The 68,711-nt window shown below is 59.5% G+C and overlaps 1 protein-coding gene across 1 annotated transcript; it reads left to right on the forward strand.

Annotated features, from left to right (window-relative positions):
* Positions 1–16,123: 16,123 nt before the first annotated feature.
* LOC138065161 (olfactory receptor 14C36-like) lies at positions 16,124–16,996 on the forward strand (the record flags this gene model as incomplete). Its single annotated transcript, XM_068929353.1, has 1 exon — positions 16,124–16,996. A coding segment is annotated over one exon (873 nt), but the record flags the coding sequence as incomplete, so codon positions are not given.
* Positions 16,997–68,711: the final 51,715 nt, after the last annotated feature.

Raw genomic sequence — 68,711 nt, forward strand, 5'->3', positions numbered from 1 at the left:
AATAGCCAGCTGACACCACCAATGTTTTTCACACGACACTGTCCATTTGCAGGGAAGTCCCAGGCCTCTAGCAGCCGCTCCCTAACAGCGGGATTACTTGCCAAACTTGTTCTTTCACTTCTTCCAGTTGGTGCTGCTTGCTCGGCTTCTGCAGAGCTAGCGGCCAGTTCTCCTCAAAGTCAGCTGAGTGGAGTCTTGGGGGGATATTTCAGGCAAGGCTTTGGACGCTCGCATGGAGACCACCCAGGCTGTGACTCGAGGTCATCAGCAGGCAGCTTGGTGTCAGCGACCTGCCTTCGAAGGATGCCCACCACCGCTGACAGAGTGCCTACCAGGGAAATTGGCATTAGGCTAGCAAGAGGACCTAGCTCTTGTCTACCTCCTGGTCCCCCAGCAATCTCGGTGTGCCTCCCTGGAGGGGAGGCAGAGGAAGAGGATGAAGCGCGTTTCCCATGGGCAGGCCGGCCCACAGGGGCAGGAAGCCTGGGGAAGAATGGCAGCCATGTGCTGCTTTCTGCCCAGGGAAAAGCTATGCCCAGCTCCAGCTCCAGCCCCAGCCCCAGCCCCAGCCCCAGTGCGGCAGAGGGCAGCTGCCCTCTCCCACCCCACGCTGGCGGTGCCAGCCCCACCTCAGCCCGCTCCTGAAAGCCTCCAGCGCAGCCCTGGGGCAGTCTGGCGGCAGGCGGTTTTGACAAGGGCACAGCAGCAGCGATGCAGGGAGCAGGGGAAGAGCAGGGAAATTGGGGTGAAGAGCCCAGCCCTCGGCTGCATGGCCAGGGCACTGGGCAGCCGATGCCTTTGCAGCTGGCCCGGCTTCAGGCTTGGGGTGGATACCAGCTGGAGGGTAGGAGCACTGGGACTGTCACAGGCTTCCCGTGCAGCTGTGAGTGCGGTGAAGGCAAGTGGGCAGAGCCAGGCACATGCAACTGCAAAGGCCAGGGGAGGAAAAGGCCACGTGGGGCTGGTGAAAGCCCTCCCTCTGCTGCCTATGGGGAAGAGAGTCCCCAGGCGATGCTGAGCTCCACTTTGGCCACCGGAGGACGAGGGATTGTGGGGCTGGCCAAGGGCTCTGCGCTTGGCCGTGGCACAGGCAGAGCCCATCTCTGTGTCCGGGGTCTTCCCATTCACGGAGCCGCAGAGGAATTTTGGAGGGAAGGGACCTCTGCAGGTCTCCAGTCCAACCTGCCTCCCACGCAAAGCAGGGCTGGTTGGAGCCCTGCAGTCTTGTCTGGCCATCGCTGGGCTGAGCCTGACCCCAGTTACCGGCCGCAAACCTGCTCTGCTCCTCTTGCGCGGGCACTGCAGGATGGCACCTCTCGGTCGGTGGGGCACTGCCCTGCCTGCCTTGCCGACCCCCTCGGCTCCCAGCTCCCCTTTGTGGCTACAGCCTTGTTTGGGTGCTGTTGGAGTCCCAGCTTCCCTTGCCAAGGCTTTCTCGCCTGTAGTGAGGGGGAAGCTCTGAGGTAGAGATGGGTATTCAGGTCAGGAGGACGGGGACAGCGTCAGGTCAGGACCTGAGAGGTGCAGAGCCAGGCGCAGGCAGGTCCACAGCATAACTCAGGCCCAAGGACAAGGGCAGCAGCTCCCCGACAAGGCGAGGAGGTCCCGCGATGATGCCGGTCACTCTCTGTCTCCCCTGCTCTTGTGTCTGGGAGATCCCCCTCCCTGTCTGCCTGCAGCCCCTCCATGCCCACCCTGCTGCCCAGCACAGCATCACAGCCCTGGCCCTGCAGCCCTTCCACAGCTCCTGCTGCCCCAGGGACAGAAGCACCTGCCCCAAGCTGGTGCTCAGAGGAACCTGATTCTCGTTCTCCTTTTCCATCTCTGACTGCTGCCCTGCTTTGCTCCTGGGATGTCCCTGCTGCCCAGAGAGCCTTTCCCCGGGTCAGGGAGTCCATGCTAGCTTGGTTGGCCATTCCTACACCCTCCCCTGTGCTCCCTGCAGGGCCCTGGGCGGGCAGTGCTGCTCTGCAGAGCGAGTGGCTGTGGCTCCACATGGGGACTCCTGACTCTGCGCTGGTTGTGCTCATTTTGGGCAGCAAGCAGACCCAGCGGGACAGGGATCAGAGTCATCAACAGTGCTGGCATGTTTCTGTGCTCCTGGACAGTGCTCAGAGTGAGCCCAGGGTGTTGGCAGTGCAATGAGATGTGTTTTGGAGTGCACTAGCACCAGCCTATGGACTGTCTGCGCCTCCCTGTGGCCGTTTTGTGTGGTAGGAAGGGGTTGGAGGAGGGTGGGTGTTCTAGTGGGCAAGTGTGAGGAGGGCTGCCGTAAGTTGGAGGAAGAGAGGAAGGCGAGGAGGGAAGTGCTTGTGGGGCAGCAGGAGACATGCTAAGCGAAACTAGGTTGTTCCATTGGTGCTGGTTGTGGTGGCTGTTCTTGACAGGCAGGTGTGTTAGGAGAGTGGCTACTCTAATCAGAAACAGTGAGGAGGGCTGGCATAAGTTAGAGGAGTGGAGGAAGGTGAGCTAGGCACTTGCTGTGCGTGTGCCCTAAGCATGGTAAGGTGCAAAGGGTTGAGCCATTGCTCCTCCCTGTGGCCATTTTGGTATGGTAGGAAGTGGTTGGAAGAGGGTGGGGGTTGTAGTAGCCAAGTGTGAGGAGGGCTGGCGTAAGTTGGAGGAGAGGAGGAAGGCGAGGAGGGAAGTGCTTGTGGGGCAGCAGTACACATCCTAAGGCCAAAAGGGTGGGTGCATTGTTGCTCGTTGTGGTGACTGTTCTTGGTACGCAGGTGATGGAGGAGAGTGGCTGCTCAGGGCAGAAACTGTGACTGAGGACCAGCGTAAGTGGGAGGAGGGGAGGAAGGCGAGGAGGGAAGTGCTTCTGAGGCAGGGAAATGCATGCTAAACACAACTAGGTTGTTCCATTGGTGCTGGTTGTGGTGGCTGTTCTTGACAGGCAGGTGTGTGAGGAGAGTGGCTGCTCGAGTGGGCAAGTGTGAGGAGATCTGGCATAGGTTGGAGGAGAGGAGGAAGGCGAGCTAGGCACTTGTTGTGAGTGTGGCCTAGCAATGTGAAGGTGCCGTGGGCTGAGGCATTGTGCCGCCTTGTAGCCACTTTGAATGGTGAGGAAGGTGTTGGAGGAGGGTGGCAACAATGATGGGCAAGTATGAGGAGGGCAGACGTAAGTTGGAGTAGGAGAGGAGAATGAGGAAAGGAATGCTTGTGGGAGAGCCGTGAGCATGGCAGGGCCAAAAAAGTGGGTGTATTGCTGCTCGGCATTGGGACCTGTGCATGGTAGGCAGGTGTTGGAGGAGAGTGACTGCTCTAGTGGGAAAGTGTGAGGAGGGCATTCGTAAGGTGGAGGAGGGGAGGAAAACGAGCTAGGCCCTTGTTCTGAGTGTGGCCTAAGCATCTGAAAGTGCCATGGGTTGAGGCATTGCAGCGCCTTGTGGCCGTTTTGAGTGGTGCGGAAGTGGTTGTAGGAGGATGGCAAGGCTGGTGGGCAAGTGTGAGGAGGGCAGTGGTAATTTGGAGGAGGTGAGGGAAAGGAGGACGGAGGACTTGTGGGGAGAGCCATGTGCATGGCAGGGCCAAAAGGGTGGACGCAATGGTTGTCCCCGTGTGGGCCTGTGCGTGGTAGGCAGGTGTTGGAGGAGAGTGACTGCTCTAGTGGGAAAGTGTGAGGAGGGCAGTGGTAAGTTGGAGGAGGGTAGGGAAAGGAGGAGGGGAGTGCTTTTGAGAGGGCCGTGTGCACGGCAGGGCCAAAAGGGAGGGCACCTTGCTGCTCTTTGTGTGTCCCATACCTGGTAGGCAGGTGTTGGGGGAGCGTGGCTGCTCTAGTGGGAAAGTGTGAGGAGGGCAGTCGTAAGTTGGAGGAGGGGAGGGAAAGGAGGATGGAGGACTTGTGGGGAGAGCCGTGTGCATGGCAGGGCCAAAAGGGTGGACGCAGTGGTGCTCCCCGTGTGGGCCTGTGCGTGGTAGGCAGGTGTTGGAGGAGAGTGGCTGCTCTAGTGGGAAAGTGTGAGGAGGGCAGTGGTATGTGGGAGGAGGGTAGGGAAAGGAGGAGGGGAGTGCTTGTGAGAGAGCCGTACGCATTGCAGGGCCTAAAAGGAGGACGCAGTGGTGCTTGCTGTCTGGGGCTGTGTAGGGTAGGCAGGTGTTGGAGGAGAGTGGCTGTTCTAGGTGGAAAGTGTGAGGAGAGCAGTTGTAAGTGGGAGGAGGACAGGGATAAGAGGAGGGGAATTCTTTTGGGAGAGCCGTGTGCATGGCAGGACCAAAAGGGTGGACGCAATGGTGCTCCACGTGTGGGCCTGTGCATGGTAGGCAGGAGTTGGAGGAGAGTGACTGCTCTAGTGGGAAAGTGTGAGGAGCACAGTCGTAAGCTGGATGAGGGTAGGGAAAGGAGCATGGGAGTGCTTGTGGGCAAGCTGTGTGCATGGCAGAGCCCAAAAGGGTAGACGCAATGGTACTGCCGGTGTGGGCCTGTGCGTGGTAGGCAGGTGTTGGAGGAGAGTGGCTGCTCTAGTGGGAGAGTGTGAGGAGGGCAGTGGTAAGTGGGAGGAGGTGAGGGGAAGGAGGACGGGAGTGCTTGTGGGCGAGCCATATGCATGGCAGGGCCAAAAGGGTGGAGGAAATGGTACTCGCCATGTGCGCCTGTGCATGGCAGGCTGGTGTTGGAGGAGAGTGGCTGCTCCAGTCCGAAAGTGTGAGGAGGGCAGTCCTAGGTTGGAGGAGGGTAGGGAAAGGAGGACGGGAGTGGTTGTTGGAGAGCCGTATGCATGGCAGTGCCAAAAGGGGGGAAGCAACGGTGCTCCCGGTGTGGGCAAGTGCATGGTAGGCAGGTGTTGGAGGAGGGTGGCTGCCCTAGTGGGAAAGTGTGAGGAGGTCAGTGCTAGGTTGGAAGACTGTAGGGAAAGGAGGATGGGAGTGCTTGTGGGAGAGCCGTGTGGATGGCAGGGCCAAAAGGGTGGGCGCAATGGTGCTCCCCTTGTTGGTCTGTTCTTGGTAGGCAGGGGTTGGAGGAGAGTGGCTGCTCTAGTGGGAAAGTGTGAGGAGGGCGGTCATAAGTTGGAGGAGGAGAGGAAAGCGAGCTAGTCACTTGTTGTGAGTGTGGCCTAAGCATGTGACGGTCCCATGGTTTCAGGCACTGCGCCGCCTTGTGGCTGTTTTGAGTGGTTTAAAAGGGGTTGTAGGAGGATGGCAATGCTGGTGGGCAAGTGTGAGGAGGGCAGTTGTAAGATGGAGAAGGAGAGGAAAAGGAGGAGGGGAGTGCTTGTGGGAGAGCTGTCTGCATGGCAGGGCCAAAAGGGAGGGCTCCTTCCTTCTCTTTGTGGCGGCCTGTGCATGGCAGGAAGGTGAGATTGCCAGGCTATTCTCGGAGACTGTGCAGCTCCAGGAGTCCCCTGCCCCCACTGCAGCAGAGGTGTCAGAGGGCTCAGCACCGTGTGTAAAGGTGCATCATAACACTGTTGAAGAGGGCTGGAAGCTGGTGACCTCTCGTAGAAGGAGAAAGGCTCTTAAGAGCTCCTCCTCAAGACTTACCCTCGAAGAACAAGTTTAGCGCCCTGCAAGCTGAGGAGGAGCTGGGCATGGCTCCAAGGGAGGCAACTGGCCTGGCAGACCCTGTGCCGTGCAGGAAGCCCCAGAAGAAGCGGCGAGTGATTGTTGTGGGTGACTGCCTGCTGCAGGGGACAGAGGCACCTCTCTGCCGACCTGACCTCTTGTCCAGAGAGGTTTGCTGCCTGCCAGGGGCTCGAATAAGAGAGGTCATGGAAAGACTGCCAAGGCTTGTCCATGCATCAGACTACTACCCTCTGCTGCTCTTCCATGTGGGCACTAACAACACAAAAGGCAAACTGGAAACCATCAAACGGGACTTCAGAGCTCTGGGAATGGTGGTGAAGTGTCTGGGAGCCCAGGTCGTTTTCTCCTCAATCTTGCCTGTGAGGGGAAAGGATGGGAGGAGGAGTAGACGAGTTTTCCAAGTTAACAGCTGGCTGCGCCGCTGGTGTTGGCAGCAGGGCTTTGTTTTCTATGACCATGGGACCCTGTTTGAAGATCAACAGCTGATGGGGAGCGATGGGATCCACCTTACCAAGCGGGGCACGCGCGTCTTTGCCAACAGATTGGCCAGCCTGGTAAGGAGGGCTTTAAACTAGGCAAGATGGGGGAAGGGGAGTGGTATAGTGGCAGGAGAGTCAGTAAAACACCGCTCAAGTCAGGATGCCTCCAGCGGGTGCATACAGCCAGGGGAGACAGCATGGGACATGGCTATGGAGGATCCTCTTGCACCTCTCCTGGGAAGCTTGCATGCTTGACTGGCTCTCTGGAATGCCTGTATAGCAATGCGCGCAGCATGGGGAATAAACAGGAAGAGTTAGAGGTCTGTGTGCGGTTGCAGGGCCATGATCTCATTGCAGTTACAGAGACACGGTGGGATAGTTCACATGACTGGAATGCTGTCATGGATGGCTATGTGCTTTTTAGGAAAGACAGGCCAGGAAGGCGAGGTGGTGGAGTTGCTCTTTATGTGAGGGAGCAGCTAGAATGTATGGAGCTCTGCCTCGGGGTGGATGAAGAGCAAGTTGAGAGCCTATGGGTAAGGATTAAAGGGCAGGGTAACATGGGTGACACTGTTGTGGGGGTCTACTACAGGCCACCTGACCAGGAGGAAGTCATCGATGAGGCCTTCTACCGACAGCTGGAAGTAGCCTCACGATCACAGGCCCTGGTTCTCATGGGAGACTTCACCACCCTGACATCTGTTGGCAAGACAGCACAGCTAGGCACAAACAGTCGAGGAGGTTCCTGCAGAGGATTGATGATAATTACTTGACTCAGGTGGTGGAGACGCCAACGAGGAGAGGTGCAATGCTAGACCTTGTCCTAACGAACAAAGAAGGTCTAGTTGGAGAGGTGAAGGTTGGGGGCAGCCTTGGCTGCAGTGACCATGAGATGGTGGAGTTGAGGATCCTACGAGGAGGGAGCAGGGCAATAAGTAGGATTGCAACGCTGGACTTGAGGAGAGCTAACTTTGGCCTCTTGAGGGACCTACTTAGGGGAATCTCATGGGGTAGGGCCCTAGAAGGAAGAGGGGTCCAAGAAAGCTGGTTAATATTCAAGCGTCACCTCCTCCAGGCTCAAGATTGGTGCATCCCTCTGAGGAAGAAGTCGAGCAAAGCAGATTCAGCAGGAGACCTGCATGGATGAGCAAGGAACTCCTGACAAAACTCCAGCAGAAGAAGGAAGTGTACAGAATGTGGAAAAGGGGACAGGCCACTTGGGAGGAATACAGGGACGTTGTCAGAGTGTGCAGGGATGCGACAAGGAAGGCTAAGGCCCAGCTGGAATTAAATCTGGCAAGGGACGTCAAGGACAACAAGAAGGGGTTTTTCAAATACATCAATAACAAAAGGAAGACTAGGGAAAACATGGGCCCACTGCTGAATGGGGTGGGTGCCCTGGTGACGAAGGATACAGAGAAGGCAGAGTTGCTGAATGCCTTCTTTGCTTCAGTCTTTCCTGCTAAGGCCAGTCCTGAGGAATTCCAGACACTGGAGACCAGGGAGGAAGTCTGGAGAAAGGAAGACTCTCCCTTGGTTGAGGAGGATCATGTTAGAGATCTTTTGTCCAAACTGGACATCCATAAATCCATGGGCCCTGATGGGATGCACCCACGAGTGCTGAGGGAGCTGGCGGAGCTCCTGGAGCTCAGGAACTTTCAACAGAGAAAAAATGCCCACTCCTGCCCCAGGAGGGAAGAACCCCTTGCAGTGACCCACGAAGGAGACAGACTGGCCGGCAGCAGCTCTGTGGCCGAGGCCCAGAGGGTCCTGGTTCTGAGAATCACAGAATCAAAGAATGGTTTAGGTTGGAAGGGACCAGGGCTAGGAGCTATAACACTCAGCTACAGAGGCGAGTGGAAAAGGGTTCGATGTTAACAAGAGCGAAGTAGGTCCCCAGGGGCTGATGGGAGAACTGGCCGGGCTGGGGAGGGGAGGAGGAGGGTTGTCCACACATGTCCCGTACCAGAAATCCTGCCTTTCCTACACATCCAGGTTTCATTAGGAGACCCTCTGAATCAATAGGAATCCAGCAATGTGGATAACAGGGATTCTCGGGGCTGAAAAAAGAAGAAAACTGTGAAAGCCAGCATCCGATTTTTTTTTGGTCGCTCATTGAAATCTTCCTCTTGTAAGTGCCCTCCTGAGAGCTCTCCACTTAGCCTCACAAGAACTGAGACCTCAAGAAAATGCTGGGGAGTGGCATGGCTTGTTAGGGCTTCTGACCTTTTAATCCCCCCTCGAGTGTATGTGGTGCTGAGCCCATGAACCTCAGATACTGAGAGGGAACTGAGAAAAACACTGAAGAAGTTAAAGTCAGAATTAAATCCCAAGTTTCGGGGAGTGTTAATGGGTCCCCCTGAGGACCATTACCAACAAAGCCTCCCAGGGGCTGAGGAGAGCAGAAAGTTGGAGGCACTTGTTACAGGTTGGCAAAGGAAATGTGCAGGTGGCTGTGACACCAAGTCCACCTTGCTGTGTGTTATCAGACAGCATGGGCCAGCACTGACACCCAGCCCCTGCACAGGGTGGTGCTTTCGCTCCGACTTGGCTCAGGGCTCTTTGTGGGGGCAGGGAGAGGGTGGGGGTGTGCAAGACTTCGTGCAGGATGAGACAGCACCTCCTGGGCTCTCTGAGGGTGGGGACGTAATGAGGACCTGGGGCCGTCAGAAACACAGTGTCTCCTTGGCCTCAGTGGCAGACACCAGAGAAAGCCAAGAGCACAAAGACCTCCGTCCTGTCGGAGGCTTTCAGCCTTGGCAGTGCCCTCAGTCGTCTCCACCCCAGGCTGCCCTGTGCTGTCCCCCTCCTGTGTCTGTGTCCCTGCAGCCTGTAGACACCCAGCCTGCTTCCCCACTTTGCTCTCCCCCAGCCATCTGACCACCTTTACTGATGGCTCTCTGCCCTCTCTTGCTTTTCATCCAGACACAAAGCCAGGGGCTCCCCACCAACTCCCTCTGGGTGTCCTGTTGAACCACAGCACAAGTGACATCCCAGTTTCCAAAAGTTCAGCCTGAACTTCTCATAATGTATCTCATAATTGTTTTGTCTCTTTCTCCTTCTCTTGCTATTTCCTATTACCAAGAAACTCTCCATCACCTCTGAAACCACCCTTCAAGCACTCCCAGGCTCCTACTGGAATGCCCTTAGCCTCCCCTTCACCAGGCTAAAGAAGGCCACATCCCTCAGCCCCTCCATACAGGCTTTGTGCTTCAGGACCCTACCCCCATCTTGGGAGACCTCCCCTGGACCTTCTCCAGGTCCTCCCCATTCCTCCAGCACTGGGCAGCCCACACGGGGACACACTCTTCCAGATGTGGCCACACCAGTGCTGAGTCAAGGGGGATGGGGACTGCCCTTGCCTGGGTGGCCATGGTCTTCCTGAAGCAGCCCCATATGCAGCTGGCCTCATTAGTGCAAGCATGCACTGCTGGCTCCTATGGCATCCCTTGTCACGTCCAGGCCCTTCTCCTCAGGGTCACTCCTCTGACGGTCAGCTCTCAGCCTGCCCTGATGCACAGCGTTTTACAGAATCACAGAATCACAGAATCGTTTAGGTTGGACGGGACCTCTGGAGATCATCTCGTCCAACCTCCCTGCTCAAGCAGGGTCACCTAGAGCATATTGCCCAGGATCACATCCAGACGGCTTTTGAATATCTCCAGCGAAGGAGACTCCACTACCTCTCTGGGCAACCTGTTCCAATGCTCTGTCACTCTCACAGGGAAGAAGTTTTTCCTCAGGTTCAGATGGAGCTGCCTGTGGTTCAGTTTGTGCCCATTGCCTCTTGTCCTGTCGCTGGGCACCACGGAGAAGAGGCTGGCCTCATCCTCTTGACACTCCCCCTTCAGATACTTGTACACATTGATGAGATCGCCTCTCAATCTTCTCTTCCCCAGGCTGAACAGGCCCAGCTCTTGCAGTCTTTCTTCCTAGAAGAGGTGCTCCAGCCCTCTAATCATCTTGGTAGCCCTCCGCTGGACTCTCTCCAGGAGTGCCATGTCTCTCTTGTACTGGGGAGCCCAGAACTGGACACAGTACTCCAGGTGAGGCCTCCCCAGGGCTGAGGAGAGGGGCAGGATCACCTCCCTCCACCTGCTGGCAACACTCTGCCTAATGCACCCCAGCATACCATGGGCCTTCTTGGCCACAAGGGCACACTGCTGCCTCATGTTTAACTTGTTGTCCACCAGCACTCCCAGGTCCTTCTCGGCAGAGCTACTTTCCAACAGGTCAACATTTCCTCCCCCATGCAGGACTAGCCGCGTTTCCTTGCACAACTTCATGAGGTTTATGTTGGACAAAACCCCAAGTTTCTCAAGGCCGCTCTGGACTCAGGCTCCTTTGTGTCAGCTCTTAATGTGCGTGTACAGATGGCTCGTCCTGTCTTGCTGTGCCTCTGACAGGATAACAGCATGAGGCATTGCGGGACACTGTGGATAATAAAAGGAGGTGCTAGTTTAACGGAGCTGCTGACAAAGGTAGAAATCACCACGGACACCATCTCAGAGAGGCCCAATGAATGTACAAAGGAAGTATAAGCAGGGCCAGTGGAGATTAGGAAATAGGTGTGTGCTGACTGCATGGGCGGGCATCAGGATGGTAAAAGAGAACACCTTGTCAGGTGGAAAAGAGGGCATAATGCAATAAAAGGTGAAGGAAAAGAAAAAAAAAATCAGTGCTCACTGCGGGTACCTGCAAAGCACTCCTGAATCTGAATGACACTAACCAGAGCAGGACAAGAAACATGCAGTTGATCTGCTCCTACTTCTGTCTGACACACTGCCATGGTCACAGGGAAGCTGCAGTTTTCTCCCTGTGGTCAACATGAGAAGACACAGGGTGGAAGAAAATGCAAAAGGATTCATGGTGGAAGGGGCCTCTGGAGGTCTTTAGCCCAATCTCCTTCCCACAGCAGGGTCAACTATCAGATCCTACCAGGTTGCTCAGGGCTTCATTCATTTAGGACTTGAAAACCTCTGAGGATGGAGATGGCACAACCTCTCTGGGCAACCTGCCCCAGTGTTCCACTGTCTGCAGGGGTAAAACATTTTTGCTTATCCCCAGCCTGAACCTCTTGTTTCAGCTAATGCCCATTGAGCCTCCTCCTCCTGTCGTGTACAACAATGAAGGGCCTGCCTCCATCTTCTTGACGACCTCCTGGTGGGTATGGGCAGGCCGTTCTTAGGTCTGCCCAAAGCCTCCTCTTCTCCAGGCTCAACAACTCCAGCACCCTCAGCCAGTGCAATCACCCCCGTGCCACGTCTCTCTGCATGTGTCACACTCATTGGGCATCGTGTTGTAATGTGCAGGTGTTGTAGACTGTGAAGAGGGCCTGTTCTGGACAAGCAGTCCCTCATAATTAAACCTTGACCTGAAAACTTTCCAGGCCCAAGATTGATTTTTCTCCCTTAAATCCAATTTTAGCTGCACTTGTGTCAGCTTCGTACTGTTGCCTCTCATTGTCCTGCCAGGAATCTCTGTAAAGAGCCCTGGTTCTTTACTGGTGGGAAGCTTGAGTTGGGAAGCTGCAATGAGCTTCCTCCAAAAGTCTTCCCTTCTCCAGGCTGAACAAGGCCTGAACTCTCAGCCTCTCCTCCCAGGGCAAGTGCTCCAGCCCCCAAACACCTTGAGGTTCTGACACTGAACTCACTCCATGTCATCAACAGCGTTCTTCTCCAGGGGGGGCCTGAATGGATGATGTATCTAGGTGGGTTCGGATAAGTGCTGAGTAGAGGGGCATCATCACTTCCGTCTTTCTCCTGGCTGTGCTCCTGTTCATGCAGCCCACAATGCTGTGGCCTCCGTTGCTGCCAGGGAACACCCTTGCCTCACATCAAGCTCGCTGCCCACAAAGACCGCCACGTCCTTTTCTGCAGAGCTGCTGCCCAGCCAGAACTCCCCAGCCTGTGTCACTGCAGGATGTTGGTCTATCGCAGGTGAAGATAGGGCATTTGTCCTTGTTGCATTTCACAGAGTTCCTGACAGCCCATTCTTCCCACCTGCCAAGCTCCCTCTGAAAGGCAGCCCTCAGGCACATGACTGTTCTGCCCCATTAGCTGTCATCTGCAACTGGGATAAGAGGTGTGTCCTCCAGGCCACTGATGAGCCTGTCAGACAGGTTGGGTTGCAGTGTAGACCCCTGCACCCTCCACTTGTCACTGGCTTCCAGGTAAAGCCTGACCCACTCACAAAAACCCTCTGAGCTCCATCATCCAACCACTTGGTTTTTCACCCATCTGAATGTCTAGCCAGCCTGCTGTAAGGCCTCCCTTGGATACAAGAATGTTGGGGGAGACAGTGCCAGAAGTCTGGCTAAAATCATGGTGAATGACATCTCCTACTCTTTCTTCTCCCACAAGTACAGGTCTTTTATCACAGAAGGCAATCACGTTGGTCTGGAATTATTTATGTCCAGTAAATCCGTGCTGACTATTTCCAGGCACCTTCGTGTACCCAGAAATGTGATCCAAGATGGATAGCTCCAGGACACACTCCTCACTCAAGTGAGGCTGAACGGCCTGCAGCTCCCCGGCTTGTCCTTGTGGCCTCTTTTGAAGATAGGCACAACATAATCCTTTTTCCTGCACTCAGCCCTCGGGCACTGTGGGTTGGTATTCTCGCCTGGAGTCCTGACTCTACTACGCACAACAGCCCAGGAGACTCTGCTGGTGAAGACTGAAGCCAAGACGACGTTCAGTTCCTCACACCTATCTCCATCTGCTGTTCCTAGATTCCCTGCCCCATGCAGCAGTGAGCCCACATTTTCCTTCTTTACTCTTTCACTGTTACTGAAGCAGTAGCAGCTCTCCTTCAGGCTCGTGACATCCCCTGCAGGGGTCGATGCTAGGGCAGCTTGGGCTTCCCTAACACCATCCCTTCTTCACTGGACAGTATTTCCAAATTCCTCCTTTGCAGCCTCTCCTTTCTTCCCCTATCCTTGTGTTGCCTTGTGGCCCTGGAGCTCAGGCCTGAGCTCCCTGTTTAGCCAAGCCAGGGTCCAGAGATGCCTGCCAATTTTACAGACTGTCAGTATGGAGCTTTGTTGTGCTTTGTGGGTGCTGTCCAGGTAGGAAAGCTGAGGTGCGCTGAGGCACTTGCCCAGCAACCCCTCCAAAAGGACATGGCTTTCCTATAGGTCCCATGCTGCTTCCGCAGGAGACATATGGCTGTCTGGGTTGCCCCAGGAACCTGACCTGGACTGCAGGCCTACTTTTGTCATTAAATCAAGCACCTGCACTGCACTACATCAGCTGTTTGCAGTGTAGGGATCTGCTTGTGTCTCAGCTTAAGAATGAGTGGAGCTCTAGTCGTAGTAGGCATCTAGTGTCCTTTCATATGGCCTGGGAAATTCCTCAGCTGGCCCCCACCTGGGGTTCTAGAAGGATGTAGGTCTCATAGTTGCTCCATCAGAGCCAGCAGACACTGGCACATGCCTTGCACCACCTCTGTCTCTTCAAATGTCACCAGGTGTTTGTGTGTGAGCAACTGACTCCCACCCTCCATCTCTAGTGGTTACAATGGCAGCGTAGACAAGGGGCTTACCTGCAGGCAGCCATGTTGTGCACACTTCAGCTTGGGCAAGGGGAATCCCACCTCCTGTGTGTTTCTGGAGTTCATGGGAGAGAGCTGAATCCAACCCCATCCCAGGGATTTCTAAAACCGTCATGCGATGCCCAGATTGACTCATCGGAATCAATACCTGAACCATGCGAAAATGACCTCCCTCCTTGTCCTTGACTAGGTGTTCTGCCTATTTAAGAGATGGGAATCAGGTCTTCCAGAGTGGGACAGGTCCACCTCTTGCAAATAACCACCCTCTGATGAGACAAAATGCAATGCAGGAATCAGTGTTTACAAACTTCAGTGTTCAGAAAGGGACCATAGGTGATAGGATTTCAGTAGACTGCAGTGAACATTTCCCAGGAAGAGGGTGCACAAGCGACAGAGCAATTCATGCCTTAAGCTGGACCTCTGCTCCTGAGCGGGGCCAGGCTCCGGGGACCGAGGGAGCTGCTGGCAACCAGGCAGCATGGCCGAGAGACAGCTCTGGGCAGCAGCAGCTCCTCTGCCAAGAGCAGCGGGGCTCCGGGCACTGCCTGCTGCTGCTGCTGACAGGAGATGAGGCGAGAGGGAGAGAAGTGAGAGGCAGTGTGGAGTGGGAGGAGCGAGGAGATTTCCCCCCTTGCGGGGGAAATCTGCACAGCCCTTTGCATGCTAAGTCTCTGGCTGCAGGGTAACTGCAGGGTAACTTGGATTCCCAAACCTTCACTCTTGGAGATCGCTAGGTCTGTGAGAAACTTCAGCAAACCCCTTCAACCCCACCTCAGCCTGCAGGCAGCCCCAGCAGCACCTTTATTGCTTCATAAGGGTTTTTATGACCTGCTCCTTGGGACCTGTGAGCACAGAGATACCCCTGCCCAGTGCCCTGTCCTGGCAGGTTTCTGTAGGGCAGAACTGAGTGTGCAGAGGGTGGGATGGGGTCTGTGAAAACCAGCAGGGAAAAGACATTGGGAGAGAGCAAGAGCTCCCAGCAGAGAGAGCGCCAGGCAGCAGAGACGGGCTGGGAATGAGAGAGAACTGCTAACAGAAACATCACAGGAGGATGGGTTTGGGCAAGTGTTGATCAGTCCCTGCAAGGCAGACAGCTTTCTCTGAGCCAGCCCCGCATGTCTTCTCTCCCACCCAGCAGAGCCTCTGCCCTCACAGCCGTGGAGTCCAGGGCATGAGCCACCCGCTCTGCAGCCAGACCTGCAGCAGAGGAGAGGGGCATCTCTCCTGCCATGGGCCCCGTTTTGTGCTGCCCGACAAAGGGGCTGAGTGACTGCCCTGCAATGTCACCACCCAGCTGGGGAAGGTGAAGGCTTACCCGACTGCCCATCTGTCCCTCTCTCCTTGCCTCCCGTGGCAGCAGGAGTGTAGTGTTGCTCCTTGTTTCCCCTCCTCTCCGTGCTGCCCTTGTTCTTCTCTCGGGTTCCCTGGGGTTGGTGGGTTTTCAGCTGCAGCTCAGACCCCTGCCCTGCGAGTTGTGCCACAGAGGTCTCTGCTTGGGAGTGAGGTGTCTGCAGCCCCCTTCTGACCCGTGCAGGTCCAGGAAATGCAGTGGGTGGGGAGGGGAGTGGAGCTGACTGTCCTGTAAGGAGAGCCCATCTGCAGTCCTAACAGTCCTTGGACCATTTCCCTGTGGTGTCCTGGCAGGCTTGGGGCTGCCCTCCAGAAGGGCACCGCTGCCTCATACCACCATCTCTGTGATGTGTGAGGGAGCTGTGAAGAATCTTCAGAGATGCTGGGCGTATGGAGATGGTGTTGGGAAGCTGTATGTGGGCAGCTGAAAAGAGCCGTGTGTGTGCTTGGCTAGAAAGGGGAGTGTGGAGACGTCGCTCTGGTGCCCTGAGGAAGGGAGAGAAGGTTGGAGACCCACACTTGGGACCTGGGCTCGTCTGCTCTCAGCAGGGGCTAGATTCTTTTTTGGGCAACAGATGAGAGTGACCATCCTGCAGCTCAAAGAGCTGCAAACACAGGACAGCTGAGAACAAGACTAATAGACAGACAAGCTGTCCTCCCTCTGCACCCGGGGACAGGGAATTGGTCTTTCTCAGGAGTCACAGCAGAAACGCTGAGACTTTCTGCCTTTTGAGGAAGACTGCCCAGGGGGCACAGGGGCATCTCACAGAAAATAAACATTAGGAAGAAATCCCTAAAGCTCTGTTCCTCAACCCTCATTCTTCAGAACAGGTGGTGAAGATGCTGAAATATTCCTTCCACCTGCCCAGTGGCTTTCACCTGACAGACCTTGTGACTGTCAGAGCTAGTCACCCCCACTCCCATGTCCCCACTGCCCTACAGCAGGATGGACAGACTGCCCTGGAGCCCATGGGCAGAGGCCTCTGCTCCTCACAGCACACTCCGCCAGTGCACAGGGGAGCTCAAGCAAGGCAGCTGCACACACATGCTCTCCGTGAAGAGAGAGGCAGTACGGGGGGTTGGATGAGAACTGGAACATTTCAGGGTTTCTTGAAAAGCATCTCCTAACTTCTCCATGTCTTTTCTTCTTTGGACAGTCCCACATGCCTGGAGGGAGCAACATGTCCAACAGCAGCTCCGTCACTGAATTCCTCCTGGCATTCGCAGAAACCCGGCAGCTGCAGCTCTTGCACTTCTTGCTCTTCCTGGGCATCTACCTGGCTGCCCTCCTGGCCAACGGCCTCATCATCACCGCCATAGCCTGCCACCACCGCCTCCACACCCCCATGGACTTCTTCCTCTTTAATCTCTCCCTCCTCAACCTGGCCTCCATCTCCACCACTGTCCCCACATCCATGGCCAATTCCCTCATGGACACCACGACCATCTCCTACTCGGGATGCGCTGCCCAGGTCTTCCTGGTTTCCTTCTTGTTTGGAGGAGAGATTTCTCTTCTCACTGTCATGGCCTATGACCGCTACGTTGCCATCTGCAGACCCCTGCACTACGGGACCCTCCTGGGTGGCAGCAGAGCTTGTGTCCAAATGGCAGCAGCTGCCTGGGGCAGCGGCTTTCTCAATGCTCTCCTGCACACTGCCAACACATTTTCCGTACCTCTCTGCCAAAGCAATGCTGTGGGGCAGTTCTTCTGTGAGATCCCCCACATCCTCAAGCTCTCCTGCTCACACTCCCACCTCCGGGAAGTTGGGGTGGTTGTAGTTAGTGCCTGTTTATTCTTTGAGTGTTTCATGTTCATTGTGCTGTCCTACGTGCAGATCTTCACAGTTGTGCTGAGGATCCCCTCTGAGCAGGGCCGGCACAAAGCCTTCTCCATGTGCCTCCCTCACCTGGCCGTGGTCTCCTTGTTTATCAGCAGTGCAATATTTGCCTACCTGAAGCCCTCCTCCCTCTCCTCCCCATCCCTGGATCTGGTGCTGGCTGTTTTGTACGCAGTGGTGCATCCAGCACTGAACCCCCTCATCTACAGCCTGAGGAACAAGGAGCTCCGAGATGCCCTGAGGAAAGTGATTGCATGGGCATTTTTCAGCAGTGCTAAAATTGCCTTTGCTCTCAACAACTGAATCCCAAACTGTCCCAAACCAGGACTCAGTTTTGGTTTTTTATTTTATTTTTATTATTACTATTGTTACTGTTATGATGATGATGATGAAATTTATTTGTTATCATTTTGCTACATAAATGCTTGCAGTTCACCCCGGTTTTAATGCCATGTCTCACCTGGTGGCCACGCAAAACTGTCTAACGCCAGGTCAGAGCTGGCTCCCTCACAGTATCTTGGTAATAAAGGCAGTTCTAGCCAGTGCCATGTCTGAAGGCTGGGTGCTTCTTCCAGAGCTGGTGTCAAATATAGGCCCAAGGAGAGCAGCCCACAAGGGCCTGCTGGGCAGCCTTGTCCATGGGGTCAGGAACAAAAAGCTCATCATCCTGTTATGATCTCTTAGACACCAAGGCATTTAGGATTGAGGAGTCCCCCCTCAGTGTCCAGTGACAGGGGAGATGAGGGATTGTCACTGTTGTACATAGCCGGGGCTGTCGCACATGTTCAGGCACAGTGTCAGATGTCCCTCCTTCTGGAGGGGAAGCTGGAGGTGCCAGGAGAGCACAGGGGCTCTCCTGGGACAGCGTGTGCCTGGGGTGGGCAGCGAGAGGAGCCTCACAAAATGAGAAGTCCCCCAAGGTGGAGTCCCTTAAAGGGAAAGCACGAAACGCAGGTATCCACAGGCACAGGAGGACTCTGCAGTCCCAGGAGAGGCAGTGGGGACCCAGCTGGCACGGGGCACGGGGCACGGGGAAGGGAGACGGGAGAGTGATTCATGTCATCGTTAATGAAATACCATGTGTTGGATCTCTGGAGGGATTAGAGGCCATGGATCCCCATTCGGTTGGGTCTGCTTCCCACCTGCACCAGCATGGCCAGTGCAGAGTCACCCCCGTGGCCCTGTGGCCCCACCGTCTGCTCGCTCTCCAGAGCAGCACTGCCAGCTCGAGACCCTGCGGGAGAGCAGGGGAGGGGGTGCAGGAACAGTTATTGAGGTCAGAGGAGGGATGGGGAGACATCAGAAGGAAGTGGAGCTGGGCTTGAAATGGTCTTGGAGAGAAAAATGCTGACATTTTATCCAAGACAATGGTCACACTGTGGCTACACTAAAGTGTGTTCACGTTGCAGAGCCAGAAGTCCTTGGTGTTCTGGCTTCCCGTATGGCCTGGGAAGTGGCTGAAGAAGGAATAACTCTCCCCACCTTCCCTGGTCATAGTGTCATCATCACTTCTGACAGGTGGCACCAAAAGGAAGGCTGGGACCCTGTGCCAGCACTTGTCTTGAAGGAAGCAGGACCCAGCAGCCAGATCAGTTTGCTGCTGTCCCTCAGGCCCTATCTCCAGCACACAGTCTTGAGACAATCTCCCCCAGGCCGCGTGCTAGCCTTTACCCCAAAAGTCACCTCCAGACAGGGCTCTGCACCCAGCTGGAGGACTGGGCATCCAGCTGTGAGCCCTAGGAGAATGAGCCCCCTGCTGGGTCCTCTACAGGGCTAGCAGGGAGTATGCAGAGGAGGTCCTGGGAGCGTCTACTGGGCCTGTAGACCATCCTCATGCCCATGGAGACTCTCAAGCAGGGTCCCTCAGTGCAAAGATCCAGCCCAATTTGTTGTTGTGTGAACAGAGAGGAGAAACTGCCCCAGGAAACTCCTCACAGACCCCTTTCAGCACTGCCTTTCCCCACAGTCGTGGTGAGGAGTGACCTTTGCATGTGACCAGCTCCATCTCCCTGCTGGGCTCAGCCCCTGTATGGTGGGATGGCCAGTCCTGCCTGGCCTCTCTCCAGACCCAGACCCCAGCAGACCCTGGAGCATGGCTGTTTGCTTTCCTCAAGGTGGGCTGGGCAGGGGCTGGGGATGGGGGGAAGGTTGCAAAGCAGGAGGGCCGTGGAGGCCACGGCACCGAGGGCTGTTGGGGGGCCATGCTGGGGGGACGTCTCCTCACTCCTGAAGGCAGCCTATGCTGTGCGGTGCCTGCACAACGGTGCCATGGGGCCGCATGCCGGGCAGCAGGGCGGAGGCAGAGCAGGGGTGGGACGCAGACAGGAGCCACGAGACTGCTGGAATGTGACAAATGTCCGCAGCCCCCAGCGAGACAGGGCTGTGCTGTGTGGTGGCTCCAGGGAGGCCAAGGGGCACCGTGGTGGGAGGAGCAGGGTGGAGAGCAGCAGGCACAGGGCTCCCAGCAGCCCCTCTGCAGCTGAGAGGGAAGGAAGGAGGGAAGGAGGGAGAGAAGGAGGGGGAGAGGGAGGGAGGGAAGAGAGAGAGAGAAAAGGAGAGAGGGAAGGAAGGAGGGAGGGAAGGGAGGAGGGGGAAGGAAGGAAAGAAGGGGAGGGAAGGAAGGACGGAAAGGGAAGGAAGGCGGGAGGGAAGGAAGGCGGGAGGGAAGGCAGAAGGGGGAGGGAAGGAAGGAGAGGCAGAGGGAAGGAAGGAGGGGGAAGGAAGAAAGAAGGGGAGGGAAGGAAGGATGGAAAGGGAAGGCAGGAGGAGGGAGGCAGCAGCTCAGGGAGGGCGGGAGGGGAGGCCCAGCAGAGGCCAGGGCAGCCCTGGGGGCCCAAGGGCCGCTGTTGCTAGGCAGCACCGGGGGCGGGGGGGGGCAGGAGGAGGCCACGTGACCTGCAGCTGGTGCCGTTGCCAGGCAACGCCGGGTGGGGCTGCAGCAACCCTGGGGGAGGGATCCCGGCCCTGAGGTGGGGGGGTGAGGGGGGCAGGTGTGGGGGGGCAGCGTGTGGGGCTGGGAGAGGTGGGGAGCCAGGCCCTCCGCGGCCCCCGGCCCCGCTGCCCCGGCCGTCACGGGGCTGGGGGCCGCCGGGTCCATGGCCGCCCCCTGCGCCCGGCAGCCTCTGCTGCCTCCTCTGCGCCGCCACTGCTGAAAAAGCCCCCAACGTTTCCAGAGGCCGCGGTCACTCTGGAGCGGAACGATGGCGCACGCTGCTCACGTTAACGCCACCAGGCACCTCTGAGGCTGCTCTTTTGCAGCGCCCGGTTTCTGTGACCCTGCAACATGTCCTGCCCTTCTTCCCCAGCCAGAAGAAGAGCTGATGGCACTAGCGTCTTTTCTGGCGTGTCTCTCCTGATCCGTTCCCTGCTGTTGCGTGTTGGACCTGGTGACCTGGCACCTGCCCGAGACCCGGCCAAGGGAACCACCCAGCTCCCAGCGGGGGCACAACCGGGAGCGGGTTTTGCCGGGTCTGCTTCTCGAGCAGCAATCGGGCAGTCGGAGGCCCGGGGAAGCACGACCCGGAGACCCTCCAGCTGGCTCTGGCCAAGAGTTGCCTCAGGAAGGGAAGAAGAAATACGCCCGCTGGGTTTCTCCAGTGGGTTTTGGCGCGGCGGATAGGGCTCGCTTGCCTCCATCTTTGCGACAGTGCCCTGGAAAGGCGAGCAGAGGACCTGCGGTTGGCCCAGCACCAGAGGGAGGGCAGAGCCAGAGCCTCCGCGTCCTCCCAGCCAGTGTCCTCTCCTTCAAACCCCTTCAGCTGTCTGCCAGAGCAGTCACCTGTGCGATTCCCCGAACAGTTGCCCAGTTTTGCCTGGCTGTAAGGACAACCTGTCTTTGAGGTGCCTCTGTTGTTGTACGTAGCCGGCTGCAGTTGTGAAACATTTCTGCGGAAAAGGGACGTGAAGCGGCAAGCGGCACAAGGGAGGGAGCAGGAGCAGGGCTCTCCCCTGCCAGGGTGGGCGCCCGTCTCTGGTCCCACCCTCTGTAGGCGTGCTCCGAGCACACACCGGGAGGGTATGGAGAGCTGACGGGTCCCCAGCTGGTGCGGCAGGGATGGGTGAGTCTGGCTTGAGTTCAGGGTTCAAGCAAGTCCTTCGCTGTTGAATGGGACCTTTGCGCTTGGCAGGTGGCAGTGAGCTGGCATCTGGCCGCCTAAAAAGCTACGCGCTGAGTGCTGTGCTGCTCCCTTGGCTGTAGCTGCTGCCGAATTGGTCAGGCCAATTGCCCCCTGCCCTGAGGAGCAGGAACGAGGGGCCTTCAGAGTGTCCTGCCTCCAGTCCTGCCCCCAGGGTCCCTCCCAGTCCCCTTTCCTTGGCAGAGGGTCTGATGTGAGTCTCTGCTGCCTACAGGAGGGCTTCAGGCTCGGCAGCATTTCCGGGTGACTTCATGGTTGTGTTCTTCAAGCAAGCAGCCCTCTCTGGGCAGGGCTGAGGGAGTGACTGCAAGCAAAGCCTCATGCTCCCCAGCACAAGATGGACGCAGCTTCTCAGCTTTGCCAGGAGAGGATGGAGAAGAGTTCCTCGGGCCAGGAGCAGCGCCGTGAAAGCTGCATGTTCGCGCGGCAGTTCCTCGCTGGCCTGAGGCAGAGGCAAGCGCACGTTGGGAGGAGGGCAACCAGGGCCAGGAGCTGGAAGCTGCACCCCAAGCCAGAGGGGGCGTCCCCAAAATCAGCATTCTTCCTGCTGCCAGAGCTGAGGAGGGCAACCACTTTGTCCTCGGTCAGGGAAGTAGAAGAGCTGAAGGCCTGCTCCAACTCTGGAGTCTAAGCGAAAGGCAAAAGCTGTCGCAGCAAGGGAGGACACCGTGTTTATGCTGCTGTGGCTCCGTCAGGCTCAACCAGACTAAGGAGAATTCACACAAGCCCTTTATTCGGCACATGTCAGGAGGCAGTGCCTGCAGCAGAGGGGCAATGACGACCTGCCGCACACTCGCTCGCTCACGCAGGGGGAGCTGCTGGGCATGACGCAGGCTCTGCAGCACTCTCTGGGGTCGCCATGGGCTGAGCAGCCTGGGAGGGGAACTGCTGCTCTGGCTCTGCTCAAAGAGAGCTGTCTCACGGAGCAGGGCACCACCTTCTCCACGCTCTCCGGAGCCGGTAGCACAGTGCTCCAAGGGTGAACCCTGATGGTGCCTTTTCCGCTGGAGCTCTCAGGAGCAGGATGGTCTGGCTTGCCAGAGACTGGATGCTGAGGCTGGTGTCACTCGGCATGCTTTGAAGGGCTGCAATACAAAGGAAGAGAGAAGAGATGAAAGCCCCGGGTGTGCGGAGACCCCAGGCATGGCCTCCGGACAGGGCCAAGCCCAACCAGCCCTTCCCATCGCCCGCAGGCAGCAGGGAGGCCTAAGAGATCAGCTGGCAAAAGATGCAGTTGAGAAATGCCCCAAGCGCCCCGGCAATACTCGCCCCCTCCCGGTGCCCAGCAGGGGATCAGTGCTCGCTCCCCAGGCTCTGCCCTCCTCCGTGCCGCAGCTAGCACCACGCTGCCCCCACTCACCCTGGCAGATGTCCTGCAGCTTCTCCTCGCTCGGGTCGCTCATGTGCCGTCCGACGAGCCCTAGGTGTACACAGCCCATGGCAAAGCCCGCTGTCAGCACGCAGCCCCTGGGCACGCAGGCCCTGCCTGAGGCAGGCAGGGCTCCGGCAGCCCCAGGGCAGGTTCTTGCTGCCAGCGCAGCAGCCGGGACTGGGGCCAAGCTGCCCTGGGACAGAGAGGGGCCCCACAGGGGCTGGGACTCACCGAGGAACCTGACGGCCGCCTCCCGCAAGGCCTCCTGTGGGCTCTCCAAGTAGGGCAGGCTCTGCCGCAGGTACTCCTCCGCTCTGCTCCTGTTCCTCTCCAGCTGGGCAGAGGGCGAGGGCGAGGGCTTGGGGCAGACCTTCCCCACGCAGCCAGGCCAGGCCCTCCTGCCAGGGCCGCCTCCCCTCCCTTCCCATGCCAGGACGTTCATGGCTCCCAGTCAGGAGCCGTATGGCACCGAGGTCTGGAGGAAGCAGAGGGCAGAGCGCTCCCCAGGCCGGCTGAGGTGCCCTAGTGCTCACCAGGCCCGGCTGGGCCAAGGGCTCTTTCCGCATGCTGGGGGCAGTGTGGGGACAGGGCCCTGGAGAAGAGCCCACCGGGGCAGGGTGCTGGAGGAAGGGGAGCGCATGTGCAGCTCCAGAGCCCGCAGCAATGGGTGTGGGTGTGGACAAGGGGGCAGGCCTTCTGCGGGCCAGACCTTGGGGGCTTGGGGCTGTCCTTACCAGGCACTCGCCAATCTGCCACGTCTGAGCTGTCTCGAGCAGGTGCCTGAGCTGCTTCCACTTCAGGAGCTTAGCAGCAGCGAGGAGAGCTTCCCGAGCGGCCTGCAGAGCAGCAGAGAGTGGGAGATGCCACTGCAGCGCAGGCAGGAGATCCTGCATGCCCCGCACCTGGGCAAGGCTCAGAGCCTTTCCCAGGCTGTGATGGGAAGCTGCATGTGGGGAGCGAGTTGGGCTTTGATGCCCTGGGCAGAGATGGGGGCAACCACCATCTCGGGGCAGCAGAAGAGAGCTCGCCAAGAGCCTGGCCCAGGATGCCTGCAAGGACAGCTGGGAAGCCCCGAGGGACGCTAGTGCTGGGGCCTTGCTGGGCAAACCAGGCCAACAGGAAAAGCACTCCTGGCCCCACACGAGCAACCACTGTGGCCACACACCTGCGCCACGCTTGAGATCGCCTCGTGCGTGTGGAGAAGCAGTGGGAGCAGGCTGCTGTGCACGTGCTTCCGGATCTGCCGTTTCTGGGGGCCCACCACAGTTGCCAGCACGTGCCCAAAGAGCTGGATGGAGAGCTCTCGCACACGGGTAGACTCCTGGAGGGAAGGAAGATGGGAGGACCTCAGCAAGGGCTGCTGCAAGGCTGTGGTGAGCAAGGGGGTCAGTGGGGCTGCTGTGGAGATGACTGCTGCTGACGCAGCCTCTGCACGGAGGAGCTGTGGGCCAGATCTGCCACCAGCACAGAATGGCCCCAGCCCCAAGACGCGCAACACAGTGGCTTTCTCTAACACGTGGCAGCCAGGGAGAGCCAAGCCGTGGAGGTGTCTGTGCCTGGAAGGGCTGCTCTGGCCCTGGCCACACTCCCACCAGTCACCTCCTGGCTGACTCGCAGAGGAGCTCCCTGGGTAGATGTGCCAAGGAGGAGATGGGGGCCGGCCGTCGGCAGCAGCTCCTGGGCACATCCCACCTGCTGACGGTCCCCAAAATGCGCTGCCCTGGTGTGAACCCCCTGCCTGGGCCATGCACCTCTGCCCCACAGCCACGGCAGCAGAGCCCCCGCCTTTCCCACCAGCCTTACGTCATCAAAGAGTGGCCGGAGCTCCTCAGCAAGCTGCAGGGCGATGGGGTTGGCCTTCTTGCTGTCCAGGAGATGGAGCACGTGGCTGAGGATGGTGAGGGCCTTGGCGCGGAAGGTGCTGTCAGCACCCGGCAGGTGCTCCAGGAGTGCGGGCAGCAGGCCTTGCAGACTTCTTGCCTACATGAAACAGAGAAGGCCCTTTGGGTGAAGCAAGGAGTGACTGCATTGGCACAAACGCTCTGGCTGTAGCAGCGACAGGACGGTGGGGGAGCTGGCAGCAGCTTCCCGAGCTCTCGATTCCTCCGCTGCCTTTCCCTCCGCTGCCTTACCCGCCACCTCCAGCCCCAGGCCACTGGCCTGACTTTGCCCGGCTGCCCCCTGCTCACTGTGTGGCGTCTCTCAGACAGCGTGACGAGGCCTGTGATGGCCATGTCGCGCATGGCCAAGCTCTGGTTCTGCAGATGCAATTGCAGGAAGCCCAGCACATCCTCATCAATCTCCTGCTCAAAGTCGGTGCAGTTCAGCAGCTGAAAGACAGCCGGCTGCAGAGTGAGCGACCGGCAGAGGCAGCAGGACTCCCCGCGTCCTCTGAACCATCTGCAGCCTGTCTGTCTTGGGCCTTTGTGAAGCGCTGGAAGGTAGAGAGCTGGCACCAAGGGTGCATGAGCTGCGAGTGGTTGTGAGCATCAGCCCGGCAGAAATGGCCTCTTGGCGGGAAGGAGGCCAGGCTGGGGTGACTGAGGGGAGTGCAGCTGCTGCGGGAGAGGAGCCCAGCTCCACCGACCAGCCACCCGCCCCTCTGCCCACGTGCCAGAGAGCCCAGTGTTTGCAGGCACTGCCCAGAGGCACCGCTCGCCACCAGGCCCACCTCAATGAAGACAGCCATGGCGGCGATCTCACGGTGTTTGTCTCCGCAGCTGAGTACCCTGACCACGTGGTCAAACATCCAGGCGCACTCATCGGCCGCGTTCATCCACAGCTCCCTGGTCGGGGAGGGGAGAAGGCACTGTGGGCACGGAGCTGGGCAGGCAAACCTCTTTGGGTGTGCGCCGCCACCCCGAGCCATCATCCTGCAGGCCAGGTCCTGCAGGGCAAGGTTGTGGGTGTACTCAGCCCCAGCAGCCGGTGGCGCTGGCTCAAGGAGCGGCGGTGGCCTTTCGCCACCACACCTTGTGAGGAGAAACCTGGCGTCTCACCCACTCAGGCTTATTTTGGTGAGAGAGCGGAAAAGCGCCCTTTCTACACCAAAGCTGTGGCCTTCGGGCACTCTGTCTCCAGGGCAGAAATGCTGGGGCAGACGAGGATGAAGAAGGCTCTCACCTAGTCAGCAACGTGACTCCTGTGTGGTAGGTCTCCTTGCTCATAAGCATGTCCCAGCCACCCTGCCTCTCGATGGAGTCAGCCAGATGGGCATAGTCAGCATGGCAGAGCAGAGCTTTCATGGCCTGCACCGCGCTCCTGTGTGTAGAGCAAAGGCGGGTCGCACACGGAGGCCAAGCCCGGGCTCTGCGCGCATGGGAGAGACTGGGGAAGAGGGACGGAGCACCTGACGGGGCTGCCTGGAGGACACTTGTTCTCCTGGCCACACATCTGGCTGTAGTCTTGGAGGTCCTGCAGGGTGTACTCCAGGCTGAAGAAGGTCTGGAAGAGCACTGCTAGGTAGAGCTGGGGGAAAATGAGCTGCACTGGCTCTTTGCTGGCGGGCAGCAGGAGGATCTCGTTGAGGGCCCTGATTGCCTGCCAAAAACACCAGAGATGGGTCTGGCTGGAAAGAGATCACCTAAGCCAAGGCAAGCCAAGGCTCCTGTTTGCAACGGTGGCAAACGAGTCTTCTTGAGCCACAGGGCAGGTCCCCCTGGCAGGCCTCGTGGACCCCGCAGGTGGTCCTGGGCTCCTGGCCCCAGGCTGGGCCCCATGGGCAGGACTGAGTGAGGCCTGTGCTGGACACTCACAGTCAGCGGAAGGATGTAGCTGTCCTTTGGCATGTTGCTGTCCCGCCTGAGCAGTGGCTGGTCCCAGAGCCAAGAGAGCAGCTCCTTCAGCACCTCCTCTGCAGGGGAGTGCTCGGAGACCAGCGTCCTCCACATGGCCCCGGCGACGCTGCAGACGCAGAGCGTGCTGTCGGGGGGGCTGCCTTGGCCACAGCTCCTTGGCCTGCGATAGCCCCGGAGCTGTCCTCAAGGCTGGCAGACCCCGTACCTGTCACACAGCAGGGAGGTGTTCAGCAGGCTCTCAACCACCTGATCAGGCTCCAAGAGGGCCATCTGGAGCAGGGCGTTGTTCAAGATGGCCTGGAGCGACGCCTCCCTGATGCCCATGAGGTTCTCATAGATGCTGCTCACCACCTCCGGCACCTGGAGGGGACAACACGGGTAAGAGTGGGACCGCCACAGGAGCGTAGCAGTTGCCTCAGGGGCCACTGAGAACTGCTTCCTTCCCGTCGCTCTTTGCTGGCCTCAAAGGCTGCCGGGTGCCTGAGAGCCCTGGCCTCCGCTCAGGGGGCTCAGAGCCCCGAGGGTGCAAGCCCAGGGCAGTGCGGCTACAAGCTGCTTACCCTGTCCAGCTCCGAGTCGGGGTCTCTCAGGACCGCCTCCATCATGCGGGCAACCACCTCGGTATGGGAGACCCTTGGTTCTGTCAGGCCCTTGATGGTGGTCAGGAGGAAGTGGGTCCTCTCGGAGGGGAAGAGAAAGCTCCCAAATATCTGTGGAGGGAAAGACACAGGGTGGCACCGTGCGTGCACCCCGAGGAGCAGAGAGAGTGGCTCCAGGAGTGGAGAGAGAGTTGGAGCAGGGCTGGCACAGTGCCCCCGGGCAAGCCGGGCGCAGGGGCTGTGCTGGGATGGGCTGAGGGCAGTGGGCAGTGGGCAGTGGGCAGTGGAGCTGCCGGGGTGCAGGTGGATGGCTGGGGTCAGGGTCACGGTGGGCTGGCCCTCCGGGGCTGCAGAGCTGGCGGGTGGCCAGGACAGCTGGAGCTGCTGCTCTGGCCCTGGGACAAAGCCTTTGGCTCCGCCAGGCTCAGGGAGAGCGGGACATGCCTCCGCCCGAGGCCTGGGAGGCTGCCGTGCCGGCTGCCCCCCACTGATGAGGGATGCGTTTGTTCCTGCAGGCGTGCTGCCAGCCCTGTGGCCAAGAAGGGCAGCGAGGGAGGAGCTTCTCACCGTGCTCTCGGCAGTGGCGTTGCTGGGCCAGAAGGCGTTTGGGCCTTCCCTCTGCCACTTCATGTCTGGAGGCGTCAGATCCTCCTCTGCCATCTTTCTACCTGTGCAGGAGGAGAAACCCCGAGCAGTCAGGAGGAACGATGGCGAGTTGGAGATGGCGGACTGAAGGCATTCAGCAGAGCTGTGTGGCTTGCCGAGAGGGCCAGCCCAGCCCAGCTTCTCTTACTCTCGCGCAGCAGAATGACCCTGTAGAAATGGTGGAGAGCCTCTGCTGCCCCATGGCTGATCTCCTGGTCCTTCTCGGTGCAGCACAGCGTGAGGTGGCCCATCAGCTGTCCCAGGAAGTCCAAAGGTGTCTTTTGGAAGAGGAAAGGGCCGGCACTGCTTCCTCCACAGCTGGGCGAGTCCTGGGGGGAGGCAGGAAGGACCGGGAGCAAGGCTAAGCTGCGGCAGCTGGGACCAAAGCCCTGGGCGCCACGCAAGAGCGGGCCCAGGCCAAGGGCCACACGAGCCAAAGCCCTGGAGGCATCTGCCCAGCCCTGCTCCCAACAGTGAGCAATGGGGTGCGGAGCCGTGTGTCCTAGCCTGCCCGCCCCTGCCCTCTGCCAGTTCTGTTGCCCACTGCTCCCGCTGGCCGCCTTGTCTGCAAGAGCACATCAAGCCACGTGCCCTCTCCTCCTGCCTGAGAGGAGAGTTGCCCACGGCCTGCAGCCACCCACTTACCTCCAGCAGAGAAGAGCTGCCCAGGAGCTGACTCAGCCGCACAATCCTCCCCACGGCCCTCTGGCGCTCAGCCACCCTCTGGGACGCTGTCAAGGGCAGCAGCACCTGAGGAGACCAAAGCCGCTGGTCGGCGCTGGGTCCTGACGGCCACTCCAGGAGCAACAGCTCCGCTAAGCACCCGGCAGGGTTTCTGCCTCTGCTGCCTTCCGTGCGCTCCTCCAGATGTGGCCCTGCGTCCCCTGCTTGTGCCCAACTCCTTGCCCCGCTTTGGTGCAAGGGATGGCTTTTTGGGGCGAGGGGCAGAGGGGCTGAGGGGCAGAGGGGCAGGGCCGTGCTGGTATGCTGGCGGGGGAAAGGGCTCTGACTGCCACCAGGAGAGACACCCGGCTCAGCCAAGAGCATGGTGGGGCCCCTCCCTGGCTCCCCACGGAGAGCTGGGCCCTCCCCACAGCATGCTCTCTGCACCTGGTCTCAGGCAGGGGTGGCCCCTCGACTCGAGAGGGCCCCTTCCCTTTGGGGTGAGGACCAAGCCCTGCCACCACCACCACCTCCCCACCTCCACACACGCTCTTTGCAAACAGCAGACCTCCAAGATGTTCTGCAGCTGCTGGAGACCGGAGGCCTGCGACTCGAACACCAGCACCTTCAGCAGCTCATCCAGAGCGTCCAGGGCCTGCAAGGGGGCAGAGGGTGGGCACCCCTAACGTGGCCAGGAGGCTGGCTCAAACTCCTGCTGCCCGAGGCCGGCACCTACCGGAGGGTAGAGTGAAGCATCCGGGCTGGGCATCTGCTCTTGGGCAGGAAGAGAGAAGATGCTGGTGATGCAAGTGCGGAGCAGCCTGCTGTCCTGGGTGTCCTTCAGGAAGGGCACCTCTTTGCTGAAAGGAGAGAGAGGTGCCTGTGGGGCGCTGGGGCAGGGAGCGGTGCCCCGACGCCCCGGGAAGGTGGAGGCAGCCCCGGGGGGTGGCAGTGCCTGGGGTGGCAGCCATCAGAGGTGGGGAAGCCCCACGGGGAGGCCCCTCCTGCCTCTCCCACGACGCAGACCCAGGGGCCAAGGACAGCGCTGGCAGGTGGGGCACGACGGCCGCTCCATCTCCTGCCTCTGCCTTCAGGGGAGAAGCCCGCGGACACCCCTCTGCTCTCCCGCCTGCCCCCCCGGGGCAGGTACCTGATGGCGGCAACGGCCAGCAGGGCTTCCTGCCGCACCCTGGAGTCCAGGCGGTCGGGGGGCTCTTGTTGCAGCAGCAGCTGGGGAGCAGAGGCGGCGTGGGGCACGGCAGTTGCCAGCCCCCCGCCAGCGGTGGGCAGCACCCGGCAGGCGCCCCCACCCCGCAAGCAGCGCCCAGGCCCGGCAGCCCCCCAGCGAGGAGGGCTGTGCTGGCGGGGGCCTGCCCACCCTTCCCCGCGTCCGGGTGCCCGAGTGCTGGGCTCGCCCGGGTGGCTCTGCCCCCTCCCACAGCCCCTCCGGCTGCTGCCTCACCTCCATCTTCTCCGCCAGCTCGCAGAACCCAGCCAGGTACCTGCCCATTGCCTTGGCTTGGCAGAGGGTGTGGATGGAGGCCAGAAACCTCAGCTTCTGTGCCTCGTCCTGACCGCCGGGGACAAGAGAGACCAAGAGGGCAGGTGAGAGGGCAGAGGCCCCGCCGGCTGCCCCCTGGCGCCCAGGGGGAAGCAGCAGCAGCGCAGGAGGCCCCGAGCAGCAGCTGAGCCCAGCCCAGAGCCCTCCCTGAGCCTGGGAGCAGGCAGCGAGCACGGAGGCAGCCGGCTGGGAGCTGCAGGCAGCGCCGGGCGGACAAGGGGCCTCGTCACCTGTTCGGGGCCCGTGGGAAAGGCCTGGAGATACTCCAGAGCTTCCTGCTCCTCTCCCTCCAGCTCCAGGAAACAGGCAGAAGAATCGGAGTCTGCGGGAGGAAGGGAGCGGGGAGAGCAGTGGGCGCTGGCAGGAGGCCGAGGAGCGAGCGGTGCCCTCTCTTCGGCGCCAGGCCTGCTCGCGCGGGCGCAGCGAGCCCCAGCCCGGGGCACGGATGCCCCGCCGCAGCAAAACCGCCCCCTGGCAGGGGGGCAGCGGAGGTGCCAGCCCCGCGGTGCCGCTGCCTCACCTGGCCGGAAGGTCTGCGGCACGCCCAGCTCTTGAGTCTCGGCCTGGGAGCTGCTCTCGCTGAAGGCGCCGCCCTGGTCCTCCCAGGCCAGGAAGGGAGTGCTGGGGCGCCCGTCCTCCTCAAGCACCAGCATGGGCTTGCCGGGGTCGGTGTCATCGAGGCGCAGGAGGAGGTTGCTGGTGGCTCCCGCCTGCTCCCAGGCCGCAATGAGCGCCCTGAAGGCAGCATCCTCCTCCGCCCAGGGGATGGGGTTGTGGCTGGGGGATCGATGCTCCGCCATGCTGCAGAGCCGAGGAGAGGCGTGAGAGAGGGCCAGGGGTGCCCGCAGCGCGGGCTGGCCCCAGCTCTCCTCGACGGCCTCGGGCAAACGCCTCGGCACCACGGGGCTGCCCGGGGGAGGCGCAGGGAAAGACGTGGCAGCGCTCAGGGGGCTCCTCGGCCAGCCCAGCACGCTCCTGCCCTTTCCCGTCTCTGTCCTCCCGGACACTGCGGGAGTGAGGCCGCAGCACTGTGGGGTGTCACAAAGGGAGGTCACAAAGGGCGGCATCACTGCCCCACTGCCCTGGGGAGGGGCAGGGCGCGTCCCCTCTGGGTGGCCCGGGGCCCCACTGGTTTGCCCTCCGCTTCCCTCAGGACCCCTCCATCTCCCTTCCCCAGTGCCCCAGGGCCCTCCAGGTGCCTCTGGGTGCTTTCCAGCCACTGCACGAATCACGGCTGCGAGCCAGAAAGCCTGCATTAGCAAACACTGCCAAAGCTCTAGTTTGGGTCGATGGGCAGCTCCTGCGTCGGGGCACGAGGCTGCGGGAGCTCCTGAGGTTGCTGCAGAGGAAGGAGCTGCAGCTGCACCAGCACCAGCTCCTCCTGTCAGCCCGGGATCTCTCAGCAGTTGCCCCAGCCATGCCTGAAGCACTTGGGGAGGCCTGGGGCTGCCAGCGGTTGCCCATCGCACAGGCTGGGCCTCTTCGGCAGGGAAGGGTTCAAAGGCAAAGCCTCCCTCCCTAGCCGTGCTGGCGCTCTGACTGCTAATTTGGGGGCTTAGGGATGAGGGCTGATGAGGAGCTGGAAAGGCCGGTGCAGGGCCATGGAAAGAGGTGTGAAGCAGCCCTTCGGGGTCCTTCTCGGGGAATACTTGCTGGTCAGCTGTGTGCATTAGGCTGGCTTGCTGGCCTTACCAGGTCAGGCTGCTGCCTTCTCCCCGCAGGGCCCTGGCCTGGGCCACCAAGGCTTCTCTGAGTCCTAAAGGAAGTGCAATAGGCAACAAGGTTGCACCAGTTTCCTGCTCTTTCCCTGCTTCAAGGCTTTAGGGAAGGCGGTAGTCCATCACACCTCCTTGTGTGTGCCCCACTCCTCCTTGCTAGCTCCCTACTGGATTTAGCTAACGGGCCGCATGGCTGGCACGCAAAGAGCCACCGTAGTTGCCCCAAGTGGGGAAGCTCTGATGTGTGCAACATTAAAACCCAGTGCTTCTGAAGAAAGCCTTAAGGGCCCAAATGCCAGGATGTGCCCTCTGAAGGGCAGGTGTCTGGTCGTTCTCCCCCGAGGTCCCCTGTCCCTGCTTTCAGCTCTGGTAGACTTCCTGTTTGTGCTTGAGGTTTGCCAGGAGCTCCTTGTTCCTGCTGCCGGCCTCCTTTGCTTGATGGCCTGCTTTTGGGCTGGGCCATTATGGAACTTGGAGGAGAGGATGCCTGAATATGAGCCAGCTCTCTTGGACCCCTCTTCCCTCCAGGGCCGTGCCCCATGGCAGTCTCCCAAGCAGGTGCCAGCACCGGCCCAAGTCTGCTCTCCTGAAGGCCAGGGCTGCGATTCTGCTTTTGGCCCTGCTCCTTCCTCGCCGGAGCTCTATGTAGAGCCACAACATTAGCAAAGGCTATGTTGTCAGGAGACTTCCCCAGAGGCTTTCCTGAAGGTCTGGGAAGGACTGCAGTTGTGTTGCATGGCTTTTGAGATATTCGAAGTCAGCTCTCAAATCTGCCGCCTGCCAAGAAGGTCATGTGGTGTTGTTTCCCAAGTCCTGATTTCACAGCCCGCTCCAGCACAGACTTGCAGCCCATGCCTGATCCACACCAGAGCAACAACGTTTGTGAAGGTGCTGCAGCCTCACACCTCATCTTCCAGGAGTTGTTTATGGAGCAATCTCAAATGCCTTAGAAAGCGTTCTGACTAGAGAAAGGCTTTTCTATGCCTCTTTCCCTCTGAATGCAAGCCCACAGCACCAATAGCCAGCTGACACCACCAATGTTTTTCACACGACACTGTCCATTTGCAGGGAAGTCCCAGGCCTCTAGCAGCCGCTCCCTAACAGCGGGATTACTTGCCAAACTTGTTCTTTCACTTCTTCCAGTTGGTGCTGCTTGCTCGGCTTCTGCAGAGCTAGCGGCCAGTTCTCCTCAAAGTCAGCTGAGCGGAGTCTTGGGGGGATATTTCAGGCAAGGCTTTGGACGCTCGCATGGAGACCACCCAGGCTGTGACTCGAGGTCATCAGCAGGCAGCTTGGTGTCAGCGACCTGCCTTCGAAGGATGCCCACCACCGCTGACAGAGTGCCTACCAGGGAAATTGGCATTAGGCTAGCAAGAGGACCTAGCTCTTGTCTACCTCCTGGTCCCCCAGCAATCTCGGTGTGCCTCCCTGGAGGGGAGGCAGAGGAAGAGGATGAAGCGCGTTTCCCATGGGCATGCCGGCCCACAGGGGCAGGAAGCCTGGGGAAGAATGGCAGCCATGTGCTGCTTTCTGCCCAGGGAAAAGCTATGCCCAGCTCCAGCCCCAGCCCCAGCCCCAGCCCCAGTGCGGCAGAGGGCAGCTGCCCTCTCCCACCCCACGCTGGCGGTGCCAGCCCCACCTCAGCCCGCTCCTGAAAGCCTCCAGCGCAGCCCTGGGGCAGTCTGGCGGCAGGCGGTTTTGACAAGGGCACAGCAGCAGCGATGCAGGGAGCAGGGGAAGAGCAGGGAAATTGGGGTGAAGAGCCCAGCCCTCGGCTGCATGGCCAGGGCACTGGGCAGCCGATGCCTTTGCAGCTGGCCCGGCTTCAGGCTTGGGGTGGATACCAGCTGGAGGGTAGGAGCACTGGGACTGTCACAGGCTTCCCGTGCAGCTGTGAGTGCGGTGAAGGCAAGTGGGCAGAGCCAGGCACATGCAACTGCAAAGGCCAGGGGAGGAAAAGGCCACGTGGGGCTGGTGAAAGCCCTCCCTCTGCTGCCTATGGGGAAGAGAGTCCCCAGGCGATGCTGAGCTCCACTTTGGCCACCGGAGGACGAGGGATTGTGGGGCTGGCCAAGGGCTCTGCGCTTGGCCGTGGCACAGGCAGAGCCCATCTCTGTGTCCGGGGTCTTCCCATTCACGGAGCCGCAGAGGAATTTTGGAGGGAAGGGACCTCTGCAGGTCTCCAGTCCAACCTGCCTCCCACGCAAAGCAGGGCTGGTTGGAGCCCTGCAGTCTTGTCTGGCCATCGCTGGGCTGAGCCTGACCCCAGTTACCGGCCGCAAACCTGCTCTGCTCCTCTTGCGCGGGCACTGCAGGATGGCACCTCTCGGTCGGTGGGGCACTGCCCTGCCTGCCTTGCCGACCCCCTCGGCTCCCAGCTCCCCTTTGTGGCTACAGCCTTGTTTGGGTGCTGTTGGAGTCCCAGCTTCCCTTGCCAAGGCTTTCTCGCCTGTAGTGAGGGGGAAGCTCTGAGGTAGAGATGGGTATTCAGGTCAGGAGGACGGGGACAGCGTCAGGTCAGGACCTGAGAGGTGCAGAGCCAGGCGCAGGCAGGTCCACAGCATAACTCAGGCCCAAGGACAAGGGCAGCAGCTCCCCGACAAGGCGAGGAGGTCCCGCGATGATGCCGGTCACTCTCTGTCTCCCCTGCTCTTGTGTCTGGGAGATCCCCCTCCCTGTCTGCCTGCAGCCCCTCCATGCCCACCCTGCTGCCCAGCACAGCATCACAGCCCTGGCCCTGCAGCCCTTCCACAGCTCCTGCTGCCCCAGGGACAGAAGCACCTGCCCCAAGCTGGTGCTCAGAGGAACCTGATTCTCGTTCTCCTTTTCCATCTCTGACTGCTGCCCTGCTTTGCTCCTGGGATGTCCCTGCTGCCCAGAGAGCCTTTCCCCAGGTCAGGGAGTCCATGCTAGCTTGGTTGGCCATTCCTACACCCTCCCCTGTGCTCCCTGCAGGGCCCTGGGCGGGCAGTGCTGCTCTGCAGAGCGAGTGGCTGTGGCTCCACATGGGGACTCCTGACTCTGCGCTGGTTGTGCTCATTTTGGGCAGCAAGCAGACCCAGCGGGACAGGGATCAGAGTCATCAACAGTGCTGGCATGTTTCTGTGCTCCTGGACAGTGCTCAGAGTGAGCCCAGGGTGTTGGCAATGCAATGAGATGTGTTTTGGAGTGCACTAGCACCAGCCTATGGACTGTCTGCGCCTCCCTGTGGCCGTTTTGTGTGGTAGGAAGGGGTTGGAGGAGGGTGGGTGTTCTAGTGGGCAAGTGTGAGGAGGGCTGCCGTAAGTTGGAGGAAGAGAGGAAGGCGAGGAGGGAAGTGCTTGTGGGGCAGCAGGAGACATGCTAAGCGAAACTAGGTTGTTCCATTGGTGCTGGTTGTGGTGGCTGTTCTTGACAGGCAGGTGTGTTAGGAGAGTGGCTACTCTAATCAGAAACAGTGAGGAGGGCTGGCATAAGTTAGAGGAGTGGAGGAAGGTGAGCTAGGCACTTGCTGTGCGTGTGCCCTAAGCATGGTAAGGTGCAAAGGGTTGAGCCATTGCTCCTCCCTGTGGCCATTTTGGTATGGTAGGAAGTGGTTGGAAGAGGGTGGGGGTTGTAGCAGCCAAGTGTGAGGAGGGCTGGCGTAAGTTGGAGGAGAGGAGGAAGGCGAGGAGGGAAGTGCTTGTGGGGCAGCAGTACGCATCCTAAGGCCAAAAGGGTGGGTGCATTGTTGCTCGTTGTGGTGACTGTTCTTGGTACGCAGGTGATGGAGGAGAGTGGCTGCTCAGGGCAGAAACTGTGACTGAGGACCAGCGTAAGTGGGAGGAGGGGAGGAAGGCGAGGAGGGAAGTGCTTCTGAGGCAGGGAAATGCATGCTAAGCACAACTAGGTTGTTCCATTGGTGCTGGTTGTGGTGGCTGTTCTTGACAGGCAGGTGTGTGAGGAGAGTGGCTGCTCGAGTGGGCAAGTGTGAGGAGATCTGGCATAGGTTGGAGGAGAGGAGGAAGGCGAGCTAGGCACTTGTTGTGAGTGTGGCCTAGCAATGTGAAGGTGCCGTGGGCTGAGGCATTGTGCCGCCTTGTAGCCACTTTGAATGGTGAGGAAGGTGTTGGAGGAGGGTGGCAACAATGATGGGCAAGTATGAGGAGGGCAGTCGTAAGCTGGAGTAGGAGAAGAGAATGAGGAAAGGAATGCTTGTGGGAGAGCCGTGTGCATGGCAGGGCCAAAAAAGTGGGTGTATTGCTGCTCGGCATTGGGACCTGTGCATGGTAGGCAGGTGTTGGAGGAGAGTGACTGCTCTAGTGGGAAAGTGTGAGGAGGGCATTCGTAAGGTGGAGGAGGGGAGGAAAACGAGCTAGGCCCTTGTTCTGAGTGTGGCCTAAGCATCTGAAAGTGCCATGGGTTGAGGCATTGCAGTGCCTTGTGGCCGTTTTGAGTGGTGCGGAAGTGGTTGTAGGAGGATGGCAAGGCTGGTGGGCAAGTGTGAGGAGGGCAGTGGTAATTTGGAGGAGGTGAGGGAAAGGAGGACGGAGGACTTGTGGGGAGAGCCGTGTGCATGGCAGGGCCAAAAGGGTGGACGCAATGGTTGTCCCCGTGTGGGCCTGTGCGTGGTAGGCAGGTGTTGGAGGAGAGTGACTGCTCTAGTGGGAAAGTGTGAGGAGGGCAGTGGTAAGTTGGAGGAGGGTAGGGAAAGGAGGAGGGGAGTGCTTTTGAGAGGGCCGTGTGCACGGCAGGGCCAAAAGGGAGGGCACCTTGCCGCTCTTTGTGTGTCCCATACCTGGTAGGCAGGTGTTGGGGGAGCGTGGCTGCTCTAGTGGGAAAGTGTGAGGAGGGCAGTCGTAAGTTGGAGGAGGGGAGGGAAAGGAGGATGGAGGACTTGTGGGGAGAGCCGTGTGCATGGCAGGGCCAAAAGGGTGGACGCAGTGGTGCTCCCCGTGTGGGCCTGTGCGTGGTAGGCAGGTGTTGGAGGAGAGTGGCTGCTCTAGTGGGAAAGTGTGAGGAGGGCAGTGGTATGTGGGAGGAGGGTAGGGAAAGGAGGAGGGGAGTGCTTGTGAGAGAGCCGTACGCATTGCAGGGCCTAAAAGGAGGACACAGTGGTGCTTGCTGTCTGGGGCTGTGTAGGGTAGGCAGGTGTTGGAGGAGAGTGGCTGCTCTAGTGGGAAAGTGTGAGGAGGGCAGTGGTATGTGGGAGGAGGGTAGGGAAAGGAGGAGGGGAGTGCTTGTGAGAGAGCCGTACGCATTGCAGGGCCTAAAAGGAGGACGCAGTGGTGCTTGCTGTCTGGGGCTGTGTAGGGTAGGCAGGTGTTGGAGGAGAGTGGCTGTTCTAGGTGGAAAGTGTGAGGAGAGCAGTTGTAAGTGGGAGGAGGACAGGGATAAGAGGAGGGGAATTCTTTTGGGAGAGCCGTGTGCATGGCAGGACCAAAAGGGTGGACGCAATGGTGCTCCACGTGTGGGCCTGTGCATGGTAGGCAGGAGTTGGAGGAGAGTGACTGCTCTAGTGGGAAAGTGTGAGGAGCACAGTCGTAAGCTGGATGAGGGTAGGGAAAGGAGCATGGGAGTGCTTGTGGGCAAGCTGTGTGCATGGCAGAGCCCAAAAGGGTAGACGCAATGGTACTGCCGGTGTGGGCCTGTGCGTGGTAGGCAGGTGTTGGAGGAGAGTGGCTGCTCTAGTGGGAGAGTGTGAGGAGGGCAGTGGTAAGTGGGAGGAGGTGAGGGGAAGGAGGACGGGAGTGCTTGTGGGCGAGCCATATGCATGGCAGGGCCAAAAGGGTGGAGGAAATGGTACTCGCCATGTGCGCCTGTGCATGGCAGGCTGGTGTTGGAGGAGAGTGGCTGCTCCAGTCCGAAAGTGTGAGGAGGGCAGTCCTAGGTTGGAGGAGGGTAGGGAAAGGAGGACGGGAGTGGTTGTTGGAGAGCCGTATGCATGGCAGTGCCAAAAGGGGGGAAGCAACGGTGCTCCCGGTGTGGGCAAGTGCATGGTAGGCAGGTGTTGGAGGAGGGTGGCTGCCCTAGTGGGAAAGTGTGAGGAGGTCAGTGCTAGGTTGGAAGACTGTAGGGAAAGGAGGATGGGAGTGCTTGTGGGAGAGCCGTGTGGATGGCAGGGCCAAAAGGGTGGGCGCAATGGTGCTCCCCTTGTTGGTCTGTTCTTGGTAGGCAGGGGTTGGAGGAGAGTGGCTGCTCTAGTGGGAAAGTGTGAGGAGGGCGGTCATAAGTTGGAGGAGGGGAGGAAAGCGAGCTAGTCACTTGTTGTGAGTGTGGCCTAAGCATGTGACGGTCCCATGGTTTCAGGCACTGCGCCGCCTTGTGGCTGTTTTGAGTGGTTTAAAAGGGGTTGTAGGAGGATGGCAATGCTGGTGGGCAAGTGTGAGGAGGGCAGTTGTAAGATGGAGAAGGAGAGGAAAAGGAGGAGGGGAGTGCTTGTGGGAGAGCTGTCTGCATGGCAGGGCCAAAAGGGAGGGCTCCTTCCTTCTCTTTGTGGCGGCCTGTGCATGGCAGGAAGGTGAGATTGCCAGGCTATTCTCGGAGACTGTGCAGCTCCAGGAGTCCCCTGCCCCCACTGCAGCAGAGGTGTCAGAGGGCTCAGCACCGTGTGTAAAGGTGCATCATAACACTGTTGAAGAGGGCTGGAAGCTGGTGACCTCTCGTAGAAGGAGAAAGGCTCTTAAGAGCTCCTCCTCAAGACTTACCCTCGAAGAACAAGTTTAGCGCCCTGCAAGCTGAGGAGGAGCTGGGCATGGCTCCAAGGGAGGCAACTGGCCTGGCAGACCCTGTGCCGTGCAGGAAGCCCCGGAAGAAGCGGCGAGTGATTGTTGTGGGTGACTGCCTGCTGCAGGGGACAGAGGCACCTCTCTGCCGACCTGACCTCTTGTCCAGAGAGGTTTGCTGCCTGCCAGGGGCTCGAATAAGAGAGGTCATGGAAAGACTGCCAAGGCTTGTCCATGCATCAGACTACTACCCTCTGCTGCTCTTCCATGTGGGCACTAACAACACAAAAGGCAAACTGGAAACCATCAAACGGGACTTCAGAGCTCTGGGAATGGTGGTGAAGTGTCTGGGAGCCCAGGTCGTTTTCTCCTCAATCTTGCCTGTGAGGGGAAAGGATGGGAGGAGGAGTAGACGAGTTTTCCAAGTTAACAGCTGGCTGCGCCGCTGGTGTTGGCAGCAGGGCTTTGTTTTCTATGACCATGGGACCCTGTTTGAAGATCAACAGCTGATGGGGAGCGATGGGATCCACCTTACCAAGCGGGGCACGCGCGTCTTTGCCAACAGATTGGCCAGCCTGGTAAGGAGGGCTTTAAACTAGGCAAGATGGGGGAAGGGGAGTGGTATAGTGGCAGGAGAGTCAGTAAAACACCGCTCAAGTCAGGATGCCTCCAGCGGGTGCATACAGCCAGGGGAGACAGCATGGGACATGGCTATGGAGGATCCTCTTGCACCTCTCCTGGGAAGCTTGCATGCTTGACTGGCTCTCTGGAATGCCTGTATAGCAATGCGCGCAGCATGGGGAATAAACAGGAAGAGTTAGAGGTCTGTGTGCGGTTGCAGGGCCATGATCTCATTGCAGTTACAGAGACACGGTGGGATAGTTCACATGACTGGAATGCTGTCATGGATGGCTATGTGCTTTTTAGGAAAGACAGGCCAGGAAGGCGAGGTGGTGGAGTTGCTCTTTATGTGAGGGAGCAGCTAGAATGTATGGAGCTCTGCCTCGGGGTGGATGAAGAGCAAGTTGAGAGCCTATGGGTAAGGATTAAAGGGCAGGGTAACATGGGTGACACTGTTGTGGGGGTCTACTACAGGCCACCTGACCAGGAGGAAGTCATCGATGAGGCCTTCTACCGACAGCTGGAAGTAGCCTCACGATCACAGGCCCTGGTTCTCATGGGAGACTTCACCACCCTGACATCTGTTGGCAAGACAGCACAGCTAGGCACAAACAGTCGAGGAGGTTCCTGCAGAGGATTGATGATAATTTCTTGACTCAGGTGGTGGAGACGCCAACGAGGAGAGGTGCAATGCTAGACCTTGTCCTAACGAACAAAGAAGGTCTAGTTGGAGAGGTGAAGGTTGGGGGCAGCCTTGGCTGCAGTGACCATGAGATGGTGGAGTTGAGGATCCTACGAGGAGGGAGCAGGGCAATAAGTAGGATTGCAACGCTGGACTTGAGGAGAGCTAACTTTGGCCTCTTGAGGGACCTACTTAGGGGAATCTCATGGGGTAGGGCCCTAGAAGGAAGAGGGGTCCAAGAAAGCTGGTTAATATTCAAGCGTCACCTCCTCCAGGCTCAAGATCGGTGCATCCCTCTGAGGAAGAAGTCGAGCAAAGCGGATTCAGCAGGAGACCTGCATGGATGAGCAAGGAACTCCTGACAAAACTCCAGCAGAAGAAGGAAGTGTACAGAATGTGGAAAAGGGGACAGGCCACTTGGGAGGAATACAGGGACGTTGTCAGAGTGTGCAGGGATGCGACAAGGAAGGCTAAGGCCCAGCTGGAATTAAATCTGGCAAGGGACGTCAAGGACAACAAGAAGGGGTTTTTCAAATACATCAATAACAAAAGGAAGACTAGGGAAAACATGGGCCCACTGCTGAATGGGGTGGGTGCCCTGGTGACGAAGGATACAGAGAAGGCAGAGTTGCTGAATGCCTTCTTTGCTTCAGTCTTTCCTGCTAAGGCCAGTCCTGAGGAATTCCAGACACTGGAGACCAGGGAGGAAGTCTGGAGAAAGGAAGACTCTCCCTTGGTTGAGGAGGATCAGGTTAGAGATCTTTTGTCCAAACTGGACATCCATAAATCCATGGGCCCTGATGGGATGCACCCACGAGTGCTGAGGGAGCTGGCGGAGCTCCTGGAGCTCAGGAACTTTCAACAGAGAAAAAATGCCCACTCCTGCCCCAGGAGGGAAGAACCCCTTGCAGTGACCCACGAAGGAGACAGACTGGCCGGCAGCAGCTCTGTGGCCGAGGCCCAGAGGGTCCTGGTTCTGAGAATCACAGAATCAAAGAATGGTTTAGGTTGGAAGGGACCAGGGCTAGGAGCTATAACACTCAGCTACAGAGGCGAGTGGAAAAGGGTTCGATGTTAACAAGAGCGAAGTAGGTCCCCAGGGGCTGATGGGAGAACTGGCCGGGCTGGGGAGGGGAGGAGGAGGGTTGTCCACACATGTCCCGTACCAGAAATCCTGCCTTTCCTACACATCCAGGTTTCATTAGGAGACCCTCTGAATCAATAGGAATCCAGCAATGTGGATAACAGGGATTCTCGGGGCTGAAAAAAGAAGAAAACTGTGAAAGCCAGCATCCGATTTTTTTTTGGTCGCTCATTGAAATCTTCCTCTTGTAAGTGCCCTCCTGAGAGCTCTCCACTTAGCCTCACAAGAACTGAGACCTCAAGAAAATGCTGGGGAGTGGCATGGCTTGTTAGGGCTTCTGACCTTTTAATCCCCCCTCGAGTGTATGTGGTGCTGAGCCCATGAACCTCAGATACTGAGAGGGAACTGAGAAAAACACTGAAGAAGTTAAAGTCAGAATTAAATCCCAAGTTTCGGGGAGTGTTAATGGGTCCCCCTGAGGACCATTACCAACAAAGCCTCCCAGGGGCTGAGGAGAGCAGAAAGTTGGAGGCACTTGTTACAGGTTGGCAAAGGAAATGTGCAGGTGGCTGTGACACCAAGTCCACCTTGCTGTGTGTTATCAGACAGCATGGGCCAGCACTGACACCCAGCCCCTGCACAGGGTGGTGCTTTCGCTCCGACTTGGCTCAGGGCTCTTTGTGGGGGCAGGGAGAGGGTGGGGGTGTGCAAGACTTCGTGCAGGATGAGACAGCACCTCCTGGGCTCTCTGAGGGTGGGGACGTAATGAGGACCTGGGGCCGTCAGAAACACAGTGTCTCCTTGGCCTCAGTGGCAGACACCAGAGAAAGCCAAGAGCACAAAGACCTCCGCCCTGTCGGAGGCTTTCAGCCTTGGCAGTGCCCTCAGTCGTCTCCACCCCAGGCTGCCCTGTGCTGTCCCCCTCCTGTGTCTGTGTCCCTGCAGCCTGTAGACACCCAGCCTGCTTCCCCACTTTGCTCTCCCCCAGCCATCTGACCACCTTTACTGATGGCTCTCTGCCCTCTCTTGCTTTTCATCCAGACACAAAGCCAGGGGCTCCCCACCAACTCCCTCTGGGTGTCCTGTTGAACCACAGCACAAGTGACATCCCAGTTTCCAAAAGTTCAGCCTGAACTTCTCATAATGTATCTCATAATTGTTTTGTCTCTTTCTCCTTCTCTTGCTATTTCCTATTACCAAGAAACTCTCCATCACCTCTGAAACCACCCTTCAAGCACTCCCAGGCTCCTACTGGAATGCCCTTAGCCTCCCCTTCACCAGGCTAAAGAAGGCCACATCCCTCAGCCCCTCCATACAGGCTTTGTGCTTCAGGACCCTACCCCCATCTTGGGAGACCTCCCCTGGACCTTCTCCAGGTCCTCCCCATTCCTCCAGCACTGGGCAGCCCACACGGGGACACACTCTTCCAGATGTGGCCACACCAGTGCTGAGTCAAGGGGGATGGGGACTGCCCTTGCCTGGGTGGCCATGGTCTTCCTGAAGCAGCCCCATATGCAGCTGGCCTCATTAGTGCAAGCATGCACTGCTGGCTCCTATGGCATCCCTTGTCACGTCCAGGCCCTTCTCCTCAGGGTCACTCCTCTGACGGTCAGCTCTCAGCCTGCCCTGATGCACAGCGTTTTACAGAATCACAGAATCACAGAATCGTTTAGGTTGGACGGGACCTCTGGAGATCATCTCGTCCAACCTCCCTGCTCAAGCAGGGTCACCTAGAGCATATTGCCCAGGATCACATCCAGACGGCTTTTGAATATCTCCAGCGAAGGAGACTCCACTACCTCTCTGGGCAACCTGTTCCAATGCTCTGTCACTCTCACAGGGAAGAAGTTTTTCCTCAGGTTCAGATGGAGCTGCCTGTGGTTCAGTTTGTGCCCATTGCCTCTTGTCCTGTCGCTGGGCACCACGGAGAAGAGGCTGGCCTCATCCTCTTGACACTCCCCCTTCAGATACTTGTACACGTTGATGAGATCGCCTCTCAATCTTCTCTTCCCCAGGCTGAACAGGCCCAGCTCTTGCAGTCTTTCTTCCTAGGAGAGGTGCTCCAGCCCTCTAATCCTCTTGGTAGCCCTCCGCTGGACTCTCTCCAGGAGTGCCATGTCTCTCTTGTACTGGGGAGCCCAGAACTGGACACAGTACTCCAGGTGAGGCCTCCCCAGGGCTGAGGAGAGGGGCAGGATCACCTCCCTCCACCTGCTGGCAACACTCTGCCTAATGCACCCCAGCATACCATGGGCCTTCTTGGCCACAAGGGCACACTGCTGCCTCATGTTTAACTTGTTGTCCACCAGCACTCCCAGGTCCTTCTCGGCAGAGCTACTTTCCAACAGGTCAACATTTCCTCCCCCATGCAGGACTAGCCGCGTTTCCTTGCACAACTTCATGAGGTTTATGTTGGACAAAACCCCAAGTTTCTCAAGGCCGCTCTGGACTCAGGCTCCTTTGTGTCAGCTCTTAATGTGCGTGTACAGATGGCTCGTCCTGTCTTGCTGTGCCTCTGACAGGATAACAGCATGAGGCATTGCGGGACACTGTGGATAATAAAAGGAGGTGCTAGTTTAACGGAGCTGCTGGCAAAGGTAGAAATCACCACGGACACCCTCTCAGAGAGGCCCAATGAATGTACAAAGGAAGTATAAGCAGGGCCAGTGGAGATTAGGAAATAGGTGTGTGCTGACTGCATGGGCGGGCATCAGGATGGTAAAAGAGAACACCTTGTCAGGTGGAAAAGAGGGCATAATGCAATAAAAGGTGAAGGAAAAGAAAAAAAAAAATCAGTGCTCCCTGCGGGTACCTGCAAAGCACTCCTGAATCTGAATGACACTAACCAGAGCAGGACAAGAAACATGCAGTTGATCTGCTCCTACTTCTGTCTGACACACTGCCATGGTCACAGGGAAGCTGCAGTTTTCTCCCTGTGGTCAACATGAGAAGACACAGGGTGGAAGAAAATGCAAAAGGATTCATGGTGGAAGGGGCCTCTGGAGGTCTTTAGCCCAATCTCCTTCCCACAGCAGGGTCAACTATCAGATCCTACCAGGTTGCTCAGGGCTTCATTCATTTAGGACTTGAAAACCTCTGAGGATGGAGATGGCACAACCTCTCTGGGCAACCTGCCCCAGTGTTCCACTGTCTGCAGGGGTAAAACATTTTTGCTTATCCCCAGCCTGAACCTCTTGTTTCAGCTAATGCCCATTGGGCCTCCTCCTCCTGTCGTGTACAACAATGAAGGGCCTGCCTCCATCTTCTTGACGACCTCCTGGTGGGTATGGGCAGGCCGTTCTTAGGTCTGCCCAAAGCCTCCTCTTCTCCAGGCTCAACAACTCCAGCACCCTCAGCCAGTGCAATCACCCCCATGCCACGTCTCTCTGCATGTGTCACACTCATTGGGCATCGTGTTGTAATGTGCAGGTGTTGTAGACTGTGAAGAGGGCCTGTTCTGGACAAGCAGTCCCTCATAATTAAACCTTGACCTGAAAACTTTCCAGGCCCAAGATTGATTTTTCTCCCTTAAATCCAATTTTAGCTGCACTTGTGTCAGCTTCGTACTGTTGCCTCTCATTGTCCTGCCAGGAATCTCTGTAAAGAGCCCTGGTTCTTTACTGGTGGGAAGCTTGAGTTGGGAAGCTGTGATGAGCTTCCTCCAAAAGTCTTCCCTTCTCCAGGCTGAACAAGGCCTGAACTCTCAGCCTCTCCTCCCAGGGCAAGTGCTCCAGCCCCCAAACACCTTGAGGTTCTGACACTGAACTCACTCCATGTCATCAACAGCGTTCTTCTCCAGGGGGGGCCTGAATGGATGATGTATCTAGGTGGGTTCGGATAAGTGCTGAGTAGAGGGGCATCATCACTTCCGTCTTTCTCCTGGCTGTGCTCCTGTTCATGCAGCCCACAATGCTGTGGCCTCCGTTGCTGCCAGGGAACACCCTTGCCTCACATCAAGCTCGCTGCCCACAAAGACCGCCACGTCCTTTTCTGCAGAGCTGCTGCCCAGCCAGAACTCCCCAGCCTGTGTCACTGCAGGATGTTGGTCTATCGCAGGTGAAGATAGGGCATTTGTCCTTGTTGCATTTCACAGAGTTCCTGACAGCCCATTCTTCCCACCTGCCAAGCTCCCTCTGAAAGGCAGCCCTCAGGCACATGACTGTTCTGCCCCATTAGCTGTCATCTGCAACTGGGATAAGAGGTGTGTCCTCCAGGCCACTGATGAGCCTGTCAGACAGGTTGGGTTGCAGTGTAGACCCCTGCACCCTCCACTTGTCACTGGCTTCCAGGTAAAGCCTGACCCACTCACAAAAACCCTCTGAGCTCCATCATCCAACCACTTGGTTTTTCACCCATCTGAATGTCTAGCCAGCCTGCTGTAAGGCCTCCCTTGGATACAAGAATGTTGGGGGAGACAGTGCCAGAAGTCTGGCTAAAATCATGGTGAATGACATCTCCTACTCTTTCTTCTCCCACAAGTACAGGTCTTTTATCACAGAAGGCAATCACGTTGGTCTGGAATTATTTATGTCCAGTAAATCCGTGCTGACTATTTCCAGGCACCTTCGTGTACCCAGAAATGTGATCCAAGATGGATAGCTCCAGGACACACTCCTCACTCAAGTGAGGCTGAACGGCCTGCAGCTCCCCGGCTTGTCCTTGTGGCCTCTTTTGAAGATAGGCACAACATAATCCTTTTTCCTGCACTCAGCCCTCGGGCACTGTGGGTTGGTATTCTCGCCTGGAGTCCTGACTCTACTACGCACAACAGCCCAGGAGACTCTGCTGGTGAAGACTGAAGCCAAGACGACGTTCAGTTCCTCACACCTATCTCCATCTGCTGTTCCTAGATTCCCTGCCCCATGCAGCAGTGAGCCCACATTTTCCTTCTTTACTCTTTCACTGTTACTGAAGCAGCAGCAGCTCTCCTTCAGGCTCGTGACATCCCCTGCAGGGGTCGATGCTAGGGCAGCTTGGGCTTCCCTAACACCATCCCTTCTTCACTGGACAGTATTTCCAAATTCCTCCTTTGCAGCCTCTCCTTTCTTCTCCTATCCTTGTGTTGCCTTGTGGCCCTGGAGCTCAGGCCTGAGCTCCCTGTTTAGCCAAGCCAGGGTCCAGAGATGCCTGCCAATTTTACAGACTGTCAGTATGGAGCTTTGTTGTGCTTTGTGGGTGCTGTCCAGGTAGGAAAGCTGAGGTGCGCTGAGGCACTTGCCCAGCAACCCCTCCAAAAGGACATGGCTTTCCTATAGGTCCCATGCTGCTTCCGCAGGAGACATATGGCTGTCTGGGTTGCCCCAGGAACCTGACCTGGACTGCAGGCCTACTTTTGTCATTAAATCAAGCACCTGCACTGCACTACATCAGCTGTTTGCAGTGTAGGGATCTGCTTGTGTCTCAGCTTAAGAATGAGTGGAGCTTTAGTCGTAGTAGGCATCTAGTGTCCTTTCATATGGCCTGGGAAATTCCTCAGCTGGCCCCCACCTGGGGTTCTAGAAGGATGTAGGTCTCATAGTTGCTCCATCAGAGCCAGCAGACACTGGCACATGCCTTGCACCACCTCTGTCTCTTCAAATGTCACCAGGTGTTTGTGTGTGAGCAACTGACTCCCACCCTCCATCTCTAGTGGTTACAATGGCAGCGTAGACAAGGGGCTTACCTGCAGGCAGCCATGTTGTGCACACTTCAGCTTGGGCAAGGGGAATCCCACCTCCTGTGTGTTTCTGGAGTTCATGGGAGAGAGCTGAATCCAACCCCATCCCAGGGATTTCTAAAACCGTCATGCGATGCCCAGATTGACTCATCGGAATCAATACCTGAACCATGCGAAAATGACCTCCCTCCTTGTCCTTGACTAGGTGTTCTGCCTATTTAAGAGATGGGAATCAGGTCTTCCAGTGTGGGACAGGTCCACCTCTTGCAAATAACCACCCTCTGATGAGACAAAATGCAATGCAGGAATCAGTGTTTACAAACTTCAGTGTTCAGAAAGGGACCATAGGTGATAGGATTTCAGTAGACTGCAGTGAACATTTCCCAGGAAGAGGGTGCACAAGCGACAGAGCAATTCATGCCTTAAGCTGGACCTCTGCTCCTGAGCGGGGCCAGGCTCCAGGGACCGAGGGAGCTGCTGGCAACCAGGCAGCATGGCCGAGAGACAGCTCTGGGCAGCAGCAGCTCCTCTGCCAAGAGCAGCGGGGCTCCGGGCACTGCCTGCTGCTGCTGCTGACAGGAGATGAGGCGAGAGGGAGAGAAGTGAGAGGCAGTGTGGAGTGGGAGGAGCGAGGAGATTTCCCCCCTTGCGGGGGAAATCTGCACAGCCCTTTGCATGCTAAGTCTCTGGCTGCAGGGTAACTGCAGGGTAACTTGGATTCCCAAACCTTCACTCTTGGAGATCGCTAGGTCTGTGAGAAACTTCAGCAAACCCCTTCAACCCCACCTCAGCCTGCAGGCAGCCCCAGCAGCACCTTTATTGCTTCATAAGGGTTTTTATGACCTGCTCCTTGGGACCTGTGAGCACAGAGATACCCCTGCCCAGTGCCCTGTCCTGGCAGGTTTCTGTAGGGCAGAACTGAGTGTGCAGAGGGTGGGATGGGGTCTGTGAAAACCAGCAGGGAAAAGACATTGGGAGAGAGCAAGAGCTCCCAGCAGAGAGAGCGCCAGGCAGCAGAGACGGGCTGGGAATGAGAGAGAACTGCTAACAGAAACATCACAGGAGGATGGGTTTGGGCAAGTGTTGATCAGTCCCTGCAAGGCAGACAGCTTTCTCTGAGCCAGCCCCGCATGTCTTCTCTCCCACCCAGCAGAGCCTCTGCCCTCACAGCCGTGGAGTCCAGGGCATGAGCCACCCGCTCTGCAGCCAGACCTGCAGCAGAGGAGAGGGGCATCTCTCCTGCCACGGGCCCCGTTTTGTGCTGCCCGACAAAGGGGCTGAGTGACTGCCCTGCAATGTCACCACCCAGCTGGGGAAGGTGAAGGCTTTCCCGACTGCCCATCTGTCCCTCTCTCCTTGCCTCCCGTGGCAGCAGGAGTGTAGTGTTGCTCCTTGTTTCCCCTCCTCTCCGTGCTGCCCTTGTTCTTCTCTCGGGTTCCCTGGGGTTGGTGGGTTTTCAGCTGCAGCTCAGACCCCTGCCCTGCGAGTTGTGCCACAGAGGTCTCTGCTTGGGAGTGAGGTGTCTGCAGCCCCCTTCTGACCCGTGCAGGTCCAGGAAATGCAGTGGGTGGGGAGGGGAGTGGAGCTGACTGTCCTGTAAGGAGAGCCCATCTGCAGTCCTAACAGTCCTTGGACCATTTCCCTGCGGTGTCCTGGCAGGCTTGGGGCTGCCCTCCAGAAGGGCACCGCTGCCTCATACCACCATCTCTGTGATGTGTGAGGGAGCTGTGAAGAATCTTCAGAGATGCTGGGCGTATGGAGATGGTGTTGGGAAGCTGTATGTGGGCAGCTGAAAAGAGCCGTGTGTGTGCTTGGCTAGAAAGGGGAGTGTGGAGACGTCGCTCTGGTGCCCTGAGGAAGGGAGAGAAGGTTGGAGACCCACACTTGGGACCTGGGCTCGTCTGCTCTCAGCAGGGGCTAGATTCTTTTTTGGGCAACAGATGAGAGTGACCATCCTGCAGCTCAAAGAGCTGCAAACACAGGACAGCTGAGAACAAGACTAATAGACAGACAAGCTGTCCTCCCTCTGCACCCAGGGACAGGGAATTGGTCTTTCTCAGGAGTCACAGCAGAAACGCTGAGACTTTCTGCCTTTTGAGGAAGACTGCCCAGGGGGCACAGGGGCATCTCACAGAAAATAAACATTAGGAAGAAATCCCTAAAGCTCTGTTCCTCAACCCTCATTCTTCAGAACAGGTGGTGAAGATGCTGAAATATTCCTTCCACCTGCCCAGTGGCTTTCACCTGACAGACCTTGTGACTGTCAGAGCTAGTCACCCCCACTCCCATGTCCCCACTGCCCTACAGCAGGATGGACAGACTGCCCTGGAGCCCATGGGCAGAGGCCCCTGCTCCTCACAGCACACTCCGCCAGTGCACAGGGGAGCTCAAGCAAGGCAGCTGCACACACATGCTCTCCGTGAAGAGAGAGGCAGTACGGGGGGTTGGATGAGAACTGGAACATTTCAGGGTTTCTTGAAAAGCATCTCCTAACTTCTCCATGTCTTTTCTTCTTTGGACAGTCCCACATGCCTGGAGGGAGCAACATGTCCAACAGCAGCTCCGTCACTGAATTCCTCCTGGCATTCGCAGAAACCCGGCAGCTGCAGCTCTTGCACTTCTTGCTCTTCCTGGGCATCTACCTGGCTGCCCTCCTGGCCAACGGCCTCATCATCACCGCCATAGCCTGCCACCACCGCCTCCACACCCCCATGGACTTCTTCCTCTTTAATCTCTCCCTCCTCAACCTGGCCTCCATCTCCACCACTGTCCCCACATCCATGGCCAATTCCCTCATGGACACCACGACCATCTCCTACTCGGGATGCGCTGCCCAGGTCTTCCTGGTTTCCTTCTTGTTTGGAGGAGAGATTTCTCTTCTCACTGTCATGGCCTATGACCGCTACGTTGCCATCTGCAGACCCCTGCACTACGGGACCCTCCTGGGTGGCAGCAGAGCTTGTGTCCAAATGGCAGCAGCTGCCTGGGGCAGCGGCTTTCTCAATGCTCTCCTGCACACTGCCAACACATTTTCCATACCTCTCTGCCAAAGCAATGCTGTGGGGCAGTTCTTCTGTGAGATCCCCCAGATCCTCAAGCTCTCCTGCTCACAATCCTGCCTCCGGGAAGTTGGGGTTGTTGTGGTTAGTGTTGGTTTATTTTTTGCATGTTTCGTGTTCATTGTGCTGTCCTACGTACAGATCTTCACAGTTGTGCTGAGGATCCCCTCCGAGCAGGGCCGGCACAAAGCCTTCTCCATGTGCCTCCCTCACCTGGCCGTGGTCTCCTTGTTTATCAGCAGTGCAATATTTGCCTACCTGAAGCCCTCCTCCCTCTCCTCCCCATCCCTGGATCTGGTGGTGGCTGTTTTGTACGCAGTGGTGCATCCAGCACTGAACCCCCTCATCTACAGCCTGAGGAACAAGGAGCTCCGAGATGCCCTGAGGAAAGTGATTGCATGGGCATTATTCAGCAGTGCTAAAATTGCCTTTGCTCTCAACAACTGAATCCCAAACTGTCCCAAACCAGGACTCAGTTTTGGTTTTTTATTTTATTTTTATTATTACTATTGTTACTGTTATGATGATGATGATGAAATTTATTTGTTATCATTTTGCTACATAAATGCTTGCAGTTCACCCCGGTTTTAATGCCATGTCTCACCTGGTGGCCACGCAAAACTGTCTAACGCCAGGTCAGAGCTGGCTCCCTCACAGTATCTTGGTAATAAAGGCAGTTCTAGCCAGTGCCATGTCTGAAGGCTGGGTGCTTCTTCCAGAGCTGGTGTCAAATATAGGCCCAAGGAGAGCAGCCCACAAGGGCCTGCTGGGCAGCCTTGTCCATGGGGTCAGGAACAAAAAGCTCATCATCCTGTTATGATCTCTTAGACACCAAGGCATTTAGGATTGAGGAGTCCCCCCTCAGTGTCCAGTGACAGGGGAGATGAGGGATTGTCACTGTTGTACATAGCCGGGGCTGTCGCACATGTTCAGGCACAGTGTCAGATGTCCCTCCTTCTGGAGGGGAAGCTGGAGGTGCCAGGAGAGCACAGGGGCTCTCCTGGGACAGCGTGTGCCTGGGGTGGGCAGCGAGAGGAGCCTCACAAAATGAGAAGTCCCCCAAGGTGGAGTCCCTTAAAGGGAAAGCACGAAACGCAGGTATCCACAGGCACAGGAGGACTCTGCAGTCCCAGGAGAGGCAGTGGGGACCCAGCTGGCACGGGGCACGGGGCACGGGGCACGGGGCACGGGAGAGTGATTCATGTCATCGTTAATGAAATACCATGTGTTGGATCTCTGGAGGGATTAGAGGCCATGGATCCCCATTCGGTTGGGTCTGCTTCCCACCTGCACCAGCATGGCCAGTGCAGAGTCACCCCCGTGGCCCTGTGGCCCCACCGTCTGCTCACTCTCCAGAGCAGCACTGCCAGCTCGAGACCCTGCGGGAGAGCAGGGGAGGGGGTGCAGGAACAGTTATTGAGGTCAGAGGAGGGATGAGGAGACATCAGAAGGAAGTGGAGCTGGGCTTGAAATGGTCTTGGAGAGAAAAATGCTGACATTTTATCCAAGACAATGGTCACACTGTGGCTACACTAAAGTGTGTTCACGTTGCAGAGCCAGAAGTCCTTGGTGTTCTGGCTTCCCGTATGGCCTGGGAAGTGGCTGAAGAAGGAATAACTCTCCCCACCTTCCCTGGTCATAGTGTCATCATCACTTCTGACAGGTGGCACCAAAAGGAAGGCTGGGACCCTGTGCCAGCACTTGTCTTGAAGGAAGCAGGACCCAGCAGCCAGATCAGTTTGCTGCTGTCCCTCAGGCCCTATCTCCAGCACACAGTCTTGAGACAATCTCCCCCAGGCCGCGTGCTAGCCTTTACCCCAAAAGTCACTCCAGACAGGGCTCTGCACCCAGCTGGAGGACTGGGCATCCAGCTGTGAGCCCTAGGAGAATGAGCCCCCTGCTGGGTCCTCTACAGGGCTAGCAGGGAGTATGCAGAGGAGGTCCTGGGAGCGTCTACTGGGCCTGTAGACCATCCTCATGCCCATGGAGACTCTCAAGCAGGGTCCCTCAGTGCAAAGATCCAGCCCAATTTGTTGTTGTGTGAACAGAGAGGAGAAACTGCCCCAGGAAACTCCTCACAGACCCCTTTCAGCACTGCCTTTCCCCACAGTCGTGGTGAGGAGTGACCTTTGCATGTGACCAGCTCCATCTCCCTGCTGGGCTCAGCCCCTGTATGGTGGGATGGCCAGTCCTGCCTGGCCTCTCTCCAGACCCAGACCCCAGCAGACCCTGGAGCATGGCTGTTTGCTTTCCTCAAGGTGGGCTGGGCAGGGGCTGGGGATGGGGGGGAGGTTGCAAAGCAGGAGGGCCGTGGAGGCCACGGCACCGAGGGCTGTTGGGGGGCCATGCTGGGGGGACGTCTCCTCACTCCTGAAGGCAGCCTATGCTGTGCGGTGCCTGCACAACGGTGCCATGGGGCCGCATGCCGGGCAGCAGGGCGGAGGCAGAGCAGGGGTGGGACGCAGACAGGAGCCACGAGACTGCTGGAATGTGACAAATGTCCGCAGCCCCCAGCGAGACAGGGCTGTGCTGTGTGGTGGCTCCAGGGAGGCCAAGGGGCACCGTGGTGGGAGGAGCAGGGTGGAGAGCAGCAGGCACAGGGCTCCCAGCAGCCCCTCTGCAGCTGAGAGGGAAGGAAGGAGGGAAGGAGGGAGAGAAGGAAGGGGAGAGGGAGGGAGGGAAGAGAGAGAGAGAAAAGGAGAGAGGGAAGGAAGGAGGGAGGGAAGGGAGGAGGGGGAAGGAAGGAAAGAAGGGGAGGGAAGGAAGGACGGAAAGGGAAGGAAGGCGGGAGGGAAGGAAGGCGGGAGGGAAGGCAGAAGGGGGAGGGAAGGAAGGAGAGGCAGAGGGAAGGAAGGAGGGGGAAGGAAGAAAGAAGGGGAGGGAAGGAAGGATGGAAAGGGAAGGCAGGAGGAGGGAGGCAGCAGCTCAGGGAGGGCGGGAGGGGAGGCCCAGCAGAGGCCAGGGCAGCCCTGGGGGCCCAAGGGCCGCTGTTGCTAGGCAGCACCGGGGGCGGGGGGGGCAGGAGGAGGCCACGTGACCTGCAGCTGGTGCCGTTGCCAGGCAACGCCGGGTGGGGCTGCAGCAACCCTGGGGGAGGGATCCCGGCCCTGAGGTGGGGGGGTGAGGGGGGCAGGTGTGGGGGGGCAGCGTGTGGGGCTGGGAGAGGTGGGGAGCCAGGCCCTCCGCGGCCCCCGGCCCCGCTGCCCCGGCCGTCATGGGGCTGGGGGCCGCCGGGTCCATGGCCGCCCCCTGCGCCCGGCAGCCTCTGCTGCCTCCTCTGCGCCGCCACTGCTGAAAAAGCCCCCAACGTTTCCAGAGGTCGCGGTCACTCTGGAGCGGAACGATGGCGCACGCTGCTCACGTTAACGCCACCAGGCACCTCTGAGGCTGCTCTTTTGCAGCGCCCGGTTTCTGTGACCCTGCAACATGTCCTGCCCTTCTTCCCCAGCCAGAAGAAGAGCTGATGGCACTAGCGTCTTTTCTGGCGTGTCTCTCCTGATCCGTTCCCTGCTGTTGCGTGTTGGACCTGGTGACCTGGCACCTGCCCGAGACCCGGCCAAGGGAACCGCCCAGCTCCCAGCGGGGGCACAACCGGGAGCGGGTTTCGCTGGGTCTGCTTCTCGAGCAGCAATCGGGCAGTCGGAGGCCCGGGGAAGCACGACCCGGAGACCCTCCAGCTGGCTCTGGCCAAGAGTTGCCTCAGGAAGGGAAGAAGAAATACGCCCGCTGGGTTTCTCCAGTGGGTTTTGGCGCGGCGGATAGGGCTCGCTTGCCTCCATCTTTGCGACAGCGCCCTGGAAAGGCGAGCAGAGGACCTGCGGTTGGCCCAGCACCAGAGGGAGGGCAGAGCCAGAGCCTCCGCGTCCTCCCAGCCAGTGTCCTCTCCTTCAAACCCCTTCAGCTGTCTGCCAGAGCAGTCACCTGTGCGATTCCCCGAACAGTTGCCCAGTTTTGCCTGGCTGTAAGGACAACCTGTCTTTGAGGTGCCTCTGTTGTTGTACGTAGCCGGCTGCAGTTGTGAAACATTTCTGCGGAAAAGGGACGTGAAGCGGCAAGCGGCACAAGGGAGGGAGCAGGAGCAGGGCTCTCCCCTGCCAGGGTGGGCGCCCGTCTCTCGTCTCTGGTCCCACCCTCTGTAGGCGTGCTCCGAGCACACACCGGGAGGGTATGGAGAGCTGACGGGTCCCCAGCTGGTGCGGCAGGGATGGGTGAGTCTGGCTTGAGTTCAGGGTTCAAGCAAGTCCTTCGCTGTTGAATGGGACCTTTGCGCTTGGCAGGTGGCAGTGAGCTGGCATCTGGCCGCCTAAAAAGCTACGCGCTGAGTGCTGCGCTGCTCCCTTGGCTGTAGCTGCTGCCGAATTGGCCAGGCCAATTGCCCCCTGCCCTGAGGAGCAGGAACGAGGGGCCTTCAGAGTGTCCTGCCTCCAGTCCTGCCCCCAGGGTCCCTCCCAGTCCCCTTTCCTTGGCAGAGGGTCTGATGTGAGTCTCTGCTGCCTACAGGAGGGCTTCAGGCTCGGCAGCATTTCCGGGTGACTTCATGGTTGTGTTCTTCAAGCAAGCAGCCCTCTCTGGGCAGGGCTGAGGGAGTGACTGCAAGCAAAGCCTCATGCTCCCCAGCACAAGATGGACGCAGCTTCTCAGCTTTGCCAGGAGAGGATGGAGAAGAGTTCCTCGGGCCAGGAGCAGCGCCGTGAAAGCTGCATGTTCGCGCGGCAGTTCCTCGCTGGCCTGAGGCAGAGGCAAGCGCACGTTGGGAGGAGGGCAACCAGGGCCAGGAGCTGGAAGCTGCACCCCAAGCCAGAGGGGGCGTCCCCAAAATCAGCATTCTTCCTGCTGCCAGAGCTGAGGAGGGCAACCACTTTGTCCTCGGTCAGGGAAGTAGAAGAGCTGAAGGCCTGCTCCAACTCTGGAGTCTAAGCGAAAGGCAAAAGCTGTCGCAGCAAGGGAGGACACCGCGTTTATGCTGCTGTGGCTCCGTCAGGCTCAACCAGACTAAGGAGAATTCACACAAGCCCTTTATTCGGCACATGTCAGGAGGCAGTGCCTGCAGCAGAGGGGCAATGACGACCTGCCGCACACTCGCTCGCTCACGCAGGGGGAGCTGCTGGGCATGACGCAGGCTCTGCAGCACTCTCTGGGGTCGCCATGGGCTGAGCAGCCTGGGAGGGGAACTGCTGCTCTGGCTCTGCTCAAAGAGAGCTGTCTCATGGAGCAGGGCGCCACCTTCTCCACGCTCTCCGGAGCCGGTAGCACAGTGCTCCAAGGGTGAACCCTGATGGTGCCTTTTCCGCTGGAGCTCTCAGGAGCAGGATGGTCTGGCTTGCCAGAGACTGGATGCTGAGGCTGGTGTCACTCGGCATGCTTTGAAGGGCTGCAATACAAAGGAAGAGAGAAGAGATGAAAGCCCCGGGTGTGCGGAGACCCCAGGCATGGCCTCCGGGCAGGGCCAAGCCCAGCCAGCCCTTCCCATCGCCCGCAGGCAGCAGGGAGGCCTAAGAGATCAGCTGGCAAAAGATGCAGTTGAGAAATGCCCCAAGCGCCCCGGCAATACTCGCCCCCTCCCGGTGCCCAGCAGGGGATCAGTGCTCGCTCCCCAGGCTCTGCCCTCCTCCGTGCCGCAGCTAGCACCACGCTGCCCCCACTCACCCTGGCAGATGTCCTGCAGCTTCTCCTCGCTCGGGTCGCTCATGTGCCGTCCGACGAGCCCTAGGTGTACACAGCCCATGGCAAAGCCCGCTGTCAGCACGCAGCCCCTGGGCACGCAGGCCCTGCCTGAGGCAGGCAGGGCTCCGGCAGCCCCAGGGCAGGTTCTTGCTGCCAGCGCAGCAGCCGGGACTGGGGCCAAGCTGCCCTGGGACAGAGAGGGGCCCCACAGGGGCTGGGACTCACCGAGGAACCTGACGGCCGCCTCCCGCAAGGCCTCCTGTGGGCTCTCCAAGTAGGGCAGGCTCTGCCGCAGGTACTCCTCCGCTCTGCTCCTGTTCCTCTCCAGCTGGGCAGAGGGCGAGGGCGAGGGCTTGGGGCAGACCTTCCCCACGCAGCCAGGCCAGGCCCTCCTGCCAGGGCCGCCTCCCCTCCCTTCCCATGCCAGGACGTTCATGGCTCCCAGTCAGGAGCCGTATGGCACCGAGGTCTGGAGGAAGCAGAGGGCAGAGCGCTCCCCAGGCCGGCTGAGGTGCCCTAGTGCTCACCAGGCCCGGCTGGGCCAAGGGCTCTTTCCGCATGCTGGGGGCAGTGTGGGGACAGGGCCCTGGAGAAGAGCCCACCGGGGCAGGGTGCTGGAGGAAGGGGAGCGCATGTGCAGCTCCAGAGCCCGCAGCAATGGGTGTGGGTGTGGACAAGGGGGCAGGCCTTCTGCGGGCCAGACCTTGGGGGCTTGGGGCTGTCCTTACCAGGCACTCGCCAATCTGCCACGTCTGAGCTGTCTCGAGCAGGTGCCTGAGCTGCTTCCACTTCAGGAGCTTAGCAGCAGCGAGGAGAGCTTCCCGAGCGGCCTGCAGAGCAGCAGAGAGTGGGAGATGCCACTGCAGCGCAGGCAGGAGATCCTGCATGCCCCGCACCTGGGCAAGGCTCAGAGCCTTTCCCAGGCTGTGATGGGAAGCTGCATGTGGGGAGCGAGTTGGGCTTTGATGCCCTGGGCAGAGATGGGGGCAACCACCATCTCGGGGCAGCAGAAGAGAGCTCGCCAAGAGCCTGGCCCAGGATGCCTGCAAGGACAGCTGGGAAGCCCCGAGGGACGCTAGTGCTGGGGCCTTGCTGGGCAAACCAGGCCAACAGGAAAAGCACTCCTGGCCCCACACGAGCAACCACTGTGGCCACACACCTGCGCCACGCTTGAGATCGCCTCGTGCGTGTGGAGAAGCAGTGGGAGCAGGCTGCTGTGCACGTGCTTCCGGATCTGCCGTTTCTGGGGGCCCACCACAGTTGCCAGCACGTGCCCAAAGAGCTGGATGGAGAGCTCTCGCACACGGGTAGACTCCTGGAGGGAAGGAAGATGGGAGGACCTCAGCAAGGGCTGCTGCAAGGCTGTGGTGAGCAAGGGGGTCAGTGGGGCTGCTGTGGAGATGACTGCTGCTGACGCAGCCTCTGCACGGAGGAGCTGTGGGCCAGATCTGCCACCAGCACAGAATGGCCCCAGCCCCAAGACGCGCAACACAGTGGCTTTCTCTAACACGTGGCAGCCAGGGAGAGCCAAGCCGTGGAGGTGTCTGTGCCTGGAAGGGCTGCTCTGGCCCTGGCCACACTCCCACCAGTCACCTCCTGGCTGACTCGCAGAGGAGCTCCCTGGGTAGATGTGCCAAGGAGGAGATGGGGGCCGGCCGTCGGCAGCAGCTCCTGGGCACATCCCACCTGCTGACGGTCCCCAAAATGCGCTGCCCTGGTGTGAACCCCCTGCCTGGGCCATGCACCTCTGCCCCACAGCCACGGCAGCAGAGCCCCCGCCTTTCCCACCAGCCTTACGTCATCAAAGAGTGGCCGGAGCTCCTCAGCAAGCTGCAGGGCGATGGGGTTGGCCTTCTTGCTGTCCAGGAGATGGAGCACGTGGCTGAGGATGGTGAGGGCCTTGGCGCGGAAGGTGCTGTCAGCACCCGGCAGGTGCTCCAGGAGTGCGGGCAGCAGGCCTTGCAGACTTCTTGCCTACATGAAACAGAGAAGGCCCTTTGGGTGAAGCAAGGAGTGACTGCATTGGCACAAACGCTCTGGCTGTAGCAGCGACAGGACGGTGGGGGAGCTGGCAGCAGCTTCCCGAGCTCTCGATTCCTCCGCTGCCTTTCCCTCCGCTGCCTTACCCGCCACCTCCAGCCCCAGGCCACTGGCCTGACTTTGCCCGGCTGCCCCCTGCTCACTGTGTGGCGTCTCTCAGACAGCGTGACGAGGCCTGTGATGGCCATGTCGCGCATGGCCAAGCTCTGGTTCTGCAGATGTAATTGCAGGAAGCCCAGCACATCCTCATCAATCTCCTGCTCAAAGTCGGTGCAGTTCAGCAGCTGAAAGACAGCCGGCTGCAGAGTGAGCGACCGGCAGAGGCAGCAGGACTCCCCGCGTCCTCTGAACCATCTGCAGCCTGTCTGTCTTGGGCCTTTGTGAAGCGCTGGAAGGTAGAGAGCTGGCACCAAGGGTGCATGAGTTGCGAGTGGTTGTGAGCATCAGCCCGGCAGAAATGGCCTCTTGGCGGGAAGGAGGCCAGGCTGGGGTGACTGAGGGGAGTGCAGCTGCTGCAGGAGAGGAGCCCAGCTCCACCGACCAGCCACCCGCCCCTCTGCCCACGTGCCAGAGAGCCCAGTGTTTGCAGGCACTGCCCAGAGGCACCGCTCGCCACCAGGCCCACCTCAATGAAGACAGCCATGGCGGCGATCTCACGGTGTTTGTCTCCGCAGCTGAGTACCCTGACCACGTGGTCAAACATCCAGGCGCACTCATCGGCCGCGTTCATCCACAGCTCCCTGGTCGGGGAGGGGAGAAGGCACTGTGGGCACGGAGCTGGGCAGGCAAACCTCTTTGGGTGTGCGCCGCCACCCCGAGCCATCATCCTGCAGGCCAGGTCCTGCAGGGCAAGGTCGTGGGTGTACTCAGCCCCAGCAGCCGGTGGCGCTGGCTCAAGGAGCGGCGGTGGCCTTTCGCCACCACACCTTGTGAGGAGAAACCTGGCGTCTCACCCACTCAGGCTTATTTTGGTGAGAGAGCGGAAAAGCGCCCTTCCTACACCAAAGCTGTGGCCTTCGGGCACTCTGTCTCCAGGGCAGAAATGCTGGGGCAGACGAGGATGAAGAAGGCTCTCACCTAGTCAGCAACGTGACTCCTGTGTGGTAGGTCTCCTTGCTCATAAGCATGTCCCAGCCACCCTGCCTCTCGATGGAGTCAGCCAGATGGGCATAGTCAGCATGGCAGAGCAGAGCTTTCACGGCCTGCACCGCGCTCCTGTGTGTAGAGCAAAGGCGGGTCGCACACGGAGGCCAAGCCCGGGCTCTGCGCGCATGGGAGAGACTGGGGAAGAGGGACGGAGCACCTGACGGGGCTGCCTGGAGGACACTTGTTCTCCTGGCCACACATCTGGCTGTAGTCTTGGAGGTCCTGCAGGGTGTACTCCAGGCTGAAGAAGGTCTGGAAGAGCACTGCTAGGTAGAGCTGGGGGAAAATGAGCTGCACTGGCTCTTTGCTGGCGGGCAGCAGGAGGATCTCGTTGAGGGCCCTGATTGCCTGCCAAAAACACCAGAGATGGGTCTGGCTGGAAAGAGATCACCTAAGCCAAGGCAAGCCAAGGCTCCTGTTTGCAACGGTGGCAAACGAGTCTTCTTGAGCCACAGGGCAGGTCCCCCTGGCAGGCCTCGTGGACCCCGCAGGTGGTCCTGGGCTCCTGGCCCCAGGCTGGGCCCCATGGGCAGGACTGAGTGAGGCCTGTGCTGGACACTCACAGTCAGCGGAAGGATGTAGCTGTCCTTTGGCATGTTGCTGTCCCGCCTGAGCAGTGGCTGGTCCCAGAGCCAAGAGAGCAGCTCCTTCAGCACCTCCTCTGCAGGGGAGTGCTCGGAGACCAGCGTCCTCCACATGGCCCCGGCGACGCTGCAGACGCAGAGCGTGCTGTCGGGGGGGCTGCCTTGGCCACAGCTCCTTGGCCTGCGATAGCCCCGGAGCTGTCCTCAAGGCTGGCAGACCCCGTACCTGTCACACAGCAGGGAGGTGTTCAGCAGGCTCTCAACCACCTGATCAGGCTCCAAGCGGGCCATCTGGAGCAGGGCGTTGTTCAAGATGGCCTGGAGCGACGCCTCCCTGATGCCCATGAGGTTCTCATAGATGCTGCTCACCACCTCCGGCACCTGGAGGGGACACGGGTAAGAGTGGGACCGCCACAGGAGCGTAGCAGTTGCCTCAGGGGCCACTGAGAACTGCTTCCTTCCCGTCGCTCTTTGCTGGCCTCAAAGGCTGCCGGGTGCCTGAGAGCCCTGGCCTCCGCTCAGGGGGCTCAGAGCCCCGAGGGTGCAAGCCCAGGGCAGTGCGGCTACAAGCTGCTTACCCTGTCCAGCTCCGAGTCGGGGTCTCTCAGGACCGCCTCCATCATGCGGGCAACCACCTCAGTATGGGAGACCCTTGGTTCTGTCAGGCCCTTGATGGTGGTCAGGAGGAAGTGGGTCCTCTCGGAGGGGAAGAGAAAGCTCCCAAATATCTGTGGAGGGAAAGACACAGGGTGGCACCGTGCGTGCACCCCGAGGAGCAGAGAGAGTGGCTCCAGGAGTGGAGAGAGAGTTGGAGCAGGGCTGGCACAGTGCCCCCGGGCAAGCCGGGCGCAGGGGCTGTGCTGGGATGGGCTGAGGGCAGTGGGCAGTGGGCAGTGGGCAGTGGAGCTGCCGGGGTGCAGGTGGATGGCTGGGGTCAGGGTCACGGTGGGCTGGCCCTCCGGGGCCGCAGAGCTGGCGGGTGGCCAGGACAGCTGGAGCTGCTGCTCTGCCCCTGGGACAAAGCCTTTGGCTCCGCCAGGCTCAGGGAGAGCGGGACATGCCTCCGCCCGAGGCCTGGGAGGCTGCCGTGCCGGCTGCCCCCCACTGATGAGGGATGCGTTTGTTCCTGCAGGCGTGCTGCCAGCCCTGTGGCCAAGAAGGGCAGCGAGGGAGGAGCTTCTCACCGTGCTCTCGGCAGTGGCGTTGCTGGGCCAGAAGGCGTTTGGGCCTTCCCTCTGCCACTTCATGTCTGGAGGCGTCAGATCCTCCTCTGCCATCTTTCTACCTGTGCAGGAGGAGAAACCCCGAGCAGTCAGGAGGAACGATGGCGAGTTGGAGATGGCGGACTGAAGGCATTCAGCAGAGCTGTGTGGCTTGCCGAGAGGGCCAGCCCAGCCCAGCTTCTCTTACTCTCGCGCAGCAGAATGACCCTGTAGAAATGGTGGAGAGCCTCTGCTGCCCCATGGCTGATCTCCTGGTCCTTCTCGGCGCAGCACAGCGTGAGGTGGCCCATCAGCTGTCCCAGGAAGTCCAAAGGTGTCTTTTGGAAGAGGAAAGGGCCGGCACTGCTTCCTCCACAGCTGGGCGAGTCCTGGGGGGAGGCAGGAAGGACCGGGAGCAAGGCTAAGCTGCGGCAGCTGGGACCAAAGCCCTGGGCGCCACGCAAGAGCGGGCCCAGGCCAAGGGCCACACGAGCCAAAGCCCTGGAGGCATCTGCCCAGCCCTGCTCCCAACAGTGAGCAATGGGGTGCGGAGCCGTGTGTCCTAGCCTGCCCGCCCCTGCCCTCTGCCAGTTCTGTTGCCCACTGCTCCCGCTGGCCGCCTTGTCTGCAAGAGCACATCAAGCCACGTGCCCTCTCCTCCTGCCTGAGAGGAGAGTTGCCCACGGCCTGCAGCCACCCACTTACCTCCAGCAGAGAAGAGCTGCCCAGGAGCTGACTCAGCCGCACAATCCTCCCCACGGCCCTCTGGCGCTCAGCCACCCTCTGGGACGCTGTCAAGGGCAGCAGCACCTGAGGAGACCAAAGCCGCTGGTCGGCGCTGGGTCCTGACGGCCACTCCAGGAGCAACAGCTCCGCTAAGCACCCGGCAGGGTTTCTGCCTCTGCTGCCTTCCGTGCGCTCCTCCAGATGTGGCCCTGCGTCCCCTGCTTGTGCCCAACTCCTTGCCCCGCTTTGGTGCAAGGGATGGCTTTTTGGGGCGAGGGGCAGAGGGGCTGAGGGGCAGAGGGGCAGGGCCGTGCTGGTATGCTGGCGGGGGAAAGGGCTCTGACTGCCACCAGGAGAGACACCCGGCTCAGCCAAGAGCATGGTGGGGCCCCTCCCTGGCTCCCCACGGAGAGCTGGGCCCTCCCCACAGCATGCTCTCTGCACCTGGTCTCAGGCAGGGGTGGCCCCTCGACTCGAGAGGGCCCCTTCCCTTTGGGGTGAGGACCAAGCCCTGCCACCACCACCACCTCCCCACCTCCACACACGCTCTTTGCAAACAGCAGACCTCCAAGATGTTCTGCAGCTGCTGGAGACCGGAGGCCTGCGACTCGAACACCAGCACCTTCAGCAGCTCATCCAGAGCGTCCAGGGCCTGCAAGGGGGCAGAGGGTGGGCACCCCTAACGTGGCCAGGAGGCTGGCTCAAACTCCTGCTGCCCGAGGCCGGCACCTACCGGAGGGTAGAGTGAAGCATCCGGGCTGGGCATCTGCTCTTGGGCAGGAAGAGAGAAGATGCTGGTGATGCAAGTGCGGAGCAGCCTGCTGTCCTGGGTGTCCTTCAGGAAGGGCACCTCTTTGCTGAAAGGAGAGAGAGGTGCCTGTGGGGCGCTGGGGCAGGGAGCGGTGCCCCGACGCCCCGGGAAGGTGGAGGCAGCCCCGGGGGGTGGCAGTGCCTGGGGTGGCAGCCATCAGAGGTGGGGAAGCCCCACGGGGAGGCCCCTCCTGCCTCTCCCACGACGCAGACCCAGGGGCCAAGGACAGCGCTGGCAGGTGGGGCACGACGGCCGCTCCATCTCCTGCCTCTGCCTTCAGGGGAGAAGCCCGCGGACACCCCTCTGCTCTCCCGCCTGCCCCCCCGGGGCAGGTACCTGATGGCGGCAACGGCCAGCAGGGCTTCCTGCCGCACCCTGGAGTCCAGGCGGTCGGGGGGCTCTTGTTGCAGCAGCAGCTGGGGAGCAGAGGCGGCGTGGGGCACGGCAGTTGCCAGCCCCCCGCCAGCGGTGGGCAGCACCCGGCAGGCGCCCCCACCCCGCAAGCAGCGCCCAGGCCCGGCAGCCCCCCAGCGAGGAGGGCTGTGCTGGCGGGGGCCTGCCCACCCTTCCCCGCGTCCGGGTGCCCGAGTGCTGGGCTCGCCCGGGTGGCTCTGCCCCCTCCCACAGCCCCTCCGGCTGCTGCCTCACCTCCATCTTCTCCGCCAGCTCGCAGAACCCAGCCAGGTACCTGCCCATTGCCTTGGCTTGGCAGAGGGTGTGGATGGAGGCCAGAAACCTCAGCTTCTGTGCCTCGTCCTGACCGCCGGGGACAAGAGAGACCAAGAGGGCAGGTGAGAGGGCAGAGGCCCCGCCGGCTGCCCCCTGGCGCCCAGGGGGAAGCAGCAGCAGCGCAGGAGGCCCCGAGCAGCAGCTGAGCCCAGCCCAGAGCCCTCCCTGAGCCTGGGAGCAGGCAGCGAGCACGGAGGCAGCCGGCTGGGAGCTGCAGGCAGCGCCGGGCGGACAAGGGGCCTCGTCACCTGTTCGGGGCCCGTGGGAAAGGCCTGGAGATACTCCAGAGCTTCCTGCTCCTCTCCCTCCAGCTCCAGGAAACAGGCAGAAGAATCGGAGTCTGCGGGAGGAAGGGAGCGGGGAGAGCAGTGGGCGCTGGCAGGAGGCCGAGGAGCGAGCGGTGCCCTCTCTTCGGCGCCAGGCCTGCTCGCGCGGGCGCAGCGAGCCCCAGCCCGGGGCACGGATGCCCCGCCGCAGCAAAACCGCCCCCTGGCAGGGGGGCAGCGGAGGTGCCAGCCCCGCGGTGCCGCTGCCTCACCTGGCCGGAAGGTCTGCGGCACGCCCAGCTCTTGAGTCTCGGCCTGGGAGCTGCTCTCGCTGAAGGCGCCGCCCTGGTCCTCCCAGGCCAGGAAGGGAGTGCTGGGGCGCCCGTCCTCCTCAAGCACCAGCATGGGCTTGCCGGGGTCGGTGTCATCGAGGCGCAGGAGGAGGTTGCTGGTGGCTCCCGCCTGCTCCCAGGCCGCAATGAGCGCCCTGAAGGCAGCATCCTCCTCCGCCCAGGGGATGGGGTTGTGGCTGGGGGATCGATGCTCCGCCATGCTGCAGAGCCGAGGAGAGGCGTGAGAGAGGGCCAGGGGTGCCCGCAGCGTGGGCTGGCCCCAGCTCTCCTCGACGGCCTCGGGCAAACGCCTCGGCACCACGGGGCTGCCCGGGGGAGGCGCAGGGAAAGACGTGGCAGCGCTCAGGGGGCTCCTCGGCCAGCCCAGCACGCTCCTGCCCTTTCCCGTCTTTGTCCTCCCGGACACTGCGGGAGTGAGGCCGCAGCACCGTGGGGTGTCACAAAGGGAGGTCACAAAGGGCGGCATCACTGCCCCACTGCCCTGGGGAGGGGCAGGGCGCGTCCCCTCTGGGTGGCCCGGGCCACCCACTGGTTTGCCCTCCGCTTCCCTCAGGACCCCTCCATCTCCCTTCCCCAGTGCCCCAGGGCCCTCCAGGTGCCTCTGGGTGCTTTCCAGCCACTGCACGAATCACGGCTGCGAGCCAGAAAGCCTGCATTAGCAAACACTGCCAAAGCTCTAGTTTGGGTCGATGGGCAGCTCCTGCGTCGGGGCACGAGGCTGCGGGAGCTCCTGAGGTTGCTGCAGAGGAAGGAGCTGCAGCTGCACCAGCACCAGCTCCTCCTGTCAGCCCGGGATCTCTCAGCAGTTGCCCCAGCCATGCCTGAAGCACTTGGGGAGGTCTGGGGCTGCCAGCGGTTGCCCATCGCACAGGCTGGGCCTCTTCGGCAGGGAAGGGTTCAAAGGCAAAGCCTCCCTCCCTAGCCGTGCTGGCGCTCTGACTGCTAATTTGGGGGCTTAGGGATGAGGGCTGATGAGGAGCTGGAAAGGCCGGTGCAGGGCCATGGAAAGAGGTGTGAAGCAGCCCTTCGGGGTCCTTCTCGGGGAATACTTGCTGGTCAGCTGTGTGCATTAGGCTGGCTTGCTGGCCTTACCAGGTCAGGCTGCTGCCTTCTCCCCGCAGGGCCCTGGCCTGGGCCACCAAGGCTTCTCTGAGTCCTAAAGGAAGTGCAATAGGCAACAAGGTTGCACCAGTTTCCTGCTCTTTCCCTGCTTCAAGGCTTTAGGGAAGGCGGTAGTCCATCACACCTCCTTGTGTGTGCCCCACTCCTCCTTGCTAGCTCCCTACTGGATTTAGCTAACGGGCCGCATGGCTGGCACGCAAAGAGCCACCGTAGTTGCCCCAAGTGGGGAAGCTCTGATGTGTGCAACATTAAAACCCAGTGCTTCTGAAGAAAGCCTTAAGGGCCCAAATGCCAGGATGTGCCCTCTGAAGGGCAGGTGTCTGGTCGTTCTCCCCCGAGGTCCCCTGTCCCTGCTTTCAGCTCTGGTAGACTTCCTGTTTGTGCTTGAGGTTTGCCAGGAGCTCCTTGTTCCTGCTGCCGGCCTCCTTTGCTTGATGGCCTGCTTTTGGGCTGGGCCATTATGGAACTTGGAGGAGAGGATGCCTGAATATGAGCCAGCTCTCTTGGACCCCTCTTCCCTCCAGGGCCGTGCCCCATGGCAGTCTCCCAAGCAGGTGCCAGCACCGGCCCAAGTCTGCTCTCCTGAAGGCCAGGGCTGCGATTCTGCTTTTGGCCCTGCTCCTTCCTCGCCGGAGCTCTATGTAGAGCCACAACATTAGCAAAGGCTATGTTGTCAGGAGACTTCCCCAGAGGCTTTCCTGAAGGTCTGGGAAGGACTGCAGTTGTGTTGCATGGCTTTTGAGATATTCGAAGTCAGCTCTCAAATCTGCCGCCTGCCAAGAAGGTCATGTGGTGTTGTTTCCCAAGTCCTGATTTCACAGCCCGCTCCAGCACAGACTTGCAGCCCATGCCTGATCCACACCAGAGCAACAACGTTTGTGAAGGTGCTGCAGCCTCACACCTCATCTTCCAGGAGTTGTTTATGGAGCAATCTCAAATGCCTTAGAAAGCGTTCTGACTAGAGAAAGGCTTTTCTGTGCCTCTTTCCCTCTGAATGCAAGCCCACAGCACCAATAGCCAGCTGACACCACCAATGTTTTTCACACGACACTGTCCATTTGCAGGGAAGTCCCAGGCCTCTAGCAGCCGCTCCCTAACAGCGGGATTACTTGCCAAACTTGTTCTTTCACTTCTTCCAGTTGGTGCTGCTTGCTCGGCTTCTGCAGAGCTAGCGGCCAGTTCTCCTCAAAGTCAGCTGAGCGGAGTCTTGGGGGGATATTTCAGGCAAGGCTTTGGACGCTCGCATGGAGACCACCCAGGCTGTGACTCGAGGTCATCAGCAGGCAGCTTGGTGTCAGCGACCTGCCTTCGAAGGATGCCCACCACCGCTGACAGAGTGCCTACCAGGGAAATTGGCATTAGGCTAGCAAGAGGACCTAGCTCTTGTCTACCTCCTGGTCCCCCAGCAATCTCGGTGTGCCTCCCTGGAGGGGAGGCAGAGGAAGAGGATGAAGCGCGTTTCCCATGGGCATGCCGGCCCACAGGGGCAGGAAGCCTGGGGAAGAATGGCAGCCATGTGCTGCTTTCTGCCCAGGGAAAAGCTATGCCCAGCTCCAGCTCCAGCCCCAGCCCCAGCCCCAGCCCCAGCCCCAGCCCCAGTGCGGCAGAGGGCAGCTGCCCTCTCCCACCCCACGCTGGCGGTGCCAGCCCCACCTCAGCCCGCTCCTGAAAGCCTCCAGCGCAGCCCTGGGGCAGTCTGGCGGCAGGCGGTTTTGACAAGGGCACAGCAGCAGCGATGCAGGGAGCAGGGGAAGAGCAGGGAAATTGGGGTGAAGAGCCCAGCCCTCGGCTGCATGGCCAGGGCACTGGGCAGCCGATGCCTTTGCAGCTGGCCCGGCTTCAGGCTTGGGGTGGATACCAGCTGGAGGGTAGGAGCACTGGGACTGTCACAGGCTTCCCGTGCAGCTGTGAGTGCGGTGAAGGCAAGTGGGCAGAGCCAGGCACATGCAACTGCAAAGGCCAGGGGAGGAAAAGGCCACGTGGGGCTGGTGAAAGCCCTCCCTCTGCTGCCTATGGGGAAGAGAGTCCCCAGGCGATGCTGAGCTCCACTTTGGCCACCGGAGGACGAGGGATTGTGGGGCTGGCCAAGGGCTCTGCGCTTGGCCGTGGCACAGGCAGAGCCCATCTCTGTGTCCGGGGTCTTCCCATTCACGGAGCCGCAGAGGAATTTTGGAGGGAAGGGACCTCTGCAGGTCTCCAGTCCAACCTGCCTCCCACGCAAAGCAGGGCTGGTTGGAGCCCTGCAGTCTTGTCTGGCCATCGCTGGGCTGAGCCTGACCCCAGTTACCGGCCGCAAACCTGCTCTGCTCCTCTTGCGCGGGCACTGCAGGATGGCACCTCTCGGTCGGTGGGGCACTGCCCTGCCTGCCTTGCCGACCCCCTCGGCTCCCAGCTCCCCTTTGTGGCTACAGCCTTGTTTGGGTGCTGTTGGAGTCCCAGCTTCCCTTGCCAAGGCTTTCTCGCCTGTAGTGAGGGGGAAGCTCTGAGGTAGAGATGGGTATTCAGGTCAGGAGGACGGGGACAGCGTCAGGTCAGGACCTGAGAGGTGCAGAGCCAGGCGCAGGCAGGTCCACAGCATAACTCAGGCCCAAGGACAAGGGCAGCAGCTCCCCGACAAGGCGAGGAGGTCCCGCGATGATGCCGGTCACTCTCTGTCTCCCCTGCTCTTGTGTCTGGGAGATCCCCCTCCCTGTCTGCCTGCAGCCCCTCCATGCCCACCCTGCTGCCCAGCACAGCATCACAGCCCTGGCCCTGCAGCCCTTCCACAGCTCCTGCTGCCCCAGGGACAGAAGCACCTGCCCCAAGCTGGTGCTCAGAGGAACCTGATTCTCGTTCTCCTTTTCCATCTCTGACTGCTGCCCTGCTTTGCTCCTGGGATGTCCCTGCTGCCCAGAGAGCCTTTCCCCGGGTCAGGGAGTCCATGCTAGCTTGGTTGGCCATTCCTACACCCTCCCCTGTGCTCCCTGCAGGGCCCTGGGCGGGCAGTGCTGCTCTGCAGAGCGAGTGGCTGTGGCTCCACATGGGGACTCCTGACTCTGCGCTGGTTGTGCTCATTTTGGGCAGCAAGCAGACCCAGCGGGACAGGGATCAGAGTCATCAACAGTGCTGGCATGTTTCTGTGCTCCTGGACAGTGCTCAGAGTGAGCCCAGGGTGTTGGCAGTGCAATGAGATGTGTTTTGGAGTGCACTAGCACCAGCCTATGGACTGTCTGCGCCTCCTTGTGGCCGTTTTGTGTGGTAGGAAGGGGTTGGAGGAGGGTGGGTGTTCTAGTGGGCAAGTGTGAGGAGGGCTGCCGTAAGTTGGAGGAAGAGAGGAAGGCGAGGAGGGAAGTGCTTGTGGGGCAGCAGGAGACATGCTAAGCGAAACTAGGTTGTTCCATTGGTGCTGGTTGTGGTGGCTGTTCTTGACAGGCAGGTGTGTTAGGAGAGTGGCTACTCTAATCAGAAACAGTGAGGAGGGCTGGCATAAGTTAGAGGAGTGGAGGAAGGTGAGCTAGGCACTTGCTGTGCGTGTGCCCTAAGCATGGTAAGGTGCAAAGGGTTGAGCCATTGCTCCTCCCTGTGGCCATTTTGGTATGGTAGGAAGTGGTTGGAAGAGGGTGGGGGTTGTAGTAGCCAAGTGTGAGGAGGGCTGGCGTAAGTTGGAGGAGAGGAGGAAGGCGAGGAGGGAAGTGCTTGTGGGGCAGCAGTACGCATCCTAAGGCCAAAAGGGTGGGTGCATTGTTGCTCGTTGTGGTGACTGTTCTTGGTACGCAGGTGATGGAGGAGAGTGGCTGCTCAGGGCAGAAACTGTGACTGAGGACCAGCGTAAGTGGGAGGAGGGGAGGAAGGCGAGGAGGGAAGTGCTTCTGAGGCAGGGAAATGCATGCTAAGCACAACTAGGTTGTTCCATTGGTGCTGGTTGTGGTGGCTGTTCTTGACAGGCAGGTGTGTGAGGAGAGTGGCTGCTCGAGTGGGCAAGTGTGAGGAGATCTGGCATAGGTTGGAGGAGAGGAGGAAGGCGAGCTAGGCACTTGTTGTGAGTGTGGCCTAGCAATGTGAAGGTGCCGTGGGCTGAGGCATTGTGCCGCCTTGTAGCCACTTTGAATGGTGAGGAAGGTGTTGGAGGAGGGTGGCAACAATGATGGGCAAGTATGAGGAGGGCAGACGTAAGTTGGAGTAGGAGAGGAGAATGAGGAAAGGAATGCTTGTGGGAGAGCCGTGAGCATGGCAGGGCCAAAAAAGTGGGTGTATTGCTGCTCGGCATTGGGACCTGTGCATGGTAGGCAGGTGTTGGAGGAGAGTGACTGCTCTAGTGGGAAAGTGTGAGGAGGGCATTCGTAAGGTGGAGGAGGGGAGGAAAACGAGCTAGGCCCTTGTTCTGAGTGTGGCCTAAGCATCTGAAAGTGCCATGGGTTGAGGCATTGCAGCGCCTTGTGGCCGTTTTGAGTGGTGCGGAAGTGGTTGTAGGAGGATGGCAAGGCTGGTGGGCAAGTGTGAGGAGGGCAGTGGTAATTTGGAGGAGGTGAGGGAAAGGAGGACGGAGGACTTGTGGGGAGAGCCATGTGCATGGCAGGGCCAAAAGGGTGGACGCAATGGTTGTCCCCGTGTGGGCCTGTGCGTGGTAGGCAGGTGTTGGAGGAGAGTGACTGCTCTAGTGGGAAAGTGTGAGGAGGGCAGTGGTAAGTTGGAGGAGGGTAGGGAAAGGAGGAGGGGAGTGCTTTTGAGAGGGCCGTGTGCACGGCAGGGCCAAAAGGGAGGGCACCTTGCTGCTCTTTGTGTGTCCCATACCTGGTAGGCAGGTGTTGGGGGAGCGTGGCTGCTCTAGTGGGAAAGTGTGAGGAGGGCAGTCGTAAGTTGGAGGAGGGGAGGGAAAGGAGGATGGAGGACTTGTGGGGAGAGCCGTGTGCATGGCAGGGCCAAAAGGGTGGACGCAGTGGTGCTCCCCGTGTGGGCCTGTGCGTGGTAGGCAGGTGTTGGAGGAGAGTGGCTGCTCTAGTGGGAAAGTGTGAGGAGGGCAGTGGTGTGAGGAGGAGGGTAGGGAAAGGAGGAGGGGAGTGCTTGTG

Source organism: Struthio camelus, unplaced genomic scaffold (genome assembly GCF_040807025.1).
Source record: "Struthio camelus isolate bStrCam1 unplaced genomic scaffold, bStrCam1.hap1 HAP1_SCAFFOLD_41, whole genome shotgun sequence".
NCBI lineage: Eukaryota > Metazoa > Chordata > Aves > Struthioniformes > Struthionidae > Struthio > Struthio camelus.